Source organism: Procambarus clarkii, chromosome 31 (assembly GCF_040958095.1).
Source record: "Procambarus clarkii isolate CNS0578487 chromosome 31, FALCON_Pclarkii_2.0, whole genome shotgun sequence".
Lineage (NCBI taxonomy): Eukaryota > Metazoa > Arthropoda > Malacostraca > Decapoda > Cambaridae > Procambarus > Procambarus clarkii.
Window position 1 is genome coordinate 24,119,144 of NC_091180.1, and position 60,948 is coordinate 24,180,091.

Sequence of the window (60,948 nt, forward strand, 5' to 3'; positions counted from 1 at the left end):
GCTAAGCAAATAACAATCTTTTGACGCTAGTTACAAAATTATTATCCGATAACACAGTCTCGCCATAAAACCAACAAGATAGGACTGTTGCAATCAGGAAAGGGCTGACCTACTGACTGACCACAATGATGCCAATATGCAGGTTTCTGAGCCAGAACGACAACCTCTGACACAGCTTGGCGCTAGAGTGGTCTCAAGTGGTTAATCAACAGGTTGAAGTTCACTATCTCCTTCAATCTGTCGACATAGGGCAAGGTTGTGGGGCCAGATAAGGTCAGCTCAAGACTGCTCGGCAACTGTCTGAACCTGGACAAGTCCAGCACACTGGACTTGTGATCCTGTGGTCCTGGGTTCGATCCCAGGCGCCGGCGAGAAACAATGGACAGAGTTTCTTTCACCCTATGCCCCTGTTACCTAGCAGTAAAATAGGTACCTGGGTGTTAGTCAGCTGTCACGGGCTGCTTCCTGGGGGTGGAGGCCTGGTCGAGGACCGGGCCGCGGGGACACTAAAAAGCCCCGAAATCATCTCAAGATAACCTGCTGGTTCCACCTCTCACACTTCTTTATCAACAACTGTTATCAACTTTATTAACAACTTTTGGCCCTCAGTATGCAAGAAGGCAGATGTAGGTAAAATCCAGAAAACGTAGAATCGTTCAGTGGTTGAATACCGACCTCGCGTCATGCAGGTCGGCGTTCAATTCCCCGACCGTCCAAATGGTTGGGCACCATTCCTTTCCCTTATCCCATACCAAATCCTTATGCTGATCCCTTCCGAGTGCTACATAGTCATAATGGCTTGGCGCTTTTCCTGATAGTTCCATTCTAATATCAGGTGTATTGTTGCAATGAACATTGCAGGTTCCATTTAACCGGGTATAGCACTTTGTTCTAAATGCAAAGCTTCTAGGACTGGCTATCTCAGGCTCCATCTTGCTGCTAATAAGGGTCTCTATGGGTTATCCTTAATGTACCAGCATCTAAAAGCCACTCAGTTGGTACCAGTGTCCCACAGAACAGCCTGCCTTGGCCCCTTGCTGTGGAATGTCTACTTTAATGATCTACTCTTAATCACTGGAGCTCCAGACTATACTAATGACTGTAGTTTAACCTTTACACTTACAAGAGAGGAAATACCGACTGCTACGAAACTCATTAATCACCGACTGTAGAGATTTCCTTGAGAGATAAAAGATAATAAGTTACATTAGCCAAACCACAGGTGATGGGCATAACTAGGGTTCTTGGCGGTGAGCCTGGGACCCATTCCCCTTGTCAGGAGGGGCCTGACAGCTGAGTGGACAGCGCTTCGTATTCGTAGTTCTGAGGTTCCGGGTTCGATCCCCGGTGGAGGCGGAGATAAATGGGCAAAAAGTTTCTTTCACCCTGATGCCCCCTGTTACGTAGCAGTAAATAGGCACCTGGGAGTTAGACAGCTGCTACGGGCTGCTTTCTGGGGATGTGTAACTAAAAGGAGGCCTGGTCGAGGACCGGGCCGCGGGGACGCCAAGCCTCGAAATCATCTCAAGATAACCTCAACATCTCAAGATAACCCACAAGTGGATGGGTGAAAAATGGGCGATGGGCTCACCAGCTAGGCGATGAAGTTTACATCATGGGGTATGATATCTGATTCTTGAATTTTCATGAAGATCCACGTATTAGACCTTGAAAGTAAGGCATCCAAGAAACGTCATCTTCATCTTCAAGTGTGTGGTTTCGTCAACACTTCTTCAGCCACGTAATTGTGAATCATCTGCATAGGGTAATTTAATCTAAACAGCCCTAAGATACATCTCACACCATCTCAACAACATGGGTTCCCAACTCTACTTGAAGCACAGGTTCGCTCCCATCTTGGGTGTGCATCACTCTTGGATGGCCTGTCCCCCCCCCCATCATTTACCCAAATTCAGGACGAGGTAGAAGAGCTGCCTGAGAATACTTATCTGTTATCTTGACCCAGTCTGAAGACCAGAGCCTTCAGTGTAAGGGAATATGGTGCTCAAGACAGCCCCTTCTAGTCCAGTTTCATTGACAACTAGAAGTTGGCAACCATAACACAAGGCGCTCAGCCATCATCACGCTTGGCTGTGCTATTCTCTAGATCTTCACTTCTTCAGGGATCATCCATTCCCAGGCTGACTCGCATTTGAAACATGATTGCTCAATACGTAGATACGAGCAAAATCTAGTTAATCGAGAATATGAAGGCTCTGGCACCCAGTTCGATCCAGCTACATCCTATTACTAGCATGATTGTAGCTTAGCACAAAACGGCTTCATTAGGAGTGGCTATCTATCCTAATGACAATCCTAGTGAACCCTAGCCGTAGTACAGAGAGAGAGAGAGAGAGAGAGAGAGAGAGAGAGAGAGAGAGAGAGAGAGAGAGAGAGAGAGAGAGAGAGAGAGAGAGAGAGAGAGAGAGAGAGAGAGAGAGAGACAGAGAGAGAGAGTTATTATTTTCTCATGGAAGAGAAATAGGGATTGATTTTTTTCGCAGGAAAGAGAGATGAGAGATAGAGAAACCAGATTTTTTTTCCAAGAGAGAAAGAGAGAGCTGTAACAATCTCCCTCATAAACACATGTCAGTATATGTCCAGTAGAATAGACTTTACAGACATGATAGACAACACGAAGCCTATTCGAGATGACATGAGAAATGACCGGCATAAAACCTGGCTCCCTGCCCGCCATCAACAAAATATTCCAAACGCCCTCAAAACCAAAATATAAAAACTAACATTTTAAGAAAAGTACAAGGAAAAACACGATAGGGAAATATAAAGTTGACTGGTGTTTGGGGAGTGTGCCGTCACTTTCACTTCCAGCTAAGCCCCTCCCACCATTGCTCTTCTGTTTCGCACGATTTCAGTTTCTCCTGCATGCAAATGCATGTGTTATAAAGTTCACAGCCCTAATAACGACGCCAAACGAGCTAAAGCAATTCAAGACAATACCCGCGTTACCCAACAGGGTTGAAAACGGAGTTATACAGTCGTTCTGAGACAGGTGTAAACATTAGTTCTGGCGCAGGTGCTCGTGGAAGAATAGTAACAGTGACTGGGTGAACGGGTGCCTGGCAGTCGAATAGTCACGTCGCGCTTTGCAAGGTTCCCGACACGAAAGGTTTCCTACCAGGCGCTTCTGGTGTCAGTGTGAAGATGTGGTTCCTTGCGGCAGTATCCTCCCTCTTGGTAGCAGCTGGTATGTACAACTTCAGTAATAATATTAACAATATATGCCAGGCTATATATGCTAGACTCACACATGCGGCGAATATACACAAATCCTTGAATATACCCACCAAAAGCATGTTTGATTAACGCATTTGTTGTCCACAGTTATCTGACATAGAAAGATTTAGAGTCACTTTGATCAGCGTTTCTTTTGACTGTGACCGTCTGTCAACGAATTTTGTTGACATCTATTCACACACGAGTCCTTATGGAACAGATTCGAGTTCCAAGATTTCCAAACTTCGACATTTCCAAGTTAAACATTATTATTTATCAATGTTATTAAACAACACATCCTTTAAGCCATTATGTTATCTTGCTGAACCCACCCTCTGCAAGATGGTGATAACTGAACAAATCCACAAGGGCCGTGACGAGGGTTCGAACCTACGTCCGAGAGCATAACCTTGTGGATTTGTTCATTTGATGCATCAGGCTATTATGATTTCTGTGTGTATAGTGATAACTCTATCACTATCGACCACAGTCCAGTGGTTTCCAGCCAGGTATATGGAACAATTTCAAGGAGTACATAGGAATTCTATTTATGAATTGTGCTCTAACAAAAAATACAAAACAATTTTGAGTGTGTTGAAGTGAATGTTTCCTCCTGTTTTTTTCATTTACAAGTTGTTTTAAAGGAGAATAACAATGCAGGGATTGTGAAATGTAAATGCATGTATTTGTCTCAGTAATAGCTAATGTCAGGTAATGGGGTCCTGAGTCAGATAAGGGGGTCTATTATTGTTGTAGGGGTCCAGGTGAGAACGTAGTTGTTGGGGTCCACATGTGAAAACGTTTTTTTTTTATTATTATTTTTTTACCACAGACGTGGCCACACATTTACAATGCTAAACATCATATATACATTTTCTTCTGTCCTCCATGGACAGGGTTAGAGATGTGTTAAACATATAGTTCAAGGGTTTATCGAACAATCAACCACAGAAGGTGATTGTAGTGCTTTTAAAATGCTAAGCTAACCTACATATGTAAATACATAGATACACAGATTTACGAGGTGGGAACTTTACCAATCTCGTGAGAACGAGATTGGGAAAGGGCGGAATGAGTCACAAAAGATTGGGTGCCAATGGACCACACAACAGATATAGAAGAATAGAGTTGACCAGACCACACACACTAGAAGTTGAAGGGACGACGACGTTTCGGTCCGTCCTGGACCATTCTCAAGTCGATTGTAGAATAGACTTTAGAATAGATTGTAGAATAGCCGCTAGTAGAATAGACTTAATAAATCAAATTAATTACTAATATTTACTGCTTCTCCAGAAGCACATATACCTATTATTATTATTATTATTATTATTATTATTATTATTATTATTTAAATGCCAACAAAAGCCTTGAACTGGAAATAAAAACAAAAATTTATTATATAACAATAATATTTTGTTGAAATAAAATGCCCCCCCCCCCTGCCCTCCCCCCCCCCCGCCCCCCCAAAAAAAAGTGAATTGCAACAGAGGCAATATATTCAACAATTGAAGACCTTGTGCACGAAAATGAACATTGTTCAACATTAACAATAAAATATATATATATTTATTTAGCGAATACTTACACACACATCTTGTCGCTGATAAGTACTGTTATGTACTTGGACAAAGTACATAGTGATATTGTACTCATATGGAAAGTACACCCGGGGGCTACTGTGATTGATTGGAAGATTGGTTGGTTGGTTAGATGATTGGTTGATTGAATTGGTTGGATTATTTATTGGTTAATGTATTGGTTGATCATCAGTATATTGACTATTTGGTCGATTGGTTGATTGACTGGTTGTTCGGTGGATTAGTTTGTTAGTTGAATGGCTAGAAGATCGTATGATAGCTTGATAGATTGGTTGTGTAGTTAATCAGGTGGCTGGTTGATTGTGTAATTAATCAGATGGTTGGTTGATTAGTGCAATCAGTTTACTGACTCGTTTAAATTATCAATTTAATTTACCGAATGACTGGTTGGTGGATTGATTGAAAAATAAGTTGATTAATTGGTTAACAGATGAAATCAGTTCAGCTGAACAACTGTTTGATTAATAGATTCTTCCAATCAATAATTTTTGTCTGATTATTGATTGGAATGGTTGATTCACTGACCCTTTGACGCGCTGCATTATTTGAAAATAGGCCTATGGTAATTTCGGAATAGGCCCATGGGGAGCTGCGCCATTTAAATACTGGAAACACCATTTATCACACAGCCTATGTACTCAAGGCCTAAACAAAACTGATCTGGTCCAAAACGAAAGAGGCAAATATTAGTGCCCCCAGATGCATAATAATGGGATGTTTAAAGCAGTCTAATTATTACTAGCCTAACCTACACCTAGCCTAGCCTAACCTAACCAAATTATAGCCTAGTAGTGTGAAAAAGAAAAAGAAAGAAAACTGGCGGTGACTTTAGCGGTTACTATAGTATTTCGATTGTAGATTGGTAAACGTATTCACCCCTTCGTATGATTGGATAATCTCGACGTATCAGCTGTTCTGTATGTCCGCACGCACGCACGCACACACACACACACACACACACACACGTACACACACGCATGTACACACACACACACACAAAGCACCAGAAGAAACAGTTCAGTAAAACATTGCATAAATTGAAAGCTTGAAAGGTGAAAGCTTGAAATCACTGTCATCTACGTGACGATAAGACTTTGTTTACAAAAGTTTATTTACAAGTTTCACAATCAATAAATTCTAATCATTTTGGATTTGAAATAAATTTTTGACGTGTGATCAGTTCTCGTGACGTCGATTGACATGTGACGTCAGACATCAATTTATATGACGTTACAGTTGTTGTGACGTCATAGTTGTGAGAGCTACTGTCAACGCGTGACGTCACAGATGGCGTGACTTTACCATGGCAATACTTTTCATTAATGCTTTCCTTTTGTGCTCTGTCACGCACGTCGGCACGCACTCCTGTCACGCACTCACGCCACGCACTCACTCAGGTCACGCACGCACTCTGTGCCTGGATCGAGTTATTAGTGCTTGGAACCCGGCTTTCTAACCGTCGGTTTTTTAATGTACTGATTCCTCGACTTATTTTGTCTATCATATATACTGCATTTCTCTCTCTCTCTCTCTCTCTCTCTCTCTCTCTCTCTCTCTCTCTCTCTCTCTCTCTCTCTCTCTCTCTCTCTCTCTCTCTCTCTCTCTCTCTCTCTCTCTCACACACATACCCAGGATGCAGCTGTCTCTCTCCTAGGTACCCAGTAACTACTAGGTGAACAGGACACTTCAGGGTTACCTGCCCATTTGTTTCTGCCTCGGCCTAGAATCGAACCCGGGCCCTTAGGACTAAGACCCCCCATCCCCCGAGCGCTGTACACTCGGCCGGGAGGCACCCTGTGTGTGATTGATGAAGATTAAGCCACTCAAAAGGTGGCACGGGCATGAATAGCCCCTGAGCCGTGTGTGTATGTGTGTGTGTGTGTGTGTGTGTGTGTGTGTGTGTGTGTGTGTGTGTGTGTGTGTGTGTGTGTGTGTGTGTGTGTGTGTGTGTGTGTGTGTGTGTGTGTGTGCGTGTTTATCTCCCTTTTCCATCTTTGTCCCCTCACCTCACTTTCCCTTTCAATCCCATGTTGCGAACCGGCATCCCTTTCTCCTCTCCTCCCCTCTTCCCTCCCCCCCCCCCGACCGTTTCTTTCAACCTTCTGCCAGCCTCTGCCCATAACTAGCCAGAGAGAGAGAGAGAGAGAGAGAGAGAGAGAGAGGAGAGAGAGAGAGAGAGAGAGAGAGAGAGAGAGAGAGAGAGAGAGAGAGAGAGAGAGAGAGAGAGAGACAAACAACATTCACTTCTGAAAACCCGTTCTGCGGTGACCGCCTCCTGCCGTCCCAACCTGAGCCGGTGAGGGCTGACTGCCAACAGGATATATATATATATATATATATATATATATATATATATATATATATATATATATATATATATATATATATATATATATATATATATATATATATATATATATATATATATATATATATATATATATATATATATATATATATATATATATATATATTCGATTGGACAGTTGCAGATTACTAAGGGTGTTAATTCGCAAATGTTCTTCAAATTTCCAAGTTGTTTTATAGTCATTTTCTTACGTATTCATCATTGAGAGTCTGGTGGCCATTAGTGACGTCATGGCTCAACATCCGGTCCTGTTCTTGCAACACACTGCTCCACATTTTGATGTAATACAAGTGAATGTATTTGTCTAATTGATTCGTCTTTAATACAACAAGTGTATAAGCCCCGATTGATCGTAATTGTAGGTGCAATTGATTTTAAGTTTTATTTTTCATTAACGACTTCAAACTTCAATTAACAATTACTATATAAAGGTTGTTATGGGGTTTAATATATAGTTTTTTATGAGGAGGTTTACAGGTAAACTTAAATAGTTAAAATTCCAACGTTTTTGTTCAGTCTATTTTTAATGTTAATGTTTCTCAATTTCATAAGAGAGAGAGAGAGAGAGAGAGAGAGAGAGAGAGAGAGAGAGAGAGAGAGAGAGAGAGAGAGAGAGAGAGAGAGAGAGAGAGAGAGAGAGGGAGAGAGAGAGAGAGAGAGAGAGAGAGAGAGAGAGAGAGAGAGAGAGAGAGAGAGAGAGAGAGAGAGAGAGAGAGAGAGAGAGAGAGAGAGAGAGAGAGAGAGAGAGAGAGAGAGAGAGAGAGAGAGAGAGAGAGAGAGGGAGAGAGAGAGAGAGAGAGAGAGAGAGAGAGAGAGAGAGAGAGAGAGAGAGAGAGAGAGAGAGAGAGAGAGAGAGAGAGAGAGAGAGAGAGAGAGAGAGAGAGAGAGAGAGAGAGAGAGAGAGAGAGACACACACACAAGGAAACAGAAAGACAGATAGAGACTGATAGACTGGAGAAGCAGAGAGGGGGAGTGGAGGAATGGGGGATGGGAGGGATAGGGGAGACAGACCAGGATGGAGACACGAGTCAGGAGACGCCGTTACCTTCAGGTGTACGACCAGTCGTCGCCACCCTTACACCTCAAGGTTGTCAGGTGTGTGTGTGAGAGAGAGACAGGCGACTAGATCACCCTCTCATCCCTCACCTCCTACTCTCACTCTCCCTCTCTCACTCCCCACCCCTCTCTCATTTCCCTCACTCCCCCTCTCTCACTCCCCACCCCTCTCTCATTTCCATCTCTCTTTTATATGATGTTTTATACAGCTCTCTTTCTATCTCTTTCTCTCTCTTTCTCTCTCTCTCTCTCATTCACCATTATCACCTTATATCTTCCCTTTTAGTTGTATTAATATCCTGCCAAGTTGATATCATACGTCTAAACATACAGATATCTAACCTTGATTCATTAAACAAATTCTAAGATAGCCTGACTGACGACCTAGCAAACTAGTAATATTCATGAACTAAGCCATATATGTACTTATTTACAACTAGCAATCCTCCCAAACTAGTTTCGCTTCACACACAAAGAGCAACTTCACTGACATAAACTAAATGATGATTCAAATGCAGTTAACCAGTCCTGCAATGACTTGTCAATCACGTGGTTGACCTGGATGCTAAACTAATTGCCCTACAAGCTTTTTAAATCCGAACTTAATAAAAAAAAACTTTTTAACCGACACCAATATACTCTTCCGACGAGGATTGCAAAGTTCAATTGTTGTTCCACTTTCTTTAACTGGCTTGCTGTTGAGCTATTTTTTTTTCTGACCCTGCTATTTAGTCGTCAGCGTCTGAAAGTGAGCGCTGCTAAAAAGGTCATTGGCAATGACCTTTTTAGCAGCGTTCATTTCCAATGACCTGATATCAAACGCCTGACACTTGATAGCATGATAGCAGCTTCATCATCCTAAATCGTGTTCTGCAACATCATGATTGGAATTATTCGCCATTATCGAATTTGTCAGCACTGCCAATAGTTAAGGATTAGAGAATGTGGATTTTGTTCGTTCTCTCTCTCTCTCTCTCTCTCTCTCTCTCTCTCTCTCTCTCTCTCTCTCTCTCTCTCTCTCTCTCTCTCTCTCTCTCTCTCTCTCTCTCTCTCTCTCTCTCTCTCTCTCTCTCTCTCTCTCTCTCTCTCTCTCTCTCTCTCTCTCTCAGGTAGTGATTCCACATTCGGAATCTCAGCAACGATTAGCGTGTGCCTCAGCACCTAGCACCTTGTAAGCCTAGCACCTAGCACCTTGTAAGCCTAGCACCTAGCACCTTGTAAGCCTAGCACCTAGCACCTTGTAAGCCTAGCACCTAGCACCTTGTAAGCCTAGCACCTAGCACCTTGTAAGCCTAGCACCTAGCACCTTGTAAGCCTAGCACCTAGCACCTTGTAAGCCTAGCACCTAGCACCTTGTAAGCCTAGCACCTAGCACACATGCCTTGCAGCCAGTAGTAGAGAGAGAAAGTGAGAGCACACAGCACGGACCGCACTTCTAAAAATCACTTTCACTGCAGGAATATCACACGAGAAGGGTCACTGGTTTGGAGACGAACAGTAGGGGAAACGAAAAGGGAGAGGGGAAAAAAACGGAAGGGAAATATGCATAGAAAAAGGGAAGGATGATGGAAAGAAGCAATAGGAAAGGTCAGGAGAAAACACCAAGCCATGGAGCAGTAGGTAGAACCCTAAAAAAAAAATCCCCACGAAGGTTAGGTTAGGTAACCTTCCCCATCAGGAGGGACACGTCTGGCGCTGGTAACGGGAACAAAGAGACAAGAACCCAGCAGGAAGTAGCCAACACAAGGCCGAGAGCAGCAGAGGGCGGAGGAGTAGCGCTGGCAGAGAGTAGATGAAGAAACAGAGGCGGTAGTAGTGGTAGCAGTAGTAGAAGTAGTAGTAGTAGTAGTAGCACTATAAATAAAAAGTGAATGTACTGGTAGTGATAATTGCAGCAGGAGAGATGGAGACAGTTACTTGGGCGCTGTTGCAACTAACATCAACAGGGCAAGAACAGCAGTAAAACACAGCAACATACCTCCTCGTATCAAGAAGAGAATCAAGACAGCAATCAAGACATCTTGTGGCAGCATCCAGAATAACAAAAAACACCTGAGAGGAAGATCCAAGCCAACAGCATCAAAAACACAATCGCCTCAGACACAGCAACTGACGCAGCGACAGTACCCACAACAGCGTTTATAATAATCATGTAACTGTATGGCATAAATCCGGGATAATAACGGCGTTGACTCTTATATCAAACGATTTGTCAAGCCCTGAGGCCCTCCAAAAGTTGTCCTCACCATCAGTTATCCTTGGATCAAGAATGACTTCGTATAGCACTTCGGAGCTCGTAATTAATAACCCGTTTAATACAGACTAGGCCACCATTACCATCGAAATAAATGGCACATAACTCGTAAGATGACGCCTCGTAAGTTTGCTCAGGTAAACGAGAGCATGGCGACCACTTGGGGTGGGGTGGGGGTGGGGAGGGGGTGGAAGGGGTGATGGGGAGAGGGGATGAGGGGGGGGGGAAAGGTGTTGAGACACCCCGGCAAATCAGAGCGCCGATCCGCCTGTCGCCAGAGGTCACCTTGAGTCTCCGAGCTTTGATTCACCACGTTTTAAAACCACATTATTATCAGTAAATACAAGTTCTGCAGACATGGAGAGGAACTGTAAACGTGTAGAGCGTTTAGTAAAAACAAAATAAAGCTTGGCATGATTCAGAGCATGTTTCCTTTTGCAGGCGATGAGTCACAATAACGTGGCTGAAGTACTTGAGAATGGTCCAGGACGGACCGAAACGTCGTCGTCCCTTCACTTTCTAGTGTGTGGATTGGTCAACATGTTTCCCTTTGATTCGTGGGGTGGCTTAGTTGTTTCTGCTACGTTATTGTGGCTTATTATCGTGTTGTTTGGTGAGCTTCTATAAATACAGACACATCTGATGTATCATCAGAATATATGTGTGTGAAGCAATCAACAAATCAAGAATAATTCAAACGAGCAGAACAAGGTAGTTGTATTAATCAGTGCCTTGCAATATAGTCGATCTTTATGTAACAATAACATAGTCTACTTTATATAAATGACTTTGACTTAAACTATGGGTGATTCAGTGCCATGAATGCAAGCTCAAAAATTGAATCCAAACAGGTAAAAAAAAAGCAAGTTTATTTTCTGTAAGATTCTTGGAAGGCCATTAAAAAGAGCACTTACTGTAATATTAATGAATATAATATACATTAAGGTGTGGCACAGTCTGGAGTCCGAGTCCCGTCACTCGTGGCTGTCAAGGCCGTCAAACACGGGGAAATGTTGTACCTGTATTCCTGTCTAATTTTCACCTGACAAGCTGAAGTTATTTCCGCACTGTGACTGGCCAGGGTGTGGTTAGCTGGTCTTAACCCTCCTATAGCTGGTCCCAACCCTGTCATACCAGGGGCCCCAACCCTCCAACACCAAGGGCCCCCCCCCAAACCTCCTACACCGGGGCCCCAAACCCCCCTAGAAACCAAACCTCTTGATTGCATCTTTGACTTTCACAACGCCTCGCCTCCACCTGCAAGCCTGTCCTTCAGAGGATAACAGGATTCTTGTCCTTGGGGCTGAGAAAGCAAATGGGGACACAACAGGTTTGGTGAAGACATGTCGGGTGAGGAGGAAAACAGGTAGGTGAAGGGGAATGGGGGGGATGGGGAATGGGGAATGGGGGGGTTATAATGAAGATTTTAAAGGCAGGATTGGGTAGGGGGATGAGGTTACCAGGCGAGGATGCAGAGAACAGGGATTGGACTGATTAAGATAAGATAGTTAAGAAATAAATAGCTTGAAATTGGGTGCTGGTGAATTGGACAAAATTAACCATACGGGAAAGTAGACGTAGATATTTACTAAGAAAAAGTAGAAGTAGATATTTAATAAGAAAAAGTAGAAGTAGATATTTAATAAGAAAAAGTAGACGTAGACATTTAATAAGAAATTCAACGGAAGGGTTGCTCTACAAGACGCAGAAGCAATGAAGATGGACAGTTTAGAGAATATGGTTTACCTTACGATTTATCTTGTGGTTTACAACGTGGTTTACATTATAGTTTACCTTGTGATTTATATTATTGTTTACCATGTGGTTTACATTATAGTTTATCTTATGGTTTATATTTTACCTTGTGGTTTACATTACTTCGTCTCCTTGTGATTTACAGTATGGTTTACCTTGTTTACATTCTAGTTTACCTACTAGTTTATATTAAGGGCTTAATTGTGGTTTACCTTGTAGTTTCCTTTATGTTTTACTTTACGATTTATATAGTGGTTTACCTTACGATTTACATTGTGGTTTATCTTACGATTTATATGGATTTACATTTTGGTTTGGGATTTACATTTTAGTTTACCTTGCGGTTTACATTGTGGTTTACCTTATGGCTTACATTGTGGTTTAACTTGCGGTTTTCATTATATAGAGACAGGAAGCGTGTTAGGCTTATCGAAGTATCCCTAAGCCATCGACTGATCTTTCTCCGGGATGCTGCCCCACAACAGTTTCCTAACTCCCGGATATCTACTTACTGCTAGGTGAACAGAGGCGTCAGGTGAAAGGTTGGCCCCCAAACGCTTCAACCCACCCGCGGTAATCGAACCTGAGACTTTTAAGCAGTGACCCAACTGTGTTGACGACTGTTCCTCACGATCCCCTCACGTAACGGTGAAGGAAACTTTTAAGTGTGAGAGGTGGTGCTAGAGAAGGTCACAGTAATTACCAGTGTAGCTGGGTGTGGCTGGGTGTGGCTGGGTGTGGTTGGGTGTGGCTGGGTGTGGTTGGGTGTGGCTGGGTGTGGCTGGGTGTGGCTGGGTGTGGCTGGGTGTGGCTGGGTGTGGCTGGGTGTGGCTGGGTGTGGCTAGGTAGGAACTTATACAAAGGACGTTCGTGGGTAGCATATGGCAAGCTAATAGCTTGGGTACATTAAAATACATGAGCCGTTCATAGAAGATCAAACAGTGCAAGTTATGTCTCTCTCTGAAGTTTCAACTCGGGAGCAAGTTCATAAGTTTGACTTTGCAAGTTTATGACCAGTAAGTTCTCAAGGTCGTTCAATATCCTTGCTATGGCAAGTTATGGCTATGGAATTAACTCCGGAGGCGTGTACATATAGATTTCTATTCATGATCAACAGAACTATTGCTTCCTATGTATTGTTTAACAATTTTGCCCAATTAAAAGTCAATATGTTCTTTCAGTGGTATAGCAATACAGGGGGGGATAATGATTAAGACATTAAAATTATCTTTCCTCTTGATAATGTAACCAATAATAAGGGTTCCACACAGTCCGTCCTCTTAAGCTTTCCCAACGTCAAGAAAACGGTCAATTTAAAGTAGTCTCTCCTAACCTACCAGAGAACCCAAAACAGAAAACGGAACAGTACGTCACTTTTGCCAGCCGCGAAAGAACTGACGATTGTATATCAATATTTCCAGGACAAATTTACACTGAAATGTTCAGTCCAAAATTCCTTTCCTTCCCCTGTTCCCCTCTCACGCCCTCCCCTCATGCATTACCCATTCCAAACACCCATTAGAACCCATTCCCAAAACCCATTAGAACCCATTCCCAAAACCCATTCCCAAAACCCATTAGAACCCATTCCCAACAACCATTAGAACCTGAACCACACAAAAACTCTCCGTCATTTATACTTTCAATAAATTATGTCTCTCTCTCTCTCTCTCTCTCTCTCTCTCTCTCTCTCTCTCTCTCTCTCTCTCTCTCTCTCTCTCTCTCTCTCTCTCTCTCTCTCTCTCTCTCTCTCTCTCTCTCTTATATCTAATAACCATCCTTATCTCTCTCTCCCTCTCCTTACAGCCTCCAGTCAAGGAGTAGCGTCAGAATGTCCGGCCCCCAACGGGTTCTTCGCCGACTCTGTGCAGTGCGACAAGTACTATGAGTGCGTCGACGACGTCATGACGGAGAAGATGTGCGCCGACGGCCTCGTCTTCGTCGACGACAACCCCAGGATCGAGAAGTGCGACTACATCTCGGCCGCCGATTGCACTGGTCGACCTGAGCTGCGTGAGTATAGGCAAGAGATAGTTGATGCGTGGGAATGGTAGTACATGGGACGGGAGTACATGGGACCGGAGTACATGGGACGGGAGTACACGGGTCGGAAATACAGCTCGATCCTGTAGACACGCTATTCATCCCCCTTCCTTTTACGAATATCCCTTAACCAGATTGTGTATCTCATGCCCTTCAGAGCCGGCCCAGCCCACCGACGTGTGCCCGAGGCAAAACGGCTACTTCGTCCACCCCGACGAAACCGTTTGCAACAAGTTCTACTTCTGCAACGCCGGCACCGGCAACCTGGTCACGTGTCCTGAGGGCCTCGTCTTTGGCCTCAACAGCACCAACTGCGTCTGGCCCGACGGTGCTGGCAGGAAAGGCTGCACATCCAAAGGTAAGTTGCAGACGCCAACTCCTCCATTATACACTCCTCAGACCCCACTCTGAGTCACGGCCCCAGAGTGGGGTCTGCCGCAGGTGACCGGACGGACGTCAGGTCCTACATTATACAAAACGGATGTTTTCCTCTTTACCTGTCCCTCTGTCCGTCTGTCCAAAGTTGTAGGTCAGACGCTATCCTCACCCTGATTTGAAGGGGGGAATGGTTTGGTGTATGGGGCGGGCATAAGCTGGTCGGGGTACAGCCAAATTTAATGTCTTAAGAAATATTAGCAGTTACCTCTCCCCCCCAGGCCATTTTCAGTGAGTAGGTTATCTTGAGATGATTTCGGGGCTTTAGTGTCCCCGCGGCCCGGTCCTCGACCAGGCCTCCACCCCCAGGAAGCAGCCTGTGACAGCTGACTAACACCCAGGTACCTATTTTACTGCTAGGTAACAGGGCCATAGGATGAAAGAAACTCTGCCCATTGTTTCTCGCCGGCGCCTGGGATTTTCTACATAATGAATAAATGTTAGTTTTTCTGTAGTTGTTAATTTATTGGCGAAGACAGTGTTAAGTGCAGATGGTTAGTGATGAAATGAAAGTGGTGAAGAATGGAGAGGGTGCAGGGTAGGGTAGGTGGTGAAGGGTAGGGAATGTGGTGAAGGGTAGGGAAGAGGGGTGAAGGGTTGTGATAGTGGTGAAGTATATCTGAGAGTCATACATGTATCTGGTATTGACAGATTCAGAAATATATTTTGGGTTGATATGTGTCTGATATCAGAGAGAGTTTGAGGGACATCAGCAGCCGGTAAACACTAATATATAATTGATATAAGTGGAATGAGAGAGAGAGAGAGAGGGAGAGAGAGAGAGAGAGAGAGAGAGAGAGAGAGAGAGAGAGAGAGAGAGAGAGAGAGAGAGAGAGAGAGAGAGAGAGAGAGAGAGAGAGAGAGAGAGAGAGAGAGAGAGAGAGAGAGAGAGAGAGAGAGAGCGCGACTAAGCAACCTTCAGACTATCTACTATCCCACCATAACCATCCCCCCATCCCACCTATCCCGCAGCTGTGGTGGAGTTCGACTGCCCGAAGGTCCCAGACGACGTCGCGTCGTCCCATCCTCGCTACCCGGATCCCACTGACTGCCAGTACTTCTACGTGTGTATCAGCGGCATCAACCCCCGCAGGAACGGTTGTGCCTTCGGCCAGGTCTTTAACGCCAAGATCTCAGCCTGTGATGACCCAACGGAGGTACCCGAATGGTAAGTGTATCTCTCTCTCTCTCTCTCTCTCTCTCTCTCTCTCTCTCTCTCTCTCTCTCTCTCTCTCTCTCTCTCTCTCTCTCTCTCTCTCTCACGTTCTTCTCGCGTGTAATTTTAAGTTTTTGTTCATTGGGTATATAACAAATTGTTTCTTTGTTCATTTACACAATTGTTATTCAATTGCAAAAGGTGGAACGCAGGTACACAGTTGCTTATGCAACTCTTCCCATTTAAGCTAAAATCAACACAACACACACACACACACACACACACACACACACACACACACACACACACACACACACACACACACACACACACACACACAGACTGAGGGCTTTACGACTGATTGGATAGCGCTCCGGGGTCGTAGTCCAAAGGGACCCCGAGTTTGATTCCCGGCCGAGACAAAAGCAAATGGGCAGTGTCATTCACCCTGATGCACTATTCACCAAGCAGTATATAGGTACCTGGGAGTTAGACAGCTGCTACGGGCTGCTTTCAAGGGATGTGTGTGTGTGTGTGTGTGTGTGTGTGTGTGTGTGTGTGTGTGTGTGTGTGTGTGTGTGTGTGTGTGTGTGTGTGTGTGTGTGTTTACTAGTTGTGTTTTTGCGGGGGTTGAGCTTTGCTCTTTCGGCCCGCCTCTCAACTGTCAATCGCCTCTGTCTGTGTGTGTGTGTGTGTGTGTGTGTGTGTGTGTGTGTGTGTGTGTGTGTGTGTGTGTGTGTGTGTGTGTGTGTGTGTGTGTGTGTGTGTGTGTGTGTGTGTGTGTTAGAAATATATATAATAGACATCATAGAGAAAAAAAAAGAGTTTGGTTAGAAAGGCGGGGTCCAAGAGCTAATAACTCGATTCTTCAGACACATAGTAAATTCACACGCATACATATATACACACACACAACAAGCTAAAACCTCACCAACACTTTAAATTCAACCCCGAAGTGTCATATCAACGACACAGAGTCGAACTCATCCTCCTTCACCGCTGGCCTCTGTCCTCCCCAGCTCCGACTACTACACCGCCTACTTCGAGGACTACTTCAAAACCCTGACCACAAGCCACGGCCGTGTCAGCACCGACATCCTGGCCGCCGCCCTGGCTTCAGGCTACGACGTCCCAAGCCTGCAAGAGAGATTCCACGTGGAACCAAAGCTTCTCCAGCCCTCAAACCGAGCCTCAAAGGCCCGTGGAGCCATCGGGGACACCAACCCCCCACCGTTGGTAACCGCTCGTCCAGCGGCTAAGGCACCAGTTCGAAGCTTCAGTCGGCCGGCGGCAGTACCTGTTAGGTGAGGCTTCTGTTTGTGTTGTAAGTTAATATTCCAAGACCCGGTCCACTAGGGGCTATGAAGTGAGAATTAAACGAACAAATCCACAAAGGCCGTGACGAGGATTCGAACCTGCATCACGGCCCTTGTGGATTTGTTCATTTGATGCATCACGTTAGTGTGATCTCTGTGTGTAGTGAGAATTAAACGTTTTTACCTAACTGCCAGAGGGACTTTATATATTATAAATTATATCTTTCGAAATTCGGACTTTTTTATTTTTTTCAAATTGTTTTTAAAATAGTGAATGGTAAGTTTCGAACCCCAGTCAATGCATTGAAGCCCCAAGATCATCCATTGTTGAATCGAGAGATTGGTGGAATCATTGCAATTGATAATGGTGAAGATGATGCCTTTGACGATATAATGATGATAATGAAAGTAACTGTTTTTTTCTCCTTTCCTTATCTGCCTCATTCAGAGAGGAACCCGTGCCTCTGGACGTTGCCGATCCCTCACCTATCCTCACAGCCTCACCTCCTGCCAGTCGCAGGTGAGTCGCCACCTATTCTCACAGCTTAATGCACCGTAACAGTTGGGCATTGTCGGCCTCGACGCTTAGAAATGACGGGGTTTTTATTAGATTTAAGTAGAATTAGGAGCACCACCGTTCACGGGACTAACGAGTGACAGGGCTCGTTAGGTTAGGTTAGGTTAGGTTAGGTTAAGTTAGGTTAACAAGGTTCAATCAGCTTGTGTTGTCCCAGGTTTCGAACTTAACATTTGTTAACATTAAAATGCATCTGACAAATCATTTCTCTACAATAAAAGTCAAAATCAAGTCTAAGTAAAAAATTCAGCAATTTTTAGTCCACGTCTGAATATTTTTTTGGTTCTGCCTAGTTTATAGGCATGAGGAAATTTGCTAATGATACCATGAATCCTATTTCTAAATCGATTTGAATATCGAACAGCACTCGTGATCTATAACAATTCCCGCACTCTGATTGGTTCTGTTGATGCAAGATAAGCAAAGACTCAAGCCACTGTATATTGGCTTTATACATATGCGACAAATGGTCTCTATAGACCACTAAAAAAAGGTCTATAGAGACCATTGTTACATTTTTTAAGGCCCCCCTGGCTAATTTCTCGTCTGGCGAAGAAATTTGCTGTGCTTTAATTGCAAAAATTATTTATTATCTTACTCCGTTACTAATCAAGTTAATCTTTCTTCTTCGCCTTTATAGATTTGTTCAACTGTAGTGAAATATCAGGTTCCTCTCTAGTACAGGGCGAGTACAAATTTATTTTTTCATTAGCTGTTGCTTCACAGACCTAACTTATAAATGGTCCAGCCATCTCGGTAAAAAAAAAAATGATAGTCTACATCTACACGATAATTTCTTATTTTATAAGTCAAACCTCACCATCCTTAATTCATTTATATTTGGTTCCCGGAAATAGGGTATAACTCTGATAAACTTTTATTCTTGTCATGACTTTGGCACAATTCTTTGCTACACCTCCAAGTGCCAATTTTGCTGTATTTGCCAATAAGTAAAAAAATCGACTTCCTAACCTAACTAGAAACGAACGAACCCAAGCAACCCACTTAACCTATCGAGTCCGATGTCTAGAAGACGTTGATATTTATTATCCCTTACTTTTAACAATAGGTTGCATTTGTAACGTGTTACAATAATGTACAAAAAACACGACTTTATTACTTGAGAGTAATAAAGTTATTACTTTATAAAGTAATAAAGTTATTACTTTATTACTTGATTATTAGAATCAATATTTCCCCTTACAACGATATTAATCGATTAAACTTGATTTATGTTGACAGATTTCTCGACAGTTGCTCTGTCTTAAACAACAGGTTGCCTTGCTATCTATTCTTAACCTTGATTCTTATGCATCATGCCTTCTCCAACAGCCCTGTCGCTCCACGTCGCCGCTTCAAGCCCCTCCCTGCCACCACCACCACCACCCCAGCCCCACCACCCCTAGCCGAGGTCCCGGAATACGCCGATTATCCCGAGTATGCTGAACCAGCGAGCTATGACTATACGCAAGACGTGGCCGCAGCTGCTGCTCCTCCCCCCCCTGCCACCGAAGCTCCACCACCCCCTCCACCGGCAATCAGGCGCAAGGTGTCACTCAGGAGGCCTCGTCCAGGCAACTAAAGTACAATTATTCTCCTGTCTGATGGGCAGTTGAAGTGGGCACTGGTGGCAATCAGCTGTCCTGTAATGTGGCTCTTATTGTGTGTAATTGTGATTGTGTGAGTGCTGTTTATAACGGCCACAGAGGATTGTTTATAGGTTAGACCGACAGGCAAGGAAGAAGCCATGTATATATATGTGCCTTCTGTGTTTATAGCATTCATGTGTGTGTGTGTGTGTGATGTCAGGACTTGTTAATCAGAGAGTTGAGCAGCACGTAAAGTATGTTGATGTGTGATTGTGTTTCAAGATTAAAATGTGTTATATGTTGCGTTGTGTTACTCTTTTCTTCGAGTGTGTGTGTGTGTGTGTGTGTGTGTGTGTGTGTGTGTGTGTGTGTGTGTGTGTGTGTGTGTGTGTGTGTGTGTGTGTTGCCGTCAATCAGCAAAGTCATTTGTGTTGCCAAGTTGTCAGTTATCCTGTGCTGAAGCTGGTAAAGTAATCTCCAGTAAAGTGCTTCTAAGTCTGTGTGGCTACACAGCGGTTGGATGGGACATGTGCGCAGACTTAGTAAGAGCGGGATGATGAGGGCGGAATGCGAACAATATAGTGCCCATCCACGTGGACCATCGGGGATCGAACAGAGGACCAGCAAAGGACTGCGGTGGTGGCTGTAACGAGCAGTCAGCTGATTGCCCAACCACTTGGGCTGGACGGTAGAGCGACGATCTCGCTTCATGCAGGTCGGCGTTCAATCCCCGACGGTCCAAGTGGCTGGGCACCATTCTTTCCCCCTCCGTCCCATCCCAAATCCTGACCCCTTCCAAGTGCTATATAGTCGCAATGGCTTGGTGCTTTTCCTTGATAATTCCCTCCCTCAATCAGCTGGTCGTCCAATCAGCTAGTCGTCCAATCAGCTAGTCGTCCAATCAGCTAGTCGTCCAATCAGTTAGTCATTACTAAGACCCCTCTTGAAGAGGGAGCATACGTGAAATAACGTAAAATCTTTCATTCTCCGTAAGCTGTAGATCTGTCACGTGAAACCGTTTTCTTTAGTATTTGTTTATAAATGCTCTTAAGGCATAACAATTAAAAATTTAAAGACATTTAAAATTATGTATTTCTGTGCTGTGATAGATTTTCTCTAATGGCAAAAGCGCTCAAACGTTGTATATAGCAGAAAACCTGTCCATCCTTCTGTTTCGATAGCACTTATAATAACGATATGGACCATAGTACACAAATTGACGTAATGGACAATTAGAAAGTACAATTTGGCACTATTAAACTTGGACAAACCGGAAAAAAGTTTCTATCCAAGTTCAATAGTTGTTATTGAAGTGTTGTCCTTGTTGCTAATAACACTTAACCTATCCATCCAAGGCCTAATACACGCTGAGGCCTAATGTGCTACATATATGCTGCTATAATAGGCTTAGGTTAGGTCTTGGAGTTTGGTTTTTAACTTCATTTTTTCCTGACTCTTTTAAAGTAAATAGTACTGAATTCTACTATCTAGCTGTCCATCACGTCTATGTATGTATGATACTCTACATAGTAACAAATCTAAACAGGAGGATGGTTTGCAAAAACGTATTATATATATATATATATATATATATATATATATATATATATATATATATATATATATATATATATATATATATATCGTAAAAAAATGTCTACTCACAAACTGATGAAATGAGACCGAATTCACACAGAAGTTCCTACAAAAAATCATGAAACATTAAACAATCACAACACACGATGGAGGAGAAGAAAAAATAATATTAACACTCAAAAATAGAAATTCCTCCTGGTTCTTGATCTGTGATTTGTTACCATGGAAAGACAAACATATATATGTGTGTGTATGTGGGTGTGTGTGTGTATGTGTGTGTGTGTGCGTGTGTGTGTGTGTGCGTGTGTGTATGTGTGCGTGTGTGTATGTGGGTGTGTGTGCGTGTGTGTATGTGTGTATGTGTGTGTGTGTGTGCGTGCGTATATATTTTATGTACAGTTTCATTGTCTTAATTCGTGACTCCAGTGTTTCAATAAAATTCGTATTGAAATGATTTATTTTATATCCTTTTCTTGTAGTTTAACACATTCACTGAATATTAATATCTTATGGTTATATATATATATATATATATATATATATATATATATATATATATATATATATATATATATATATATATCCAGATAAGAAAATTAAATGAAAATTCTTATTACTTTCGTGTGTGCTCTTTACTCCTGAGCAGATTAAGACCCCAAGATATCATATCAAATAATGGAAGGATATGACTGACTGGGGATTGCCATTCCCCCTATTATTTTCAAAAAGTCAACTGCACACATACTTATCATTTGTATAACTTATACCTATCACAGATCTTACCATTTGTATAACTATCTAATTTATATCATCCTTGACTTATAATAATATTGTCTAATTCACTTATTTTTATTAATGGAGATTCAATAATACTTCTTTCACTAATGGATTTGCTCTCAACAATTTTCCAGGAATTAGTCCAGTCAGTTGAATGATTATAATCTTTTGAGTGATCAAACAATACACATAGAGTATAAGGACCTGCAATCCTTATACTCTATATGTGTTGTTTTATTCTCTGATCAAGAAATTTCCCTGTTTGGCCAATACAGGATTTATTATAATCTTTGTTTGGGATTTTATACATAAAACCATTTTGCAACTTCCTGGGAAATTTTTAATCAGCGTTTTTTTATATAATAATTCCTAAATGCTACTTTGATATTAAATAATTTTAGAAATTTAGGGATTTCACTGAAGTTATCATGAAATGAAAAAAATACTGACGTCTTAATATTTAAAAATGAAATTGTTGGTGAGGTTTGTAATTTGTAAATAAAAAATAATGTGAATTTTGTTTATACATTATGTAATACGAAAGACCTTTGTAAATATAAAATGGTTAGCTTTGCGGTAACTTTTTTATTATATTTTATAAGCTATTTATCCACATGTCTATTGTTTTGCATTTACCTTCTTTCTTATTTATTTCGTGTGTGGTTTGCTTCATAACCCCATGTTTCCTTCCGTTTTCCTGTTTATCTTATACTTATGTACTCGTCTCACCTCTCTCTCTCTCTCTCTCTCTCTTTCTTTTTCTCTCTTCTCGTAAAACATCAAATGGTGTACCATCCTCCTCTCTTTCACACATAAAATTTAACACCGAAGGGCGTTCGCACAGGGGTTAAATATTGGTGAGAAATACTACTTCCTTCCCCATCTCCCTCTATTTTCCCTTTACAAACAGCCAAATGGGTTTCGGAGCAAGTGCTAGTTACAACCCTAAATAAACAAGTGTGTATTTATTATTTATATCCGCAGAATCGAGCTATATTAGTTCTTGGATCCCGCTTTTTGAACCAATTTATTTTTCCTCTATTATGTCCATTACACATATTTCTCTCTAACAAACACACAGGAAGCAGTGTGTGTGTGTGCTGCTTCCTGTGTGTGAATAGGTGAACAAATTATTCATTTTTTATTTATTCACTTGATGCATCACGCTATTGTGATGTCTGTGTGTTGTGAATAGGTGATTTAGTGACCTTTCCCCCCCCCCTCATTTCCACAAACAATTAAGGATGTTGGATCAGGAACTGGAGCTGTCAAGCCACTCTCCATCCACCTCACCAGAGTAGCACCTGGATAACTCCAACCTTTCCAAGAGGACAAAGAACTCGAATTAGCTCCATAGTATACATATCTCCGTTTGGTGTGTGTTTACAAATTTTAAATTAAGTCTAGAGATCTTGAATTAAGTCTAGAGATCTTGAATTAAGTCTAGAGAAATTTAATAACATTTTGAGAACTTAATTTTGGTGAACATAATGTTATTCACGCCAGGGGTCTTGAAATAAGTCTTATTAACTTTAAGGCTACTTGTATTAAGTATAGAAAGCTTAAGTTAAGAATAAATATCTTGAATTAAGAATTCAGAGCTTCAGTTAACGCTAATTATTATAATACAAAACTAGTCGACTTTTCTAAGGATAAAATATTCACATTGAACTTTATCTGCCTCCATTAAGAACCATTGATGAATCAAATCATCGCTGTATTGGGTATTAGCACCGTAAGACCACATTATAAACTATCGCATACCAGATCAGGTGTTGAAATCTATAAACATATACACACAGAAATCACAATAGCGTGATGGATCAAATGAACATTTGATGCATCTTGAATTTGATGCAATTCTTTTTATCGTGTCGTAGCTCAGTCGATTAAGGCGCGTCTGGGATCCTCTCGGACGTAGGTTCGAACCCTCGTCACGGCCCTTGTGGATTTGTTCATAAACATATATCCACCAACACCAGGACACACACACACACACACACACACACACACACACACACACACCCACACCCACACACACACACACACATGGAATATGATATAATGCAATACTTTTAACACTTTGCCTGATTCAAGAATGCATTCAACAAGAAAAGGAGACCTTCCAAGCAGAAGGTTAAGGCAGTTCCAGACCAGTGGTTGTAGGCCAGTCTAATGGTGGATTAGGCTCACACTGACGTGGATAATAGGAGTAGGCATCCATCAGTCTCAGGAGACTATGAGGTTGCGCTCTGGTTGTCGGTCTGGAGTGGCCTCTCCAGGGCGCAAAGCCAGGGTAGGTTGATAAAGTGGGAGAAGCTGTTACCCAAGCAGCAGGTACACATTCACATTTCTCTTCACAAAAAATGGAATCTGAAGTGCTTATTAAGTCACGCTGTGTGTTCACTCACCTCATGAACACACGAATGTCACTGCTAGAAAAAAGTTAACAAAAATGCGCATAAAAATGTAAACAAAACGTGAAATATAATTTGCTGTGAATTTACATCGCTGTGAAGAAAGCAGAGTGTGGTTGAGGGTCACCAGCTCATCTCATATGAAATGTTTTATATGAAGTAAGTTTTACCGCTGTGTTTTAAACATATAAGCGGTGGGAAGTGTCCTTCGTGGGGGCCACAGAGATCAGACACTGGGATTGGTCGGTATAGCAACGACCTCTCTTCTTGCAAGTCGGCGCTCGATCCCCGATGGTCCAAGTGGTTTGATACTGTTCCTTCACTCCGTCCTTCTATTCCAGCACCTATCCTGTCCTCACACGCCCCTTCCACATGCAATATAGTCATACAGGCTTAGCCCTCTCACCTGATCATTTCCCTTCAGCCAAGGAACTATTCTCTGACACCTGACACAGGAATTGTCTTCAGAGTTTCAGCTTCTCCTAGAGGCCGGCGCCCTTGGTAATCCAAAAAGACCCCAGGGTCTTCTGAACCCCTTTAATGCTTATTGAGTATTGGTATCATCATCTCACTTGTGGAGTCTGCCTCTCCACCTGTGGAGTCCGTGTGTGCTTCTATATCAGGGGCAGACAGCTAATGCTGGCACTCAGAGAGTAAATGCTGCACTGATTCGTGCCTCGACTAATCAGGATGAAGCATCTTGAGATTTACAAATCTATTGGGGGCTTCAGTTGGCCATCCGCTTCAGAATGGGGGGACGGTACGGGGCCGAGACTGGCTCCATGACCTTAACCAGCCTCTACAGGATAATAGGGAAAGTTGCTTTTCACGCCCTCCACGATGCCAAGAACCAATCCCAACTACATTCTTTCTCGCCTGATAAACGCGGCACTAGTTACCCCACAGTGCTAGGAGTGGCACTTCCTAACCTGGCTGGATGAGTAAGACATTAAACAAACACCTCAACTGTTCAAACATGGCTACGTGCGCACGGCTCACGTTCAGTCCGTGCTCTCCACTGCTCTCCCTGCAGTGGAGAGCAGTGATGGGATCGTACCACAAGTACATCTACACTGTTAACTGGGGCTCAACCTTTTCCTTAGTCACTCACGACGTGAAAATAACTCCAATCACTGTAGTGAAGTTGGCCTATTAAGTTCAAACTCCAATTTCCAATATGGGACATGTCATCTTATGACATGATAAGTTGCATCTTAGCATACATCGATCAAAATTAAGCAGATTAACCTCTAATTTCTAACTACTATGATGGTTTGGGGCGTATCTACCTACATGTATGAAACAGAATGTCTGTGTCTGAGGTTGGGGACAAGACATTTGGGGCGAACCTTATTAAGCTTTGTAGGATTGATGGTAATTTTATCGAGAGTGCTATAGGAGGGTCGGAATTTGCCCAGTACCCCCCAAGCCCCACCTGAAGATTTGGATTCTGAGTGCAACCTTTAGGTGACGTTGATGAGGAAAAGGTAGTTATATATATATATATATATATATATATATATATATATATATATATATATATATATATATATAGTTATATATATATATATATAACTATATATATATATATATATATATATATATATATATATATATATATATATATATATAACTACCTATATATAACTACTATGTAGTTATATATATATATATATATATATATGAATGAAAACTCACACCCCAGAAGTGACTCGAACCCATACTCCCAGAAGCAACGCAACTGGTAACTACAGGGCGCCTTAATCCGCTTGACCATCACGGCCGTCAAAAGGAAGTGATAGCCGAGGCTATTTGAGCCACTTCCCCGACGGCAACTCGGATGGTAATCTTGGGCATAGCATTTCACCAAATCACCTCATTCTTTGGGGCACACGTGAGGAACACAAATGCGAACAAGCCTGAATGGTCCCCAGGACTATATGCGAATGAAAACTCACACCCCAGAAGTGACTCGAACCCATACTCCCAGAAGCAACGCAACTGGTAACTACAGGGCGCCTTAATCCGCTTGACCATCACGGCCGTCAAAAGGAAGTGATAGCCGAGGCTATTTGAGCCACTTCCCCGACGGCAACTCGGATGGTAATCTTGGGCATAGCATTTCACCAAATCACCTCATTCTTTGGGGCACACGTGAGGAACACAAATGCGAACAAGCCTGAATGGTCCCCAGGACTATATGCGAATGAAAACTCACACCCCAGAAGTGACTCGAACCCATACTCCCAGAAGCAACGCAACTGGTAACTACAGGGCGCCTTAATCCGCTTGACCATCACGGCCGTCAAAAGGAAGTGATAGCCGAGGCTATTTGAGCCACTTCCCCGACGGCAACTCGGATGGTAATCTTGGGCATAGCATTTCACCAAATCACCTCATTCTTTGGGGCACACGTGAGGAACACAAATGCGAACAAGCCTGAATGGTCCCCAGGACTATATGCGAATGAAAACTCACACCCCAGAAGTGACTCGAACCCATACTCCCAGAAGCAACGCAACTGGTAACTACAGGGCGCCTTAATCCGCTTGACCATCACGGCCGTCAAAAGGAAGTGATAGCCGAGGCTATTTGAGCCACTTCCCCGACGGCAACTCGGATGGTAATCTTGGGCATAGCATTTCACCAAATCACCTCATTCTTTGGGGCACACGTGAGGAACACAAATGCGAACAAGCCTGAATGGTCCCCAGGACTATATGCGAATGAAAACTCACACCCCAGAAGTGACTCGAACCCATACTCCCAGAAGCAACGCAACTGGTAACTACAGGGCGCCTTAATCCGCTTGACCATCACGGCCGTCAAAAGGAAGTGATAGCCGAGGCTATTTGAGCCACTTCCCCGACGGCAACTCGGATGGTAATCTTGGGCATAGCATTTCATCAAATCACCTTGGGGTGTGAGTTTTCATTCGCATATAGTCCTGGGGACCATTCAGGCTTGTTCGCATTTGTGTTCCTCACGTGTGCCCCAAAGAATGAGGTGATTTGGTGAAATGCTATGCCCAAGATTACCATCCGAGTTGCCGTCGGGGAAGTGGCTCAAATAGCCTCGGCTATCACTTCCTTTTGACGGCCGTGATGGTCAAGCGGATTAAGGCGCCCTGTAGTTACCAGTTGCGTTGCTTCTGGGAGTATGGGTTCGAGTCACTTCTGGGGTGTGAGTTTTCATTCGCATATAGTCCTGGGGACCATTCAGGCTTGTTCGCATTTGTGTTCCTCACGTGTGCCCCAAAGAATGAGGTGATTTGGTGAAATGCTATGCCCAAGATTACCATCCGAGTTGCCGTCGGGGAAGTGGCTCAAATAGCCTCGGCTATCACTTCCTTTTGACGGCCGTGATGGTCAAGCGGATTAAGGCGCCCTGTAGTTACCAGTTGCGTTGCTTCTGGGAGTATGGGTTCGAGTCACTTCTGGGGTGTGAGTTTTCATTCGCATATAGTCCTGGGGACCATTCAGGCTTGTTCGCATTTGTGTTCCTCACGTGTGCCCCAAAGAATGAGGTGATTTGGTGAAATGCTATGCCCAAGATTACCATCCGAGTTGCCGTCGGGGAAGTGGCTCAAATAGCCTCGGCTATCACTTCCTTTTGACGGCCGTGATGGTCAAGCGGATTAAGGCGCCCTGTAGTTACCAGTTGCGTTGCTTCTGGGAGTATGGGTTCGAGTCACTTCTGGGGTGTGAGTTTTCATTCGCATATAGTCCTGGGGACCATTCAGGCTTGTTCGCATTTGTGTTCCTCACGTGTGCCCCAAAGAATGAGGTGATTTGGTGAAATGCTATGCCCAAGATTACCATCCGAGTTGCCGTCGGGGAAGTGGCTCAAATAGCCTCGGCTATCACTTCCTTTTGACGGCCGTGATGGTCAAGCGGATTAAGGCGCCCTGTAGTTACCAGTTGCGTTGCTTCTGGGAGTATGGGTTCGAGTCACTTCTGGGGTGTGAGTTTTCATTCGCATATAGTCCTGGGGACCATTCAGGCTTGTTCGCATTTGTGTTCCTCACGTGTGCCCCAAAGAATGAGGTGATTTGGTGAAATGCTATGCCCAAGATTACCATCCGAGTTGCCGTCGGGGAAGTGGCTCAAATAGCCTCGGCTATCACTTCCTTTTGACGGCCGTGATGGTCAAGCGGATTAAGGCGCCCTGTAGTTACCAGTTGCGTTGCTTCTGGGAGTATGGGTTCGAGTCACTTCTGGGGTGTGAGTTTTCATTCGCATATAGTCCTGGGGACCATTCAGGCTTGTTCGCATATATATATATATATATATATATATATATATATATATATATATATATATAAATATCCATTTATAGATATAATACATGTGTCTTCAAGGTTGGTGACCAGATGTTTGGGGGTAGCTTCACCCAATTTTTCCTGGTTATTGCTGCTGGGTACGTGCCAAACATGAATAGATTGGGGTTGCTATCAAGGAAAAGAGTACCACGTGACAGCAGACTTTAGCGCTGTCTGCATGAAGGTCAGACCCACCCAGGCCTCCGGAAGCTCCCCCAGAACCCAAGCTGCATAGGTTATCTTGAGGTGATCTTGAGGTGATTTCGGGGCTTAGCGTCCCCGCGGCTCGGTCCTCGACCAGGCCTTCTTTTTGTTACACATCCCCAGGAAGCAGCCCGAAGCAGTTGTCTAACTCCCGGGTACCTCCTTACTGCTAGGTGAACAGGTACAGCAGGGCGAAAGAACCTCTGCTCATTTGTTTCCGCCTCCACCGGGGATCGAATCCGGAACCTCAGGACTACGAATCCCGAGCGCTGTCCACTCAGCTATCAGGGCCCCAATGCGTTCCATCTCCAATACACACCAACCATGGTTGGTCCAAAACATGGACCAATCATGTTCATCTTCATGCCACAAGAACTTCAATAAACACTATTGTCACGAAGTTGCATATTGTCCTGGGGACCATTCAGGCTTGTTCGCACTATTGTCACGAAATATGATTCTCACATTAGACAATTTTCACTGTGGTGTGGATTGCGTGTAGTGAGATCCTTCCCTATATACGACTTCCTGTATAAATATTATGTAGTGAGGAAATATAGCATTGTTGTCGACCCCCTTCAAAATGGCCTTCCCATCCCTCCCAACTGCCTATCGCCTCCAAGACCATTAGTTTCAAAGGTTATGGCTGACGCGGCGAGTGTACCTTTGACCTCTTTGTCAAGGTCGAGTGAATAGTTGAACGGTGTCCGGATGCGTACTGGATATGTACACACACACACAGGAATCTGTACACCGATTGATTGACAGTTGAGAGGCAAGACCAAAGAGCTGAAGCTCAACTCTCGCAAGCACAACTAGCTGAGTATTAAATTCTCATCTTTACTATTTCTTGCATCTAATCTCCCCTGCTTTGACGGGGGAAGAAATAACCTAAACTTCTCTTTCCTTTTGAGATGTATTTTAATATCTCAATAAACTTACTTGAACTTGAACCCCCTAGCGTCCTCCCATTCTCCCTTTCACCATCCCTCTTATCTCTCTTTCTCCACTAAGAGCATTTAGACAGACCAACAAACAGATTAAAAAACTATCAAGGACTTCTCCGTAAAGTTGGTGTGGAAATCTCTGGAAGCGATATGACGAATTATTTATGTCTCCCCTTCAGGGATGAGAAAACGGAGGCAAGTCAATAGAGCCCAAGGAAAATATTCCGAAGGGTCGTCTTAATAGACGTTGTTTCCAAGGGGCCGTGTGTGATGTGTGTTTGGGAAGGTGACACCCAGGTGACGCGAGGCGATCTGGCCAATGTGAACTTCTGCCGACTTTCTCTCGGCGGCTCCCACTCGTGTCTCCCTCCCTCACTACCTATTCCCTCTCCCTCCCTCCCTCCCTTCATCCCTACCTACCTACCTCCCCCCCTTTGCCTACCTACCTGCCTACGTCCCTACAGCCTTCCCTCCCACCTAAGACAATAATATAGAGTGTTTAACCACACATATCTTTAAACCAAATGATCAATTTCCTCTGCTCTATTGAAATATCTTCAACTTTTTCCCGCGGCATCGCGTGGAGCCTTTGGAGACATGAATACAAGGCCTCGCCATGGAAACGAAAGGGAAAAGAATAGTCACACTACCCCGTGCGAGAGAAAGAGAAGAATAGTCACACCGCTCGAGGAGCAGGAGGTTCATGGAGGTTCTGTCCGTCAGTCCGAAGATGTACCGCGTGTGGATAGTGTCGCTCCTGGCGTTGGTTCCTGGTACGTGCTTAAAACTCTCTCATAATGTCCTCTTTCTTGCTTCTTGAGGCTCCTGCAGGCCCGAGACACTCTGATAGTAAGTAATATGCACTCGTGACGGTGAGTTCAGCTCTCTGAGGAGCTCTACACGCCGACAGCAGTGACGAGATGCGGGCATTTTGGTGTCCCTGACGTCTCGTTGTCGGCTGGTTTCCAGATCAAGTAAAAGTGATTGAACTCTCGTAGGTGTGTGTGTGTCTTTGTGCCTCTGTCTCTCTGTCTCTCTCTCTCTCTCTCTCTCTCTCTCTCTCTCTCTCTCTCTCTCTCTCTCTCTCTCTCTCTCTCTCTCTCTCTCTCTCTCTCTCTCTCTCTCTCTCTCTCTCTCTCTCTCTCCAGCATGTCCAAGTTGTGCTATTGTTGATATTATTACTATTACCCTACCAACCTTCTTATTAATATTATCACACAGCAAGCAGAGGGGCAAGTATCACGGGAAGTTTCCGCGAGTCACCCCCACGAAGACAGTTTTATCCTCACCCTTCTCCGTTTTTTATGTTTCCTCATTTATGTGCTCATTTCTATTTCCCAGTGGGTGATGAGGGAGTGCAGGAACCCACTTGATATCAAAGCTGGAGTGATGCCTGTTTGTATATATATATATATATATATATATATATATATATATATATATATATATATATATATATATATACACGGCGGACAAGATGTATATATTTCTCTTCGCCTCCTGTGATCTCATCCAAGATGGTGGATGGGAAATTGAATGCGGTAAATAGTGAGAAATTTCTGTGTGACAATCTGTTCACGTGATATAGAGTGAACTATATACATGTATGCCGTATACACACGCCTGTATACCTCACTAATACGACGAAGTGTATTTTGTGAAATATGAAAAAAAATAGAGTGTTGTGCTCGAAGCCAGTTCGGGTGAAGTAGGGGAGAGGGGTGGCCTCTCCCCTTGTGAGTGGGGTGGGGGGTGGGAGGGGGGGGGGGTGAGAGAGAGAGAGAGGGGTGGGGGTGGGGGGTTAGGGGTGTTAGGGTTGATGAAAGTGGGAGTGGTGAGGTTGGGAGGTCTTGCTCACAAGACGTGAAATGTATGTGTGTGTGTGTGTGTGTGTGTGTGTGTGTGTGTGTGTGTGTGTGTGTGTGTGTGTGTGTGTGTGTGTGTGTGTGTGTGTGTGTGTGTGTGCGCGCGCGCGCGTGTATCCCGTGCAGGTGTGAGTATACATCCGTGTGAGTATACATCCGTGTGAGTATACATACGTATACACGATATTTATGACCACGACATCGTCAAAAGCAACTATCTTATATCTCTCTCTCGCTATACACTCCTCTGTGGATCTATTAACCTGTGGCTACATGCCAGAGGCAAAAGAGGAAAAAAAAAAAGCCGCTTTGCCTCAACAGAAGCAACCATGTTAAATACCATGGGGGGGAGGGGGGGAGAGGGGGGCAGGGGGGGGGGGGTTAAAAGCCTGTCAGCATAAGGTTACTGGTTAAGGTTTAATGTTGGGTTTAACCGCTTGGTCATGGTAAGGGGGCTCCGACACTGCTCGTGGCTCGAAGGTTATCCAAGAGGCCTGACACGATCCTTTACAAGGACTAGTGGGGAGGAAGGGGGTATGGGGAAGAGGAGGGGGGGGGGGTGGGGGGGGGTTAGTACAAGGACACGGGAGGATAAGGTAAGGTAGGGTATATAACCTACCTATATAGGTTATATACCCTACCTACCTATATAACCCTACCTATATAAGGTAGCTACCTACCTACCTACCTACCCTACCTATATAAGGTAGGGTATATAAGCTATATATAACCGGTGCGTGTGTTACATGGGGGGGGGGGGGAAAATGTTACAGAGAAAGTTGCCTTCTCAAGCATTCGACCTGATAACCTCGGTGAAGTGACGCAAGGGCAAAACAGCAGTTGAGGTTCGTAATCCAACTAGTCTTTTGGTTACTAACTACCCTAACCTTCTTCTTATCTTGAGGTTATCTTGAGATGATTTCGGGGCTTTTAGTGTCCCCACGGCCCGATCCTCGACCAGGCCTCCACCCCTAGGAAGCAGCCCGTGACAGCTGACTAACACCCAGATACCTATTTTACTGCTAGGTAACAGGGGGCATAGGGTGAAAGAAACTCTGGCCATTGTTTCTCGCCGGCGCCTGGGATCGAACCCAGGACCACAGGATCACAAGCCCAGCGTGCTGTCCGCTCGGCCGACCGGCTCTTGTTACACCTTGTATCCTGTTAGGATACCACCTTACTGTGGTATCCTAACTAGACATTTGGGTATAGATAACCAGGCTTGAGGACGTGTTCTTAGTATTGACTGACAACTGTGCGATAACTTTTATGGGCCATAGGCAATGTTTTGGTCATTTTATATAGAAAATGTCATTAATTTTAATTGGTATATCATAGTATTAATTGTATATCATATGGTCACGGAGCAGAAGACTTCTATAACAGGTGTGTGTGTGTGTGTGCAGACTAAGAGCTTCCTAATCAGTAGCTTGTTTAAAGCCCTGTTCTACGTTGTTTTCCTCAGAACACAGTTCATTAATAACTTTACAACCAGCAGCAGGAGTAATAGACATCCTGCAGTATCCTTCTCTGTTTCTTTGCCTCCGATTCCTTGGCAAGTGACTCCTCGAACTTGGAGAGACCTCTTTGAACAGACTGCCTCCAGGCTGAACGGTCTGCGGCCAGTGTTTCCCACGTGGCAAGATCAACGTCCATGGCTTTCAGGTCCCTCTTGCATACGTGTTTGTACCGTAGCTGGGGCTTGCCTGTTGGACGCTTTCCCTGCCTCAGCTCTCCGTACAGGAGATCCTTGGGGATCCTGCCATCGCCCATTCGCACAACGTGCCCGAGCCAGCGCATTCGTCTCTGCTTCAGCATTGTGTACATGCTGGTGATTCTTGCTCTCCCCAGGACGCTGTTGTTTGTCATCTTGGGAGGCATCTCTCCCATCTTTCCCTGGAGACAGGCATCTCTCACTGGGGATGGGTGGTCAGGTCGCAGAAATGACCACCCATCCCCAAGGAAAAGATGTAACCAGAAGCAGATATGGAGTAGCTTAGCACAGTCTAGAAGTAACAACAGTTCAGAGAATAAGTACGAAGTTTCAGCCCCGCTCCTGTGCCCGGTAAGTCCACTACGGGCTCACCATAGCCCGTGCTACTTGCCCCGCTCCTGTGCCCGGTAAGTCCACTACGAGCTCACCATAGCCCGTGCTACTTGCCCCGCTCCTGTGCCAGGTAAGTTACGGGCTCACCATAGCCCGTGCTACTTGGAACTTGTTCCGAGTAGCTGAATCTATGACAACAGAGAATAAGTATGAAAGAAGAAACGTAAAAAGCCTCCAGGACACAAATACATAATATTTGTGTAAATCCACAAGGGTTCGAACCATGTCGTGGCACAGTTGACTAAGGCGCATCTGGGAACATCCCGTGTGTGTGTAGGTTCGAACCCTCATCACGGCCCTTGTGGATTTGTTCATTTGATATATCACGCCATTGCGATTTCTGTGTGAACATAATATTTGTATTATACTAAATAAATAAATCATTAAAATATATCCAAGCTCTAGTATTTAGGGCTGCGAAATATGTCGGTTTTATGCTTTTCTCAGCTCTAAATACTGATGTTCGGATTTATTAAGCTAATAATAATTCCGGCTCTGTCCTCCGCGATTTACAAATTATATTATGTCAATGATATATTTATTTATGTTGACCAAACCACACACTAGAAAGTGAAGGGACGACGACGTTTCGGTCCGTCCTGGACCATTCTCACAATCGACTTGAGAATGGTGTCCAGGACGGACCGAAATGTCGTCGTCCCTTCACTTTCTAGTGTGTGGTTTGGTCAACATATTTCAGCCACGTTATTGTGACTCCTCGTCTGTATATAAGAACATAAGAACAAAGGTAACTGCAGAAAGCCTATTGGCCCATACGAGGCAGCTCCTATTTATAACCACCCAATCCCACTCATATACATGTCCAACCCATATATACATATATATTTATTTATTTGGAGCCGTGATCCAAACTTTGTATCCCGTTGTCCAAACCTATGTCCCGTTGTCCTAACTTGATGTGACGAGTCCCTTCTGTTGCAGCCAACGGACAGGAAGTCGCCTCTGAGTGTCCGGCTCCCAACGGGTTCTTCGCCGACGCCCGTCAGTGCGACAAGTACTATGAGTGCATCGACAACATCCTGACGGAGAAGCTGTGTCCGGATGGCATGGCCTTCAACGACCTCAACCCGGCGGTGGAGAAGTGTGACCTTCTCTCCCAAGTGGACTGCGCGGGTCGGCCAGCCCTCCGTGAGTAGTCCTGTGTGTGTGTTGGGGGATGGGGATGCCATCCTTGCGTTTCAATCCTCGTCATATTGCACATGTCGGGGGTTGAAGTCTAGTATCCACCCTATAATATCCTCATGCCGCCTTATACAGTTTTTCTTCATTAATATTGTCCTCGGTAGTTTCACATTTTAGGTAATCCTCGACATCACAGAGTATATTACAACTAGTAAGACTCCAGAAATCAATTTAAGGTCTTCCTATTTTTGACTCCTCTTTTACTGCTTTTTATCTCATACGCAGAAACGAATCACACTAACGTTATGCATCAATGAGAAAATCATTGATGAGGATTTTCTGTGCCTCATATTTTTCAAATTAATCCTTGCCCTTCCGAGATACAACCCCAATGTTCCTTGGTTTTGCTGATTATCGTTTTATTGGGCATTATGCCAGAGTCATTATGGCAGTCAAGGAATAAGCAGCTATCCTAGCCTTTCCTCTCCTGCCCAAGATCTATCATCTTCTTGTAATAAAACTTTGGAACTTTGGTTAAGCAGGACTTTTGCTTCCCTTGAAGCCTTGGTGAATACCCATGACAAAGCATTAGTTCTGTCATCCATTTATGTTTATAATTATCTTCTCCACTGAGTAGAGACTAAGACTTGAGAAAAGTATTTACCTTTTTTATCTAAAAAATCTATCTAAATTTATCTAAATCGTATTGAGAGAAAAGTATCTACGTCAAATCTACTCTATAAACAAACTAATCCTAACCCAAACCAATCCAACGGAGCATATTCTCTCCAAACATAACCGAACCTATTCTAACGACGCTATAAGGTACAATGTACTTTTGATATAGTGTGCACTTGGTGCGTGACGTCACTATAACGCAATTAGGTTCATGCAATGTGCAGGTCTTAGAGCCTACGGCCTACATAATCTTTCTGAGCAGGCTTACAGCTCCTTACGAACTGTCGTCTGCAGTTTAGAGCGCATCGTGAATCACAAAAACTAAATTTGAAATGTGCGAAGGGAACATGATCACTGCATACAAGATACTGTGAGAAATAGGGAAAATTAAAAAAAAACAACCTCTTTGTAGTGCTAAAAAACTGGAGAAGAGGACATTATGTGAGAAATGGAAATGCAAATGAGTTATATTCTAATACTTGTGGTCAACAGGTGAAATTCACTGGAAAAAGAAGTTGTGGAAGCCACCTCCAGCCACAACTTTGAGGTCAAATACGAAAACAAACTTGAACGTCACTCCTTAGTAGTCACTCTTAGGCAAACGCTAATAGGTCATGCGGGTGCAATTTCTCTCTCTCTCGCGCACACACCAAAAAGCCATGGCCTCTGCCCTTTCCTGTCTCTGGGGTAGACTTGTCTATAAAAACCTACCCACTGCTCCTGGACTCAAGAGGGGCCCGCTATTCGCGTCTCGCGCTCCACTGTGCTCTATGGGTCAGCACCCTGAGAGTCATGGCAAAACTAGAGAGAGAGAGAGAGAGAGAGAGAGAGAGAGAGAGAGAGAGAGAGAGAGAGAGAGAGAGAGAGAGAGAGAGAGAGACAGAGACAGAGACAGAGAGAGAGAGATAGATAGACAGACAGACAGAGGGAGGAAGAGTGAAACACAGACAGAGAACCGATCATTATTTTTCAAACCTTCACTATTAAAAAATAATAATTAAGTGTTTGAAGCCACTCCCGAGTTTAGAAAAAGGTCTCAAATGACGCGAATGGGAACGACATTAGGAACTTAAATATGTAGATTACAAAACAATGTTGACAAAGAAAAGGTGCAAAAATATACATGGAAAACAGGTGATAGAGAGAGAGAGACGATCGAAATATATATATATATATATATATATATATATATATATATATATATATATATATATATATATATATATATATATATATATATACATATATATATATATATATATATATATATATATATATATATATATACATATATATATTATATATATATATATATATATATATATATATATATATATATATATATATATATATATATATATATATATATATATATATATATATATATATTAAGCACTTTTCCCTTTATTTGAGTGAATAAAGCGATGAATAACGACATTAATAAGAACAATATAATAACAGTATGAGAACAATGCATAATGATAAAATTATCGTGTTCAAGAATAAGTACTGTTGGACACTTGACGGAACAGCTGCTGGACCTCCCGTTCTTAAATCATTCTTGTTTTTATAACTGTGAATGGTGTTAACCTCGACGCGCTCACCCTTCTAAGTATGTCTACTTTTTCCCCAATGAGACGCCTGCCTCCTAGCATGTGTGTGTGTGACTACTGCCTCCTAGCATGTGTGTGTGTGTGACTACTGCGTCCATAGCTTTCATGCCTCTTCGTCTCATGTTTCCCCAAGCTCGTCAACTCCTTTGGGAATCTTATATATCGTGATCATTACCCCCCAACACGTCTGATTTTCTATAATGTTGTAAGGTAAATTTAATTTAGCCTTTTAATTATATTATATTAATCTCAGATTCAGGTCATATGACAAATTACTAGACTTTGTTTTTGTATTTCTTACGAAGACGTGTGCATGAGGAGAATCCATATTTACGGTACTTGGTCTATCCTAAGAAGTATATATGGATTAGACATTTGTTTTTTCCAGGCTCCTGAATGCTCTAGGATGTTTTCAAGCTTTGAAAATGCCATTAATGTTATCGTGTTGATATAAGCATCCGGCACAAGGCCTGGCGTTATGATTGAAACGAGATTTTTTTTGTTATCTCCTTTTCTGACTTTGGGAACTGTATTTTGTTCGTAGTATGTCCGTGGTACGTTGATTGATGCGTGTCACGCGGTCAATCACGGTAGGCATACTTTGGGCTGAAGAGTAACTAAATGGGTAAATGTACGGGGGGCAGTTTTGCCCTTGGCTTAGGGGGGGGGGACCTCATTTACATAACAGTCCATTTTCCTTCCTGACAGAGGTTTACCAAGGGGAAGGAACTAGCAGGAGAAAGTGCCAAGCTATTACGACAATATAGCACTTGGAAGGGATCAGGATAAGGATTAGGTATGGGTCAGTATCGAAGCCCATCAACTATTTCTCAATCTCTGTAGAATCTTTAAGTAATCCTGTAGTTTTAAGTAATCCTTCACCAGTCTATGCAGCATCTAAGAATGACCATTAAGACCCCAATATCTCACTTAAATCGGTCACATATGGAGATCAGAATGCGTCCCCGAGTCCATTCCTGTATTACTCCACTTTTTTCATTTATCTCTATGCCAACTTCTGCCCCGTTACTGAATCTCCTGTTATTCGTCTTTGATTTCCCAGTTTGTATATGAGCCGGTTGTGTGGTACATTGTCGACGGCTTTATGCCAGTTCAGGAAGATGCAGTTAGTCCATCCTTCTCTTTCCTGTTGTATTGACAGACAATACTTCTCTGAAACGACATTGCTGGTGCTTGGACATCATGTTCCTTACGAGATGGTCTATCTATAAGATTAACCCACCCAAGAGGTGGCACGGGCATGAATAGCCCGTAAGTGGTAGATTTTTTGGAGTGAATGTGATCTTTGGTCGTGAAAGGATATACTGTGAGCTAAATCGCATTGAAACTGTCAGTCCTTACTATGTGGCTGCTAACGTGGGGAAGGATACTGCTCGACAGTATGAGGGTGTCCAGCTGCTGGACACCTTTTTTTTGGCAAGAAGAGTGGCAGTGTTGATGGCTTCAAGGTGGTTACTGCAACATTGAGAGACTCTTAAAGCTCATCCAAGGTCGTTGGTTGCTTGACATTTCAGGAGATAGTGAAGTAGTGACTTTTCTGTGATTGTTTGGCAGAAGATGCATTCTTTCTGTCGGGGTTCACCAATCTCCCAGTTGCATCTGTAACCTAGACGTAGTCTATAGAACCGAACTGTTATTTCCCTGTGGATTCCTTTCGGGATATTTAACCTGTCTAACATGGTTGCCTGAAGATACCACATTACATAGGGCGACCACAGGACATTTTGATATTAGATTATAAAGGCTCAACCAACCTCAACACCTTACTGACCGTCCAACAAGCTATTCAATCTCGAACATCGTTCAGCACTACATTAAATGCGAAACGTGATTTTCGAAAACCTCTGAACACATTTCTGCAATTCCTTTTCGGGAACGGAAGATGGATGATGAGGAGGGGGAGCATGAATTGTTGATATATGTATGAATTTGTCATATTTTTCATCCTAACCTCATAACCATGTACCTACCCCCTCAGAGCCGCCACAACCCACGGAACACTGCGACCGTCAGAACGGGAACTTCGCTCCCAAGGACAGCCCAAACTGCCAGGACGCTTACCGTTGCGTGGACGGTGTCGGCTCCCTCATCAGTTGCCCTGAGGGCCTTGCCTTTGCTCTGGAGACTGGCATCTGTGATTGGCCCGACCAGTCCGGCAGGAAGGACTGCCACAAGGAGAGTAAGTACAGCTCTGTGTGTGTGTGACGATGGAGGTACTGGAGTCTGATGTTTTTGGAGAAGGGGGGGGGGGGTTGTATTTCTGTGTATATAGGGGGATATGGGGGGGAGGGGGAAGGGGGATGCTGTTTGTGTATGTGTATGGATGTGATGGAAAGTTGCATGTATGTGTGTGTGTGGTAGGGTGTTGTGTGTGTGTGTGTGGTAGGGTGTTGTGTGTGTGTGTGTGTGTGTGTGTGTACTCACATATTTGCGCTTGCAGGATCGAGCATTGACTCTTGGATCCCGCCTAGTGTGTGTGTGTGTGTGTGTGTGTGTGTGTGTGTGTGTGTGTGTGTGTGTGTGTGTGTGTGTGTGTGTGTGTGTGTGTGTGTGTGTGTGTGTGTGATCAAAACTGCTCTTGTTATCGTCACACTTGTGTCGGTATTATAACTGCATTATTATTCTTAATCCCACTCTTAATCCCTTTTTCGCCAATTTTAATTCCCTACTCCTTATCTTCTCCCTTGATGATTCCCCGTCTTATCTTTCCCCTTCTATATTCACGTTCCCTCATCTATATCTCCCCTCTTCCAATGCGTTTCTTCCTTATACATATGTTCCCTCTACGAATATATTTTCCCTTTCACATTATATCCTACTTTTGTGTGTGCTTCTTTTCATTCTCTGTGTACGTATTCTAGCAATAATTCACAGGAAAACATGAAATTATTATGCCATATGAAAACACACAAATTTCATACCAGTTAACTAAACCTCTCAGGTTAACCTTCCAATACCAAAAAATGTACTAGAAATTTGTATAACTTTTTCTGCCTTCAAGCAAGTGATGATGCGTTGATGAATTTGGTGAAAAGTACATATAAGTTACTTACTCTAATGCAGATATTTCAGGGAACAATTGACAGAAGGACAACACTTTGTTTTACACTGTCACTGTGTAATACTGTCACTGTGTAATACTGTCACTGTAATACTGTCACTGTGTAATACTGCCACTGTGTAATACTGTCACTGTGTAATACTGTCACTGTGTAATACTGTCACTGTGTAATACTGTCACTGTGTAATACTGTCACTGTGTAATACTGTCACTGTGTAATACTGCCACAATAGTGTCACTGTATTAAGAGGAGATCCTACCAAGGGTATGGCCATTCACCACATCAAAATTTCCCCGTAAATAATTTCAAAGATAACACCCATCTCCAACATTTTTGAAGAATGTATTTCAATATGTCAAATCATATAAGACAGAAGCAAATTGTTTAATGCTAGCTACCCAATAATCATTAAACTAGAACTAGACGACTTTTTGAACCTATCATTGGTTAAAGACTCAAGCTAGATTATATTAGTAATACTGGAACTTGCAAATATTAATATTACTGGAACTTGCAAATAAGGGCAACTGCAAAAGATATATTGACCCATGCGAGGCAGCTTATATATCCATCTTATATCCATCCAAACTCATCCACATATATTAATAACCTTTGTGTGAAACCATACAATCAAAGTGCTATTTTCATTACCTTTGGTTTCTTAGTGAAAAATATAGCTCTTTATTCTCTTGAATCTAATTCTTGCCTTTCAGACGTCGTCTTTCACAATTAAAAGTCTCCATATGAAAGTCAATATTAAGACTTAATAATATAAATATCGTTGGATGATTAGCATGTTGTTATTTCCAATCCTCTCAATCTTTGCCTTCAAATTCGGTTATCTTAACATCTAACTATGGTATTTAGACTCGGCCTTTTAAACCTTGGCATTTAAGTTTGGCATTCAATTCCGGCATTTAAAGGTCGCCATTTAAACTTTAGGATTAAACCGGAATTTCAATATAAGTACTCGAACTCCGTCTTATTTGTACTTGTAAATATTGCAGTCTCTAAAAAGGCTTCTACATTTACGTTAGGACATTTAAACCAGTTTCGAGAGCAGTCCAATAAGCCTTGGCCTTTGGTGACTTTTAAATTGGGATGCGATGCTTTTTTTGTCTTATGTCAACATGTCCTAGATGTTGCCATGATATCCAGGATGTTGCCATGATATCCTGGATGTTGTGAGTTCTGGATGTTATAGGTTTTGGACATGAACAAAGTGCCATCAGAGACATCAGTTTAAATTGAAAATAAAATGCCTTTGTAATAACAGGGAATGGTTTCGTGTCCTTCTAAGGCTTAAAACCGATCAGCCACGATAGGACACTCAAGGCCATTGACCCAAAATATCTTGGGAACCAATAAGCAAGTATAATTTAGTCCTTTGCAAATATGAAGACAAAAATAAACAGCCAATCGGATATACACAAGACACACCACACCTCTCAGTACCTTTGACCCTTGACTCTTGTTGAGTAATGAATGCACAGAGTGACACAGTGGTGCATAACATACCAGTTAAGGAAATTGTAGAAGGACTGTTGGCCCATTTAAGGAATTTCTTGCTAATATCCGTTCAAGCTTCTTCATATATATATGTATATTTGTGTGTGTGTGTGTGTGTGTGTGTGTGTGTGTGTGTGTGTGTGTGTGTGTGTGTGTGTGTGTGTGTGTGTGTGTGTGTGTGTGTGTGTGTGTGTGAGTGTGTGTGTGTGTGTCTAGCCTACACTTGAAACAATCAAGGGATCCCACGTCTGTTATATTACCCAGTAATCTGTTCCACAAAACAACAATCCTGTTTCCAAACCGGTATTTACCCAGGTCTTGCCTGAATATAAACTGATCCAATTTATTTTCATTGTTTAATGTTCTATTTTGTGTTGCTATATTTATTACCTCGTTAATTTTCCCCTTGGAAATATTATAGAATGGAATATTACAAGGCGCAGTATAAACACTACTTGTTTACTGAACAGGATTATCTCTAACATTCAGTTTAGCGAATGCTTTGATCAATACAACAACACAATATTTACTCTGGGTTAACCCAAGACGGCAGTTGGATCCCAATGCCCTGTTCCAAAGATATTCTACTATATATAATCAAATCTACCCTTCATAAGTCACTGCATTCACGTTTACTTTATTTAGCTTTATTTAATCTGATTCGATAACCAGTATCGTAACTAATTATATTGAAGGTTCAAAGGTCATCATACCTGTGTCCAGGTACTCTAATCAACGCCCAGGAAGTTCTCAGCATCTTGAATCTCAGCCTGAGATAAGACACACACACCTGGGTCTCCTTTAGATCGTTTCGGATGTGTTTAACACAATGGTATTGACTGTGACTATACTAGTCTGAACGATACTCGTGTTGGCTGCTGCCAACATAGCGAAGATCTTGCTGTAATCCCCCCCTCATCTATCGCTATTCAACTCAATACAATCTATTGTAATTTCATCTCCCTCACCATCCATTATAATGCCTCTTCCTCCGACCTGTTATAATCTGCATCACTTCTGTAGTAATTTATTTTTACCGTTGTTCACAGACAAGCAGAACTTCACGTGTCCCAAAGTGGGGTTGGACGTGGCGGTGTCCCACCCACGCTACGCTGACCCCCACGACTGTCAGTACTTCTACGTGTGTATCAACGGTCAGACCCCCAGGAGAAACGGTTGTGCCTTCGGCCAAGTCTTCAACAACAACACTACCACCTGCGAGTCGCCCAAGGATGTCCCAGAGTGGTACGCATCGCGTGTTTCAGCTGTTTTCAGGAATTAAAGAGTACGCACCTTATGTGCGTTAGCTAATGTGTGCTTATTAGGTCAAGTGTTCACTCCCTAGTTCCGACTTTTCGATATCTAGTCAGTTAATGACTGTGATTACCTAGGCTCATCTTTGTATCTTCTTGTGTAGGTCTTATATATTTTTTGTAGTTTCTTCGAATATCACCCAGTTTCACAAATGCTGCTGATGTTACATTGTAAACATGTTCCACAGAGGTAAGCTTTGGGGTTAAATATGTTAGCCAGACACAGATTTTTGGTCTGTGATCCTGGGACCTATCTTCACCTCCTGTGAGATAGGTCCCTGTGATGTCACTGATGTCTTTTATCACTCTTGTCTTCATTACTTTACATTTCTTAAGTCCAGCACTTATCTTACCGAACATTTATTAAGTACGTGAAAAGTTTTCTTGTAACCATATGAAGTTATTTTTGCTTTTAAGTCTTCTCGTCAGTTTTGTATTGGTCACAAATAGAGATATGAATTACTCAATTTCCTGTCAGGGCGTTGATATATATATGGAAAGAAGTGTGTCCAAGAACCGATAGATTGGTGAGAGATGAGAGAGATGAGTGATGTGAAATGTAGTTAGCGATGAGAGAGAGGAGTGGGATGAGGCAGGTAAATGAGGGTTGAGAGGTGAGGAATGACAGGTGAGAGGAAAGAAGTGAGAGATGAAGCCAAGGATAAGAGAGAGAGAGAGAGAGAGAGAGAGAGAGAGAGAGAGAGAGAGAGAGAGAGAGAGAGAGAGAGAGAGAGAGAGAGAGAGAGAGAGAGAGAGAGAGAGAGATAGAGATAGAGAGAGAGAGAGAGAGATAGATAGATAGAGAGAGAGAGAGAGAGAGAGAGAGAGAGAGAGAGAGAGAGAGAGAGAGAGAGAGAGAGAGAGAGAGAGAGAGAGAGAGAGAGAGAGAGGTGAATGGTGAGGAATAAGAGAAATAAGTGTGTATCAATCTATGGAGTGACGGTCCATGAATCAACATTTACTGCGGGTGTCATACAAAGTGAATCATCCCCCCTCCCCCTCTTTCTCATCCTCCAGTTCTGACTACTACACCGAGTACTTCGATGACTACTTCGCCACACTGGAGAAGGACCCTGGCAAGATGAGCGCCGACATCATCGCCGCCGCTATTGGCGCCGGCTACGACGTCCCGAAATTCAGAGACCGGGTTCGAATCCAACAAGGGACCAAGGCACCGCTTCAGCGTGCCGCCACGACGGCTTCTCCCCTCATTCAAGATTACAAACCCGTGAGGAGTAGCATCAGGAAGCCCACACAGCAACCCCAACAGCGCAGGTGAGTTGTATTACTCTCTAGTAATATTTAGAGGTTGTTCTTGAAGCTCGCAAAGGAGGAAGATTTTGAGGAAGATTCAGGTCACGTAAGGAAGTTGTTTCATAACGTAGTGGATACTTCTTAAAGTTCTTTGGAGACAAAGTACATCAAAGTTCCTTGGAGTTCCTTTTAAAGACCCAAAAGGATTTCTAGAGGATAAATGTATTATAGAAGATTCGTTCGATATATGGATTACTCCGTAAGGGTTAATTAGGCAAATTGTAATTCTAAAATGAGCCTTTAACATTATAGTCAATTAAGAAGGTTCGTTGAAGTGTCTTTCCACATGTACTCTTTGTATGATAAGGTCAATCTATTTATATAGCTAGGAATTAGGGTCACTCTAAAGGCTTTCTTAAAGATTGAAATTATTGTTAAACACGTTTGTCACTAAAACCTTTCTGGAAGATGAAATCCAATCAAAATGCTTTCTTGAATTTACAAATTGTAATGAGTTCTACTTTCAATGGACCACATTAGGTTAAAATGTTCCCTGGAGGCTCCCTCTAACATGTTCAATGAAATGTCATTGTGAAATGTTCCATGAATGGTTATTCATGGAACATTTCATTCATTATTTTCATTGTACAATGAAGATAATGGTCTATCTAAAAGTCCCTACAATAAGAGCTTCCCAGCCCTTTCTATCGTGTTTGATTGTTGTCATTTTTTCTTTATTATTTCATAATAAAAACTCAAAACTCTCAGAACTCAGTTTTTGTGTGTGTGTGTATATGTGTTTCAGACTCAAGAGTTTCGGAATAAGAGTTCTCACGCTTACTTGAATATTCTCACGACAACAAGATGATTCTCACGTTCTCTCTCTCCCTGACAGGCCGGGAGCTATCCGTCGTAAGCGACCCACCACAACCACAACCACCGTCGCTCCTGATGAATATGAATACTACTATGAATACCCCGAAGGAGGAGAGGTTCCCTCACCAGATTTTGTCTCAGACACGGCCCCGGCTGCGAGCAACTCCGTTCCGATCATCACTAAGGACGTTGCAGTATCAGTTGACTCTCCCGCTGACGCTCCAGTAGATGCAATCGACGAAGCTCTCATTGCAACGGACCCCGTTGGAACGGACCCCGTTGGAACGGACCCCGTTGGAACGGACCCCGTTGCAACGGACCCCTCTACCTCCGCCTCCTCTAAGCCATCACAAGGAACTAGGACAAGCATACCAGCTTTCAGGCGCTCGTTCGTCAGGTCTGGCAACTAAAGTGTGCAGATCTTCTCGAGGGCATAATTGGCTATCTAGCAGCAGCTATAGCTTGCCTGAAATGGTAATCTAGCACCAGCTATAGCTTGCCTGAAAAGATTATCTAGCAGCAACTAGCGTGCATAACTGGTTTGCTAGTAGCCTACTTTTGCTACTTTCTAGTAGCCTAGAAAGTCAACACATGCTCTCGGCGTGGTCTGGAACTGCTTAATTGCCACCCAAAAAACTATCTTGTGTTATGAGCTTGCGGCACAACAGCCAGGTTTTACCTTTACCGGGTTTCGAGAGGTATTTTAGTTTGCTTTTACAGACAAGCCTGAGAACTCCTGGGTGATGATCAGCCGAGCTATTGTTGCTTAAAGTTTAAGAAGCTTACAGTCATTACAGCCTAACTTATCCGGCACGTTGCATAAAACTTTGTGCCCAAACGAGTCTACTCGTTTATGAAGGGCGTGACGTTATAGGATATGAAAATAATAATAAATGGTTAAGCTAAATTTAAATGTATATATATGACAATTTACAACTTTTTATGTCAACCATTTTAGCTTTGCTATCTTAATTAAATTTTTTTTTTTAAATATTTGTATGGTAAAGGGACGAGGAGAGATAGACAGTGCTCTCTATATAATTGTCATGGTGACCATGACATTCTTTGTTGTCATTGGGATTAACTTGCATTTTAAACTATACTCTTCACTCTCATCAAACTGATCAATATATTGATCAAATTGATCCATATTTGTTAATGCACATAAAGATGGCCACAACAGTTGTGCTGTAGGGTCATAACACGAGCAAAAATTGGCAAATTGTCTATTTATATTCATAGTTGTGGTGTTGATATATGATCCAAATGTGATAGGACAACGACAGCCAATTTTCTATGAAAATTAATAGGAAATAAATGGATCTTGGAAAGCATTGCTACATTTTTGGACTCGTATTTTGGAATGTATATTTTGTGAATAGTAATAGCAATTTCTGAACCCCCTTATGTATGCTTCTTGTATTTTTTTTTTAGCGAGAATCGTAAGTCAAGACTCAATAAAAATGCAGTACTGTAAACGTCAGAATTGTGACATGTTACAGCGTGCTACAGTCAAAAGATACAGTCATGTTGAAATCTCTGTAACCTAGAGACGATTGTGCTGCTATATCAACCATTTAATGTAACTAGTAATTCGTTTGTACATAATGAAAAACATAATTTAGCAAGTTCGTTACCTATATATAATTATCTGTTACATTTGATGGTGCGATGCATGTAACAATCGTGTGTGTTATTATAGTGGTTATGATACATAAATTGTATGATGTATTTTATACCTAGTGGGAGCAATTATTAAAATACTGTATTTGTCATAGCCAATCGGATATACTTACAGAATTCTTAATATATATATATCTATAATGTTATCGAGTTACGTGTTTTCATATCAGTATTATCTTGAATTGAAGTGTGGGAATGTGTGGGTGCAGCGTGAATATTGAAATACGTTTTGATAATTTTATGTCCTATCCACTTGGACTGATTGATAGAACGAAGGTTTCGCTCCTTGCAAGGTCGATTCCTAATGGTTCAAAGGGGTTGGGCACCGTCCTCATATCCCAGTTCCTATCCTGTCCTCATATCCCAGCTCCAATCCTGTCCTCATATCCCAGCTCCTATTCTGTCCTCATATCCCAGCGCCTATCCTGTCCTCATATCCCAGCGCCTATCCTGTCCTCATATCCCAGCTCCTATCCTGTCCTCATATCCCAGCTCCTATCCTGTCCTCATATCCCAGCTCCTATCCTGTCCTCATATAACTTCCAAGCGCTATATAGCCATGCTGGCTTAGCGCATTCTCATCATATTTATCTTACCATGTGCACAAGTCATGACATATATAATTTGTTTTTACTTTTTAGTATTATAAATAACACTTTTAATATTTTAATGTCATATATCATGAATGAAATGGGCCGTTAGTTAAAGGCGATAAAACTTAAAAAACAAACAAAAAACAATTAGGAATAAAATATATAGAGGAGAAATGAATGCAAAACAATTAAATCAAAATAAAAAGAGAATTAGAAACTAGGCCCTTATGAGACGGAAACTAGGCTCTTATGAGACGGAAACTAGGCCCTTATGAGACGGAAACTAGGCTCTTATGAGACGGAAACTAGGCCCTTATGAGACGGAAACTAGGCCCTTATGAGACGGAAACTAGGCTCTTATGAGACGACGTTTCAGTCCCTCTTGAACCCTTATTAAGTTTAAACTAAGAAACAGGAGATCTTTAAAGAGGTCCAGAACGGCCCCCAATCGCTTACTTAATTCTCCTTTTATAACCATGTGTGTGTGTGTCATCTTCCAGCTTCTAATCTTGATCTAACGAAAAGACAAAGATATCTTTTAAGGGCTTGTGACAGGGCAAAACCAAGACTGTAGAGCAAGCAGGTGGTGATGGCTTCAGTACTCTTCCTGTTGTTAAGATCACCACAGAAAAGTCTTCATAATCTCTCTCTACACTTCTGTGACAACCTTAAGGCAACTCTAAATAAGTATACAATGTGACTTAAAACCAGATTGTATCACGGTGTCTAATCACGGCAAACTATGCGCTATAGATATAGTTCTTGCAATAGCCTGATGATTTGCAAGTTGAAAATTGAAACATGAAATCAAACTGAATTTCTATATTGTAGAAAACAAACAGGTGGCTACCTGAAGACCAGTAGGGAGCAGCAAACAGGTGGATAGCAAGGAGGTAATGAGAAAGTCAGCAGAGATAATGAGGAAGCCAGCAGAGATAATGAGGAAGCCAGTAGGAAGGCAGGAGAAGGTAATGAGGAGGGCAGGAGGTGGCAGCTACGAGGTCCCCAAGAAGAACAGCATCTCCCAAGACGTAAGGACAAGTTTTTATTGATGATCAAAGACATCATCAATCTTTGACAAGAGTGAACGGAACCAACAGGTCTGAGTGAATGGAACCAACAGGTCTGAGTGAACGGAACCAACAGGTCTGAGTGAACGGAACCAACAGGTCTGAGTGAACGGAACCAACAGGTCAGAGTGAACGGAACCAACAGGTCTGAGTGAATGGAACCAACAGGTCAGAGTGAACGGAACCAACAGGTCTGAGTGAACGGAACCAACAGGTCTGAGTGAACGGAACCAACAGGTCTGAGTGAACGGAACCAACAGGTCAGAGTGAATGGAACCAACACGTCTGAGTGAATGGAACCAACAGGTCTGAGTGAATGGAACCAACAGGTCTGAGTGAATGGAACCAACAGGTCTGAGTGAACGGAACCAACAGGTCTGAGTGAATGGAACCAACAGGTCTGAGTGAACGGAACCAACAGGTCTGAGTGAATGGAACCAACAGGTCTGAGTGAACGGAACCAACAGGTCTGAGTGAATGGAACCAACAGGTCTGAGTGAAGGGAACTAACTAGTCCGAGTGAACGGAACTAACTAGTCCGAGTGAACGGAACTAACTAGTCCGAGTGAACGGAACTAACTAGTCTGAGTGAACGGAACTAACTAGTCCGAGTGAACGGAACTAACTGTTCCTAACGAGCAGAACTGATCAATAACAAATTCCTTCTTTGAAAAATTCATAATTCTTATGTTATTTTCCTGTGTACCTTAGCTATATATAACACGAAAAACACACAAAAAAATATTTTTATTTTGAAAAAGTTTAGTTTTTACTTTATTTAATCTTTAAAATTATTATTTTTCAGTGATATTGAGTTTATTACAACATTTTACTAAATAAATCTACTGTTGAAGGCTGATCAATCATGCAACCTTTACCATCTGACTCGAATTCTTTGCAGCGCTCGAAGCTGTCAATTACAACTTTGCTTGGGCAATATTGCGATATTCTGAGGCAAAAGTGTATCAGAGTCTTGTGATTACTCACACTTGCACACTCGCACTCACAGAAGCACACATTCTCGCTATTATACTTAACCCAATACACACTTGAACTCAAAGACTCACTCTTACACACTGGCCCTCATACTTACACTCACACAAGCCTTTCAAATAACGAAAAAATAAACAGGTTTAGTTAATTTAATACCCTTAGTGATAATAAAAACAAATTCTGATTGGAGGGATGCATGTGGGTGTAGGGTGACCTTTACTTGTTGTCTTTGATTGTGTTGCAACGTATATACGTAGGAATTGTCGTTGTTCATCTTGAAGACGTCTATGAGACCTCTCCTTAGTGCATGAAATGCTGTAAACTGGAGAAGAACCAGCTGCCATTTCCAGCATGTCATTGTAAACACGTATCTCGGTTCCATCTCTTAGCTTCGTCTCTCAGCTTCATATTCACCAGCTAAACGTCCTCCACCAAGCTCTCCAGCTTCACTTGCTAGTAATTAATTCTTCCCATCACCCTTCTCTAGCTAATTTCTTCACTTAATACCCACACTAAACAAAAGCCTGAGGTACCTCTTTTTCCCAGCGTTATCCATCAACATGCTTCATCACCCTTCCACTAACGCAAGCCTCCCGTACGTCACTCCGTTGACACAATCTCCATTACCATATCTTGCGTGTTAACGGCTTCTAACTTCACCTCGTTATAACCCTTAAACAAAATTCTTGAAACAAAAACATGGTAGAAAGAACACACACACACACACACACACACACACACACACACACACACACACACACACACACACACACACACACACACACACACACACGCACGCACACACACTTTCCCAGTATCCCTTCAGGTGTAGCAGCGCGCAGAGCGTCGTCCAAACGACCTTCAAGAGTCCTCTGGGCCACATCCTAGTCCAATGAAGTCCAGGCAGAGCGAGTGAAAGGACTAGACCTGACCTTCCCAGCAGGAGAAAGGTGTGTTCCTGGGGAGGAAAGGGCCGGTTAAACTCCCTTAACCTGGACTAATGTAAGGACGGCCGATAGCCACAGTCGCTGACCAAGGGTTAGTTAATAAGGTAGTTAAGTCAAATAAGTGACTATATCGCACTTGGAACGTACATGAGCACATAATATGAACAGGGATACGGGGGACAGGGTGAAGCAACAGCATCCAATCATTTGGACACATCGGGAATCGAACGCTGATTAGCATCATGCGAGGCTGGCACTCTACAGACTCAGTCAAAGAGGTGAACTTCGAATCTGAAGTAACTGTGAAAATACATAATATGCAGAATCTCGCGAACAATTCAGCTATTCAAGAAAATTCAGAGCAATTTCTACAATACAGCAATGATAAACACCGCGTATAAGTGTGAGTGGGGGGGGGGATGATGAATCGGGCCTGGGGTGATGAATCGGGTCTGGGGGCGAGATGAGGCAAGCCTCCACCCGTCCTGGCTCGACCTGTCAGCTCAACAGAGCCTTCAACTCAAGAGAGAGATGTCGAAAGCATTATTAATTCCATGAGATCCACTGATGTTGAGGTCCTCGACCTTGCTTAACCTCATGGTCGGTATAAGGCGGCTATTAAAACAAAAGACAGCCATTAAGAGGCTATTAAAACAAAAGACATCCATTAAGAGGCTATTAAAACAAAAGACATCCATTAAGAGGCTATTAAAACAAAAGACAGTCAGGAGGAAGCTATTAAAAATAAAAGACAGTTAGGAGGAGGCTATTAAACCCACGACAATCTGATAGGAGGCCACGGGAGACATCTCCCGTCACGCAGGGTGCAGTCGCACCTCCACAGATCTCCAGTATCAGCTCTTGATACTGGTAATGGCTCAAAAGGGCCACCACTTACGGGCTATTCATGCCCGTGCCACCTTTTGGGTGGCTTAATCTTTATCAATCAATCAATCGATAGGAGGCGGAAATTATCACACAAGACGGTCAGCCACAGTTTCACAATGACTGCACCTTTCTCAAGATCATCAGGCAATAACTGGTAACATTGCTTTTTTACCCCAGATACGAAATGTATAACCAAAAATAATTATATTCAAGAAATAAAGTAACCAAGATATAATATGAAAATTACTTTACATTGAAATATTCACTAATTATAATTCTTTATATAACAAGCGAGGCATTAAAACGGATCGAGAGAGAGAGAGAGAGAGAGAGAGAGAGAGAGAGAGAGAGAGAGAGAGAGAGAGAGAGAGAGAGAGAGAGAGAGAGAGAGAGAGAGAGAGAGAGAGAGAGAGAGAGATAAGAACAGATATAAACGGATAAGGTTAATCTCTGGATATACAAACCAGACAGGGATATGAAACAGATAACCAGCCCGTTCTCGCCAGCGTCCCCCAATGTCCAGAAACGGTCGTACTAAAGTGCCCTTATCCTAACCTACCAGAGGACCCACGAACAGAAAACGAGACACTACGTCAATTTCGCGAGTACGCTTCCATTTTCTAATACGACAATTTATTGGTCTTAGGTAGAGTATACGTCAAAATGCGACGTTCTATTAGGAGGACGGGTTGAGGTGACACCGGGCGGGAGACAGACAGCGGGGAATTGAAATTGAAATTGAAATTGACATAAGTTTATTGAGGTAAAATACACGTAAGGGGATGAGGTAGCTCAAGCTATTCTCACCCCGTTCAGTACAACGTGTTCATACATATATAGACACACATCACAAACAATAAACATATAACCGAACAGGTTATTGGACGCAGGTTCGAATCCTCGTCACGGCCCTTGTGGATTTGTTTATATTACCGAACATTCTGAGAGATAAGCATAGACATTTCCAGCGGGGGATAATCCCTGGTCAAGTCTTTGTCTTCTGAGTGAGCGCCCTTGAGCTCACCTTCTTAGAATTCCTTGCCTTGGGCTGGCCGATGCCGCTTCTTGCAGGTCGGAGTTCAATCCCCGACCGTCCACCAAGTGGTTGGGCACCATTCCTTTCCACCCCCCGTCCCATCCCAAATCCTTATCCTGATTGATTGATTGATAAAGATTAAGCTACCCAAGAGGTGGCACGGGCATGAATAGCCCGTAACTTATCCTGACCCCTTCCAAAGGGTTATATAGTCGTAATGACTTGGCGTTTTACCCCTGATAATTTCCTCACCTCCTTCGCTCCCAGAACAACTGATTTAAGACATTAACGTAGACGGGAGACATCTCCCGTCACGCAGGGTGCAGTTGCACCTCCACAGATCTCCAGTATCATCTCTTGATACTAGTAATGGCTCAAAAGGGCCACCACTTACGGGCAATTCATGCCCGTGCCACCTTTTGGGTGGCTTAATCTTCATCAATCAATCAATTAACGTAAACAAACAAAATTACTCTTAGCTCTTGTGAAGATAAAACTAAGAAATAACCTCACACTCTTATATAAAAGCTTCCACGATACTATCATAGCTTTTGTTTTTATTCCCTAAATATTTTTACGTATTTTTTCTTAAGACGGGAAGTTCAATGATGGAACATTGGGTTCAGCAAGACCACAATTAAGGTCGTTACTCGCGCGGTCATGGACACTGGTGGTGGTCTAACCGGACGGTCCTCGGGCCAAGAAGGTGCGAAGCACAAGCCGCTACTAGTAAAGGGGTTAACGATCTCCCTCCCCAAAGGCGCTACGGGCTCACCATAGCCCGTGCTACTTTGAACTTTGTTCCAGGTAGCGAATCTTTAACAACAACAACAACTCCCTCCCCCTCCTTTACTACTCCCCCTCGTTTAATAAATATAAATCCTCAGTCTTAAGTTAGTTCTTGAGGTAAATACACAGTCATACTGGCCAGCGTCAGTTATCCTTCAGCAACTTGGTCAAATCCCTGTATATATGCTTTTTTGGGGCATATTTTTGGGTATGCTGCCCCAGCATGGGACCCCAACTTAAAGAAACACAAAAGAAAAGTAGAAAAAGCCTAAAAAAGTAAGCAACAAGACTTCTTCCTGAACTCGACTATGAGGAGAGACTGAAGGATCTGGACCTCACTACAAAGGAGGAAAGAAGGAATAGGCCAGACATGCTAACGACGTACAAGATACTAAGGAGTGGGGGGGGGGGGACACAGTAGGCATAGAAGCAATGTTCAAATTAAATAAAGGAACAGCTGAACCGAGTGTTCAGGACTGTTGAACACACAGTCCTGTTGATAATTGGGAACTGGAAACGGATGAGTATCAGAGATGTTGGAAAGAATTTTTGTTAGTTGAGTCGTAAATAAGTTAAAATGGAATAGATGAGGAGACTGTCGAAGCCATTTTGATACACAGCTTTAAATGTAAATGTGATAAGAAAACGAGTGAAAAGAGTAATTGCATTGAACAAATGATGATTAAAATACGGGGCTTAAGAACAGATACTCGGCCCTTCAATCGCAGAAAAAATGAAGGAGATTTCAACGCGACAGTAAACACTGTCCTGCTACAGGCATCAAAGTACAGATGGGAATTATTTTCACCCATGGATGCCCTGCAATAAATCAGAAACAAAGTATATGAAGAAAATAACATATTTAACAGATAAACATGATTTGAAGGATGATATCAAGAGAACAAGCATGAACACACCCAGATCATTTGAGTGAACGAAACTAAATGTTAAATAAACAATAACAAACAGAAGAGAAGAAGAATTATATTAACTAGTAATTATATAAAAATAACGTAATTAAATAATAAAAATTAGAGGAGGATATAAGGGTAGAGAAGGAGGAATAGTAATGATAATAATAAAGCTAATAATAATAATGATAAAACAAATGAGAAGCAGAAAAGATGTCACCTTGACATTAACTACTCGACAGACTTCGTCGACGATGCATCAACTGTCATCAATAAGCTTGTTTACCTTCTTGATCAACGGGGCTGTGAACAGGTATTCATGCTCATTAAGACGGTACAGTGATCTTAGTTGTTAGTATTCAGGAATTCCGCTTGAGTTAAGTGTTGAGTGGATGTGTTGACCTCTGTCAGTGTCTAGTGGGAGTGTTGACCAGTGTCCAGTGAGAGAGAGAGAGAGAGAGAGAGAGAGAGAGAGAGAGAGAGAGAGAGAGAGAGAGAGAGAGAGAGAGAGAGAGAGAGAGAGAGAGAGAGAGAGAGAGAGAGAGAGAGAGAGAGAGAGAGAGAGAGAGAGAGAGAGAGAGAGAGAGAGAGAGATTAAGAAACATACAAAATCTCTGACTCTACTTACTTTACATATACTCTGATCACAAGCTTCTACATATATACTACCAAACATATCATACACAAGGCTCAGTACATCTTGGGGGATCGATACTTCAGTGATCTTGCGCGATTTTGGGACAAAAAACTCATCTCCCAGAGAAGATTAACCAATCGTTACAAGCTGAATGGATTGGAAAAGCTTTTTTGGACCCAAGTGTCTCTGTTCCATGTGATGTCTTCTGGTAAATGAGTTTAAGCTCCAGATGAAAGCTTATGATGCAGCGAGAACGCATTTATGGAAGTGAATGCGTACATTGAGTGCGTTAAACACAGGTTTAACGCACTCAATGTACGCACTCAGTGTATTGATCGATGAAGTCGGGATGATAAAAAATACTAAGTATACTATCTAATAAAAGACATGCAAGCAGCATTGTCAGAAAGGACAATGGTTTGTCAAGAGCAACTCCGCCTCGTCTGTCTCAGGTCCTCACAGGTGAGGTCTTCACACTACAGGACAGTAACCCCTTGAAGCTGCTTGACGAGTCGCCTGCTGCTGCTGCTGTTGCTGCTGCTGCTGCTGCTGCTGCTGCTGCTGCTGCTGCTGTTGCTGCTGCTGTTGCTGCTGCTGTTGCTGCTGCTGCGTCTCTTGCTGCTGCTGCGTCTGTTGCTGCTGTTGCTGCTGCTGCTGCTGCTGTTGTTGCTGCTGCTGCTGCTGCTGCTGCTGTTGCTGCTGCTGTTGCTGCTGCTGTTGCTGCTGCTGCGTCTGTTGCTGCTGTTGCTGCTGCTGCTGCTGCTGCTGCTGTTGCTGCTGCTGCGTCTGTTGCTGCTGCTGTTGCTGCTGCTGCGTCTGTTGCTGCTGCTGCTGCTGCGTCTGTTGCTGCTGCTGCGTCTGTTGCTGCTGTTGCTGCTGCTGCTGCTGCTGTTGTTGCTGCTGCTGCTGCTGCTGCTGCTGTTGCTGCTGCTGCTGTTGCTGCTGTTGCTGTTGCTGCTGCTGCTGCTGCTGCTGCTGCTGTTGCTGCTGCTGCTGTTGCTGCTGCGTCTGTTGCTGCTGCTGCGTCTGTTGCTGCTGTTGCTGCTGCTGCTGCTGCTGCTGCTGCTGCTGTTGCTGCTGCTGCTGCTGCTGTTGCTGCTGCTGCTGCTGCTGTTGCTGCTGCGTCTGCTGCTGCTGTTGCATGATCATTCCTTCTCGCCTGTTTCTGATCTCATTTGCTTACTCAATCTGTTTTCATTTCTCCATTTTCTCTCCCTCTCTCTCTCTCTCTCTCTCTCTCTCTCTCTCTCTCTCTCTCTCTCTCTCTCTCTCTCTCTCTCTCTCTCTCTCTCTCTCTCTCTCTCTCTCTCTTTCGCGTGTATCCATATGTACATACTGACACAGAAACACACATGAGGTGGTGTATTCATTCTCACTATCACTTGCTCCACTCTCGCGTTCATTCTAGCTTTCACTTTCGCGTTCACTCTCGCTTTCATACTTCCTTCACTCTCGCTTTCACACTTTCACCACTCTCGTTTTCACTGAAGCTTTCACACTTGCTCTCTTCTCGCTTCCACTCTTGCTTTCACTCTCTCGAGTGAGGCGGAGGCGTGACTCTTTCCTTGAGAATGAGGCCTTTATAAAAACTTGAATTTCCTCTATCCAAGCAAAACAATTTGTAATATTTTTTGCATTAAAGTACTTTATGTGCATCCAAAACTTGGCTCGGATACTGTTCTGTTAGGGCTCAGGGACTGCCTTGTTGGGGCTCAGATACTGTCCTGTTAGGAGCTCAGATACTGCCCTGTTAGGGGCTCAGGAGCTCAGATACTGCTCAGTTAGGGCTTCTGTTACAAGTTTCTGATATCTTCCCCCCCTCAGAGAAAGGAGTTTCTCCAAGATGAAACAGACTTGCTATCATGGGAATTGAAAACGATATCCTCAATAACTTAAAATTTACTGATTTTGGAGAATTTGATTTCCAAAAATTTCGCAAAGCAAATGTTTGAATTTTAAAATTTTCTCTGACTTTGTTTTCTCTGAAAATATGACTTTGAGCCTCACATTTCTTGTAGCGCAAGCGGCCTCACCGTAACTGTGGACCAGGGGCCTCACAGTACCTGTGGACCAGGGGCCTCACAGTACCTGTGGACCAGGGGCCTCACAGTACCTGTGGACCAGGGGCCTCACAGTACCTGAAGCTCGGGCCCTCATAGTACCTGTGGACCAGGGGCCTCACAGTATCTGTGGACCAGGGGCCTCACAGTACCTGTGGACCAGGGGCCCCACAGTACCGGTGGACCAGGGGGCCTCACAGTACCTGTGGACCGGGGGCCTCACAGTACCTGTGGACCAGGGGCCTCACAGTACCTGTGGACCAGGGGGGCCTCACAGTACCTGTGGACCAGGGGGGCCTCACAGTACCTGTGGACCGGGGGCCTCACAGTACCTGTGGACCAGGGGCCTCACAGTACCTGTGGACCAGGGGGGCCTCACAGTACCTGAAGCTCGGGCTCTCACAATACCTGTAGCCCCAGGGGTCTCACAATCTTCTCTCTGTCCCTCACTCTCCCTCTCCATCCCTCTCTATCTCCCTCCTGCAGTGCCTCCTTCCCTCCCTCGCACCTCACCCTGGCAGCGCGCCAGAACAAGGGATAGTGGTCCTGAACTTGACCTTACTCGCGGGTCACCTCTCCTCCACACCTGCATTCTTGTACCATTATCTCCTTACTCTGAGGTCTTGTCTCGTAGTGGTGGTGGTTGATGGTGGTGGTTGATGGTGATGGTGGTGGTTGATGGTGGTGGTTGATGGTGTACGTGCTGGCGGTCCCTCTACCCGTTCTATCGTGTTACAGTGGTGAATCAAAAACTGTCTTTGGCGAACACGTAATCAGATCACTTGTAGGTGTCCAGCAAGGTGATTCTCTATCTCTTCTTCTTCTTGTTTGCTTAATATTAAAATAAATTACCGAAAGCTAATCCAGCGCATTCAACATCTGGTTTTTGGACAATGACATTATAGTCGGCCCCCTGAACCCCTTCTTGGAAGACATCAGAAAATAAAGGAGCAAGAAATAGGCCTGAGTCTCTTCCTAAACCCCTCCAAGTGTGATGAATTCTCCTCAAACCAAGACATCATAGCTACAGTAAGATCCGTCTTGTCCAGAATCTATGTGATTAGTCCTGTGAACAGCACTCTCCTAGGAGCTTACCCCTCCCCACCCCCATCCTCGGGTCTAATGCCATTGACGAGATCCTTCATCAGAAGATCACGGATCTAAGGAGGATGGAAGATAGGTGAAGATAGAGATATCGATGCCCCATGATGCTAATTCCTCTCTTCACTAGATGCTAAAGTGTGCCCTTGGCATCTCGGTACACTTGTACGAGTACACCAGGATGTATTCATTTAATTTAACCGAGTCTCAAAAATTTATTGCAATCAAATAACTGACAAAAAACAGCATACTAAGTAGCAGATGAGTCACAATAACGAGGCTGAAGATGAGCAAGCCACATCTCAGAAGATGAACAGACAACGACGTTTCGGTCCATCCTGGACCATTATCAAGTCGATTGAAATAATGGTCCAGGACGGACCGAAACGTAGTCGTTTCCTAATCTTCTGGTGTGTAGTTTTGGTCATCACACTACGTAGCAATAAGCATGATAAAATAATATACCAAGAATCATGCATTAACATGATATGTTGACCAAACCACACACTAGAAAGTGAAGTGACGACGACGTTTCGGTCCGTCCTGGACCATTCTCAGGTCGATACCATAAGGATCATTAACGTTAATATACCAAGGATAAGCATCAAGTACAGTGTGCATTTCAAGCATACCATTGTGAGAGAAAAAATCAATTTTATGAGCATATGAGTGCGTTTTCGGCATGCAAATTTGTAAATCACTGAATTATATGTTTAACAGATCTCTCACCCTGCCCATAGAGGACAGAAGAAAATGTATATATGCTGGTTAGCATTGTAAATGTGTGGCCACATCTGTGGTAGAAAATTATAAAGAATAAATAAAAATAATACAAATTTGTATATGAATGAAAACTCACACCCCAGAAGTGACTCGAACCCATACTCCCAGGAGCAACGCAACTGGTAACTACAGGGCGCCTTAATCCACTTGACCATTCAGGCTTGTTCGCAAATTTGTATATATGTATCACATGTCGCAAAAATATTTATACAAACACTTTTTATCTGTGTTTATTTGTACACAAAAGTGTTTATAAAAACACAACACTACGACACCCACATACGTGGGTGTCGTAGTGTGTGTATTTCGTAAAAGTGGTCATAGTACCTATTTTATGTGTTTGTGTCGCGTGGTTAATTCGGGATTTTTAAGAAAACATCACCCAAGGGATTTTCTACTGAATGCAGAGTGAAAGAGAATCTTGGTTATCCTCCAACCTCTTTGAGATTCTAGACACGAGTTTTACGTTTTGTCGAGAATTAAGAGCTGGTCCCCTACGGTATCAATATTTATATAGTATCCTTAACGGGGCTCAAGACCGTGGTTTGGATGAGATATCATCATATGCGTAGCTTACGGACGCTGCTAGTCGCAAGGTGTTCCACTCTCATTAGCCTTGGTTAGTTTACGTGCCGTGATTAGCAATGGTAAGATGATAGTGAAAGTTAAAGTGATGGCGAGAGAGAGAGAGAGAGAGAGAGAGAGAGAGAGAGAGAGAGAGAGAGAGAGAGAGAGAGAGAGAGAGAGAGAGAGAGAGAGAGAGAGAGAGAGAGAGAGAGAAAGAAAGAGAGTGCTGAATATCAGTTCCTCATTGCCACTATTGGATTAGAAAATGCGTGAAACTAATTAATATAAAAGAGGGATTATTTAACAATCTCACTACAAACCAACAAATATTCACCATAATGATATTCCAGTTCAACACTTTTAACCCTAGAAAGAGCTTTAGTATTTACATATCGATCTCTTCATCTTTTACATTAACATAATAATAAACTTTGACCAATAACTGTAAATGTTTGTAGGAAGTTGTATTTATATATATATATATATATATATATATATATATATATATATATATATATATATATATATATTGGTATAACTTTGGAGTATACTAAAGATGTTCGTAATGTATTAAATATACTGAAGGTATTTGCATTCAATTACCGATGGAAGTTGCATTGAACTACTGATGGTCATAAAGAGCAAACACCTATAGACTCCTGCAAGCATATCTAGATAAACACACACACACACACACATACACACACACACACACACACACACACACACACACACACACACACACACACACACACACACACACACACACACCTGTGTTTGTGTTAGAGAGAGAAACATATGTAGTAGACATAACAGAGGAAAAATAAATTGGTTAGAAAGGCGGGATCCAAGAACTAATTGCTCGATTTTGCAGATACAAATAGTAAATACAAATAGTAAAAACACACACACACACACACACACACACACACACACACACACACACACACACACACACACACACACACACACACACACCTGTGTTTGTGTTAGAGAGAGAAACATATGTAGTAGACATAACAGAGGAAAAATAAATTGGTTAGAAAGGCGGGATCCAAGAACTAATTGCTCGATTTTGCAGATACAAATAGTAAATACAAATAGTAAAAACACACACACACACACACACACACACACACACACACACACACACACACACACACACACACACACACACACACACACACACACACACACACACACCTGTGTTTGTGTTAGAGAGAGAAACATATGTAGTAGACATAACAGAGGAAAAATAAATTGGTTAGAAAGGCGGGATCCAAGAACTAATTGCTCGATTTTGCAGATACAAATAGTAAATACAAATAGTAAAAACACACACACACACACACACACACACACACACACACACACACACACACACACACACACACACACACACACACACACACACACACATACACACACACACTAGCAGGTGTCACCCACCTTCACCACAACTGGTTTAATCTTCTTTCACACGTCTTTCAAAGTATTACTTTCATTCACACTTTCCCCCCACCGTCTGGCTCCTCTCAGTCCGCATCTGTGTTCGGGTCAGGAAAAAATATCGCTTCTGCATTTCAATGCCTCGTTAAAAATCGACACAGAAAACGTGGAATGCAGAGAAAAATTATACAAATTTTAAAGTCGTAAAATGAATGATATTTACAGTGTGTCTCAAATTGTTGAATATCCTCTGGGAATCAAACATTTACGTGGAAAATTATTTTGATTTAATTGATTAATCATAAATTGTCTGAGTGTCATAGTGGACATCTACAGTTGTCGGATATTTAC

At 42.9% G+C, this 60,948-nt stretch overlaps 2 protein-coding genes across 2 annotated transcripts; both read left to right on the forward strand.

Annotated features, from left to right (window-relative positions):
• The first annotated feature begins 3,056 nt into the window (after positions 1–3,056).
• Positions 3,057–21,434, forward strand: LOC138370329 (uncharacterized). Its single transcript, XM_069334558.1, has 7 exons — positions 3,057–3,208; positions 14,078–14,284; positions 14,472–14,672; positions 15,722–15,917; positions 16,925–17,209; positions 17,670–17,741; positions 19,131–21,434. The coding sequence occupies exons 1-7, from the start codon at positions 3,166–3,168 to the stop codon at positions 19,378–19,380; spliced, it is 1,254 nt and encodes a 417-aa protein (XP_069190659.1). The 5' UTR covers positions 3,057–3,165; the 3' UTR covers positions 19,381–21,434.
• An 8,907-nt stretch (positions 21,435–30,341) lies between these two features.
• Positions 30,342–46,923, forward strand: LOC123758889 (uncharacterized). Its single transcript, XM_069334560.1, has 6 exons — positions 30,342–30,422; positions 34,564–34,770; positions 39,055–39,255; positions 42,697–42,892; positions 43,978–44,235; positions 45,110–46,923. The coding sequence occupies exons 1-6, from the start codon at positions 30,353–30,355 to the stop codon at positions 45,498–45,500; spliced, it is 1,323 nt and encodes a 440-aa protein (XP_069190661.1). The 5' UTR covers positions 30,342–30,352; the 3' UTR covers positions 45,501–46,923.
• The last annotated feature ends 14,025 nt before the right edge of the window (positions 46,924–60,948 follow it).

Coding starts and splice junctions, on each gene's coding strand:
- LOC138370329 (XM_069334558.1), top strand. CDS start 3,166: ATGTGGTTCCTTGCGGCAGTATCCTCCCTCTTGGTAGCAGCTG. Junction 3,209..14,077: donor CTCCCTCTTGGTAGCAGCTG/GTATGTACAACT, acceptor CTCTCCTTACAG/CCTCCAGTCAAGGAGTAGCG. Junction 14,285..14,471: donor CACTGGTCGACCTGAGCTGC/GTGAGTATAGGC, acceptor CATGCCCTTCAG/AGCCGGCCCAGCCCACCGAC.
- LOC123758889 (XM_069334560.1), top strand. CDS start 30,353: ATGGAGGTTCTGTCCGTCAGTCCGAAGATGTACCGCGTGTGGATAGTG. Junction 34,771..39,054: donor CGCGGGTCGGCCAGCCCTCC/GTGAGTAGTCCT, acceptor CTACCCCCTCAG/AGCCGCCACAACCCACGGAA. Junction 42,893..43,977: donor CCCAAGGATGTCCCAGAGTG/GTACGCATCGCG, acceptor CTCATCCTCCAG/TTCTGACTACTACACCGAGT.